The following is a 72,089-nucleotide window of genomic DNA, read 5'->3' on the forward strand; positions in this document are numbered from 1 at the left end:
ACGATATAGAGAGGATAACAAACCCTCGCTCGGTCGATGTCCGAATATATTGAGGAGAATTTGGCCAGGGGATTCATCCGGAAATCTACCTCCCCGGTGGGAGCAGGCTTCTTTTTCGTAAAAAAGAAGGACGGCTCTCTCCGTCACTGTATAGACTATAGAGGCCTTAACCAGATCACGGTGAAGAATAAGTACCCCCTTCCGCTCATTCCAGAATTATTTGATCGTCTGAGGGGGGCTAGAATCTTCACCAAACTGGACCTCCGTGGGGCGTACAACCTGGTCCGTATCCGTCAAGGGGATGAATGGAAGACTGCATTCAACACCCGGGACGGCCACTATGAATATCTGGTAATGCCCTTTGGTCTCTGTAACGCTCCTGCCATCTTTCAAGAGTTGGTCAATGACATCTTCCGGGACCTTCTCTACTCCTGCGTAGTGGTGTACCTGGACGACATCTTGGTCTTCTCTCCGGATCTCCAGACTCACCGGAGAGACGTTCGTCAGGTCCTGCTCAGGCTCAGGCAGAATCACCTCTTCGCTAAATATGAGAAGTGCCTCTTTGAGCAGACCTCGCTTCCGTTTTTGGGCTACATTATTTCTCAGACCGGCCTACGAATGGATCCAGAGAAACTGTCTGCCATCGAGAAATGGCCCCGACCGGAGGGGTTGAAGGCCATTCAGCGGTTCCTGGGCTTCGCCAACTACTACCGCCTCTTCCCGGACTGCCCCATTTTCCGCGCTCACCCGTAAGGGCACTAATCCCAGAGAGTGGCCGCCCGAAGCAGAGGAGGCCTTTCTTTCCTTAAAACAGGCCTTCTCTTCCGCCCCGGTGCTACATCGCCCAGATGGCAACAAGCAGTTCTTCCTGGAGGTTGACGCCTCCTCCTCTGGAGCCGGAGCGGTACTTACCCAAAAATCATCTTCCGGGAGAATGGTAACTTGTGGCTTCTTCTCCAAACTCTTCTCCTATTCTGAGCGCAACTATTCCATAGGAGATCGAGAGTTATTGGCCATCAAGCTGGCATTGGAGGAGTGGCGTTACCTGCTCGAAGGGGCTCTTCACCCGGTAATAATTTACACTGACCACAAGAACTTGGCTTACCTCCAGCATGCCCAGAGACTTAACCCGCGCCAAGCTCGGTGGTCCTTGTTTTTTGCTCGCTTTGATTTTATTCTTCATTTTCGCCTGGCTGACAAAAACATCAAGGCGGACGCCTTGTCCCGATCCTTTCTGGTGTCTGATCTCGAGGAAGAACCGAAACACATCATTGATCCCGCCAGAGTAATGCAGGTGGCTCCCGTGAGTCTAAATCATCTCCCTCCCGGTAAGACGTTCGTATCAGTACCTGATCGGGAGAAGATCCTACACTGGGGTCACTCGTCTAAACTAGCTGGCCACGCCGGTCAGAAAAAGACCCTCCAGCTTATTACCCGGCACTACTGGTGGCCTACCCTGCACAAGGACGTAATAGACTTTGTTTCTGCCTGTGTGTCCTGCGCCCGCAACAAGGTTCCGAGACATCTGCCAGCCGGTCGCCTCCTTCCGCTCCCAGTACCTGCTGCCCCCTGGCAGCATATAGCAATGGACTTTATAACTGATCTCCCCGTCTCTGCCGGTTGTACGGTGATTTGGGTGGTCGCTGACCGCTTTTACAAGATGGCTCATTTCGTTCCCCTGCCAGGCCTCCCGTCTGCACCCGAGCTGGCTAAAGACGTTATCCGCCACATCTTCCGTCTTCATGGACTGCCCCTCCACATAGTGTTGGATTGTGGGGTACAGTTCACCTCACGCTTCTGGAGAGCCACTTGTAAACTGCTAGACGTCACCCTGGACTTCTCCTCCGCTTACCACCCACAGTCTAATGGTCAAGTGGAGCGGATCAATCAGAACCTGACCAGTTACCTCCGGCACTTCGTTAATGCCCACCATTCAGACTGGGTGGATCTCCTGCCATGGGCCGAATTTTCTTACAACAATCACGAGAGCGAATCTTCCTCCAAATCCCCGTTTTTTGTTGTCTTCGGTCAGCATCCTCGGATCCCATTTCCCATCTCCACCTCGGTGGACAATCCGGCTGCGGAATCTCTTGTTAACAAATTTTCCTCCATATGGGAGAGTACCCGGTCCGCACTCCTTCTGTCATCCGAGCGTATGAAAAGACATGCTGACAAAAAACGTCTGGATCCTCCTCAATTCCGTCCAGGGGATAAGGTCTGGCTCTCGTCCAAGTATGTCCGGCTCAAGATTCCTTCCTATAAGTTAGGGCCTCGGTTCATCGGTCCTCTGGAGGTCATCAGTCAGATCAACCCGGTGGCCTATAAATTGAAACTCCCGGCCAACTTGCGGATCCCTAACTCCTTCCATGTATCTCTCCTCAAACCTGTGGTACTTAACTCTTTTTCCAAGTCTACAGGTACGCCTCCTGCTCCGGTTTCCGCTGAAAACGAATTTGAGGTAGAGAACATTCTGGCCACCAAAATGGTAAGAGGGAAGACCTTTTTTCTTGTAGATTGGAAGGGGTTTGGTCCTGAAGAGAGAACGTGGGAGCCCCGGGAGAACATCCATGCCCCTCTCATCCTAGCTAAATTTCTCTCTGGCCTAAAAAAGGGGGGGCCTAAAGGGGGGGGTACTGTAGCGCCGGCGTCCCTGCCCTCTGCTAGGCAGGGACGCTGTTCCCCTCACCCCTCTGCTCCGAGCCCGGCGTCCTCCTCCCGCTCTGCTGGCAGCGCGCGCTCCTTCCCGGCCAATGTGCTTAGGGCGCGCGCGCGCGCGCTCCCTCCCTCTTAAAGTGGCCGCGTGCGCCGTCCTAAGAAGTCCCCGGCCAATGGCCGGAGGACTTCACCATATATAAGGCACCTCCTCCAAAATGGAGGTGCCCGAGCAATGTTGTTGCACAGTTCACTACTCTGCTTCAGCCCTCAGGCCCCGTTGCCAGTTACCTGCCAGAAACCTGCCAGTTTGCTGTCTGTTTCCTGCCTGACATTCCTTCTACTTGCTTGCTAGCCTGAGGTCCGACGGTCTGCCTTCTTACTCCTGTCAGTCTGTCTATGGACCAGCTTGCCCGCTCACCTGGGAGTGCACATCTGTACCTGCCTGCTAGCCTACCTGGAGGCTCTGCCGTCACGTGCTGTGACCACCTGCCATTCCAGAGACTCCTGCCCGCTCACCTGGGAGCGCACATCTGCTACCTGCCTGCTAGCCTACCTGGAGGCTCCGCCGTCACGTGCTGTGACCACCTGCCATTCCAGAGACTCCTGCCCGCTCACCTGGGAGCGCTCATCTGCTGCCTGTCTGTTGGCCTACCTGGAGGCTCCGCCGTCACGTGCTGTGACCACCTGCCATTCCAGAGACTCCTGCCCGCTCACCTGGGAGCGCTCATCTGCTGCCTGTCTGTTGGCCTACCTGGAGGCTCCGCCGTCACATGCTGTGACCACCCGTTTATCCAGAGACTCTCGCTTGCTCACCTGGGAGCACACATCTACCATCTGCCTGCTAGCCTACCTGGAGGCTCAGCCATCATAGGTCGTACCTACCCTTTACTCAGAGACTGCCCCGGTCACTTGCCGTGACCTCCTGCCCGTTCATCCAGAGACTGCCCCGGTCACTTGCCGTGACCTCCTGCCCGTTCATCCAGAGACTACCCTGGTCACTTGCCGTGACCTCCAGCCCGTTCACCCAGAGACTGTCCCGGTCACCTGCTGTGACTGCCTGCCCGTCTTCCCTGGTCGCCACCCGCTCCCTTACAAGGACCGCCCCCTTGTATAGTAGCTCAGAGGTTCCGCCTCCCAGACCCGTTACACAGTCACTGTGTACATACATTAGATTACTGATCCTGAGTTACATCCTGTATTATACTCTAGAGCTGCACTCACTATTCTGCTGGTGCAGGCACTGTGTACATACATTACTGATCCTTTACTGATTTTGAGCTACATCTTGTATTATACTCCAGAGCAGCACTCACTATTCTGCTGGTAGAGTCACTGTATACATACTTTACATTACTGATCCTGTACTGTTCCTGAGTTGCATCCTGTATTATACTCCCGAGCTGCACTCACTATTCTGCTGCTGCAGTCACTGTGTACATACATTACTTTACTGACCCTGTACTGATCCTGAGTTACATCCTGTATTAGACCCCATAGCTGTACTCACTATTCTGCTGGTGCATTCACTGTGTACCTACATTACATTACTGATCCTGTACTGATCCTGAGTTACATCCTGTATTATACTCCAGAGCTGCACTCACTATTCTGCTGGTGCAGTAACTGTGTAAATACATTGCATTACTGATCCTGTACTGATCCTGAGTTACATCCTGTATTATACCCCAGAGCTGCACTCACTATTCTGCTGGTGCAGTCACTGTATACATACATTACATTACTGATCCTGTACTGATCCTGAGTTACATCCTGTATTATACCCCAAAGCTACACTCACTATTCTGCTAGTGCAGTCACTGTGTACATACATTACATTACTGATGCTATACTGATCCAGGATTCCTGACGTGGCCCTCCTCCACGTCTTTTCCAAGGTGTATTTGAGTGCCCTCCCAGTTTTTGGCAGCCCTTGCATTCACTGCATAGGCCAACACAATTTGAGACCCAGTTCCTAATAATGGGAACATTGTTTTCATGAGGCCCTCTACATCTCTTCCAAGGGGCATTGGAGTGTCTCCAAATTTTTGGCAACCCTTGCAATCACTGCATAGGCCAACACCATGGGAGACCCACTTCCTAATAATGGGAACATTTTTTTTTAGGAGGCCCGCCTCTACGTCTCTTCCAAGGGGCATTGGAGTAGGTCCAAACTTTTGGCAGCCCTTGCATTTACTGCATAGGCAAACAGTATGGGTGACCCACTTCCTAATAATGGGAACATTGTTTTCAGGAGGCCCTCCTCTAAGTCTCTTCAAAGGGTATTGAGGTGCTTCCAAATTTTCAAAGGGGTATTGGGGTGCGTCTAAATTTTGGGCAGCCCTGCCAATCACTGCATACGCAATAAAAGTATAGGAGACCAACTCTTTAGTAATGGGAACAACAAAGCATAGCTGGCTGATGGCTCTCTAACAATAGTGAGTGCCAACTGCTGGCCCTTTAAGAATAGTAAAGGCTGCCTGATGGCCCTATAAAAATAGGCTTTGTGGCTTTCAGAGTCCCTTCTACATAAATGAAACATGTGTCTGATGATGTCTCACACACCACATGGCCAGATAAGGTTGTAAAATGGTAAAATGACATCTCCCGATGAATGCATTTGTCACGGTTGAAAGCAATACAAAAGTGCAAAAACGCATCAAAAACACTTCGTGTGAACATAGCCCAAGGTGTGGAGGAGTATTTTTGGTTTTCATTATTTATTTTGCCTTATATACAAGTCATCACCCTGGAAAGGATGTTCCTTATCATATTTCCCAGGAAAATCCATTTTGCGTTTGTTTTTTTGTATATTTTATTGTCAGTCCGTAAAAGTGGCGTAATACCTCTGACAACGTTGTTGACAGCAGTGACCTGGGAGTCAGAAATGCTTCCAGGGGTCTTCCCCATTCTGTCCCCATGTCATCTGAGCACTGTTCCCATCAATTTGGGCAATTTTTAGGCCCTCTGCAGACCGCCAGGGGGAGCTGCCTGAAAAATGCTTGAGTTTCCCATAGACTTACATTGGGCTCGTTGCTCGAGTCGAGCACCCGAGTATTCCAATGTGCTCGACCCGTGCATCGAGCACCCGAGCATTTTGATGCTCGACCATCACTAGTCACCACTTTTGCATTCTTTACCCACTCCTGGTTTTGGCTTACAAATACTGATGTAAAAATCTCACCAAACTCTGAACGTGTGCAAGTGGCGTAAAGCTATGTGCCATTGATCAGGAGCCGCTGCGGCCCTGACACTTCAAAACAGCCGCGCGGCTTCCGCCGTCATTATGCAAATAAGCGGCAACAATTTTTTTTTCACATGCTGACTTTTTTATTGATGCAAGTCTACGGGGACAGTCCACATGCGGACCCACAGTGTTTCCTGATCGTGGGCACATACTCTAAGTGGAATCTGTTACATGATGATGAAGGATTATAGTATTCATTGAGATCCCTTATTGGTTTATAGTAAATAAATAACAAATTTTACAGATGTCATTTGAGGCTAAAGCTAATTGTCTACACGATTCTCATGCTCTCTGTTTTGCTAGTTCAGTATGTCGCAATCTATTTTCATGCAATTTCCAGACAACAGAGAAATGAAACAATGAGACAAAGAATAATGTAGGAACTGGATTGCTCCCCGGGGCACCCTTCGGAACTGAAGGGTTTCCTACAGATATTTTAATGTACACATATGTAGATTCCATTTCTTCTATGTGATGAGAATCTTTACTGAGAAATGCCCGTTGAAGAAATGAACAGCAGGGTGAAGCCCTCATAGACCCTATTGTAAGTCATAGACCCTATTATATTGACATTTTCTGGGCTCCTTTGGTAATCCTAATATTATCATTCCACATTTCAGATGAGAACAGATCCAAAGTCCAAACAATCAATACATAGATGATCCAAAAATACATATTTAATGAAATATAGGTTTTAATGTCATGCAAATCAAAAGAGAAAAGATCCATCACAATACTATAAATATAAATAAAGATAAATGAATCAACAATACTTTTAATTTTTCCATATGGCAATCTACACCCTTAGTTTTTTTTACTCAAAGCTATTTGAAAAATTGTATATGTGGTGCCCCTGAGGGTTCAGTCGCCACAGATGTACTGCATCTCACCCAGAGGTGTGGTATCCCATTCTCAGGTAAGGATAGAGTGCTGCACGGGACCCTAACACCTGCATCCAACACTACACTACTCCAGACCAGCAGGAGGGGCAAGATGCGTCACTCTCCTGCTGAGCCCAGACCCTGGCTGGAGTGTGGGGAATGAAGTGAGGGGGAACCATGTAGTGGGTGTGGGTGGAGGAAGAAGGTCAGGGGAGCACTTAGAAGGAAGATATAAAAGAGTAAAGCCATCTTGGGAGTGTGTTCAGTCTGAGGACAGTGAGAGGAGCAGGAGCTCTGCAGGAGCTCTGCTCAGGAGGAGGGCCTAGCAAGAGATGCCCAGGACAGACTGAGGAGAAGGAGCAGGAGGAAGGGCTCTAGGAGTGTAGAAGGGATCCCAGGGGTACGGGCAGTTCTGGTGGCCACCCGTACGCCCGAATCTAGCAGGCGGTGGAGGGATCGAGCCGCAGAGGGGACCGGCCCCTAACTAGTGAGAATTACAAAGTTCAACTAGAAAGCGAAGGCTTCTGTACTTTCAGGGTGCAGTTGCCACATCCGCACTCATTCTCTAAAAAGGTAGCCACATAGGATCCAGGGAACTCCAGGTTGCCCAGAAAGATCCGAGGCTTGGGACACTGTTTGCGAGACGCGGGGCAGGAAGGGTGAGAGCCAGTGCAGGAAGATGGTTGAGAAGGGCATAAAGAACGGAGTTCTGTCAGGCACTCTTGAAATACCTGAGGGATCGGTGAGCCCCTGCCTGGTGAACGCAGCACGACGTGGGAAGTTATGATCTGCAGTTGTAACCGGTAGCAAAGTGAGAACTGTGAGTAAACTAAGTAGACTGCACCGCACTGTCTCTGTGAATTATTATCTGCGCCATCACCGCCTGCACTACACCGCCCAGCATCATCTACAACAGCTATAACATCTATACTGTCCTGGAGCTAACTCTACCTGTGGAGAGCCAAATCAACTCTGCTGCATTAGCAACAGCTCCAGAGGATCTGCTCCACAGCGGCGGCTCCCTTTAGCCGCATACCACAGGTGGCGTCACAAACTTTATATAAAAACTATAAATCCGCTGTAAATAACTCCTTTTATTGACCGCCCTGGGTCACCGACCGGGTCACCGGCACTGTGACATCTCCCTTAGCAACAACTGGCATGGCACCGAGTACCCCACGGCCCAGGGGGCGCATCATATATATTTTTTTATTTTAGATGCACATGCCACATTGCAATTTGGACAACCATATAACAGGTTTTGAAATTATAATTATTATTTCTTTTATTTATGATTAGAGTTCTTCAACACCTGTATTTTTGATACAAAAAAGTAACTACCCCTAGTGTTGAGCGAGCACTAAAATGCTCGGGTGCTCGAAGCTCGGGCTGAGCTCACCGAGATACTCGAGTGCTCGACGAGCCCAATGTTAGTCTCTGGGAGACCCGAGCATTTTTGCAGCGGCACCCCGGGCAGTCTGTAGAAAGCCTAAAAAGTGCCCAAAACGATAGTGACAGTGCTCAAAAGACACAGGGACAGCATGGGCATCGCCCCAGGAAGCATTTCTGACCCCCAGGTCACTGCTGTCAACAATGTGGTCAGAGGTATTAAGCCACTTTTATGGGCTCACAATAAAACGTTCAAAAACAAAACAGAAACGGTTTTCCTGTGAAATATGTTAAGGAACATCCTTTCCAGGGTAAAGACTTGTGTATAAGGTAAAATAAATAAACACAAGCAAAAATACTCCTCCACACATTGGGCTATGTTCACAAGTAGCATTTTTTATGTGTTTTTGCACTTTTGTATTGCTTTCAACCGTGACAAATGCATTCACCGTGAAATGTAATTTTAACATTTTTCAACTTTATCAGGCCATGTGCTGTGTGACACATGCATACAGTGCTGAAAAGACATGGGAGCAGCATGGGGAAGACCCCTGGAAGTATCTCTGACACCCAGGTCACTGCCTAAAAGTGTGCCCATCAGAAGTGATCCTTTCCGCATCAGAAGATGCAGACTTGCAACTATCCGCGTGCAAGTCCTTATCTCAGGGCAGTGTTCAATTGTTCCTCCCCATTCCTTGCAATGAAAGCGCAAGTATGCAGCCTGCCACCCACCCACCCTCAGGCTGCAAAACCATACTGCTTGCTTGCTTGCACTTGAAATTGGGCCATTTAGGCATGTGGAGGTGGAATCTGGCCACCACGTCATGGCTGCGTTGGCCGCCTGGTATCCACACTCAGTCCCCAGCCGCCAGGCGGCCGGGTGTCCACCCTTGGTCCCCAGCCTCCAGGTGGCTGGGTGTCCATAAACGGTCCCCAGCCATCCCTATTTGTCCTGGTGCGCCTTATACACAAGCGTGCATACCAAAACATTACCTGTGCCCTCACCAGTGCATTTAGTGTAAAGGACAGCCTAACCACAAACACGTGGACAAGTGAATGTGGCCAGGGATGGTCCATCTCACTGACGCCTTCACTCTGGGTTAATATTGTGGAAGCCAGGACACAGTTGGACACTGAGATGCAACACGTACTCCAGACATAGAGGATTGCGGGTCCTTGGTCAATTAGGCTTCAACACAAAGTTCAGAAGGTAGACAGCAGCAGTGGTCGGCCTCCTACACAACGAGTAAATTATTCATGATCATTCATGAGGTCATCCATCTCCTTAGCTTTCTGTTCCTTGGAATGCAAGCGCATGTATGTAGTAGTGGCTAAGCCTGAGGTGGTCAGCGTTTTGGCGCATATCCTATGTCTTCCGAGGAATGCTGGATGTTTTCCTGCTATTATCCCAGTTCTATGACTCCCGTTAAAAAATAGCTTCAGGTGATGAATGATGGATGAAGTGGAACAGGGACCAATCACATCAATATCAGGCCAGTCAACCACACATGTCTTGTAGGATATATTTCTGTACCAAAAGGAGCGTTCGGCTACACATTTATAGGGCATACAGTGAGTGCAATGCCTACCAAACATTTCGAGGCACTCCAATGCCCCTTGGAAGTGACATGGAGGTCAAAGGGCCTTAACTAAACCATTTTTTCCATTTATAGCAACTGCGTCTCCTGTGCACTGTTGGCCTAAGGAGTGAATGTAAGGCTTTCCAAAAATCATGAGTTACTGCAATGCCCCTTGAAACAGACGTGGATTACAGCATACTAAAAACCTTCTACCCATTATTGGGGAGTGGGTCTCCCTTAGTTTTCACCTATGCATTGAAAAGGAAAAGCTGACTAAAATAAGGAGGAAATGCAATGCCCGTTGGAAGAGTCGTGGAGGTTAGAGGTAATTAAAAACAACATTTCAATGCCCCTTGGAAGAGCTGTGGAGTTCAGAGTGGTTTAACAAGACGGTTTTAATAACCCTTGGAAGAGACGTGGAGGTCACAGTAGCTTAACAAGATGGTTATAATGCCCCTTGGAAGAGACGTGGAGGTCACAGTAGTTTAATAAGACGGTTAAATGCCCCTTGGAAGAGCTGTGGAGTTCAGAGTGGTTTAACAAGACGATTTTAATGCCCCTTGGAAGTGACGTGGAGGACACAGTAGCTTAAAAAGACGGTTTTAAAGCCCCTTGGAAGAGCCATGCAGTACAGCATATTAAAAACATTATTCCCATTATTGTGGAGTGGGTCTCCCATAGTCTTTGCCTATGCCTTCCAAACAAAAGCTGCCAAAAATTAGGACAGAGGAACTTGCAATGCTGGCAAACAAGAGCCATGCAGTACAGCATATTAAAAACATTGTTCCCATTATTGGGGAGTGGGTTTCCCATAGTCTATGCCTATGCCCTCCAAGCAAAAGCTGCCAAAAATTAGGACAGAGGAACTTGCAATGCTGGCAAACAAGAGCCATGCAGTACAGAATATTAAAAACATTATTCCCATTATTGAGGAGTAGGTCTCCCTTAGTCTTTGCCAATGCCTTCCAAGCAAAAGCTGCCAAAAATTAGGACGGAGGAACTTGAAATGCTGGCAAACAAGAGCCATGCAGTACAGCATATTAAAAACATTATTTCCATTATTGGGGAGTGGGTCTCCCATAGTCTTTGCCTATGCCTTCCAAGCAAGAGCTGCCATAAATTAGGACGGAGGAACTTGCAATGGTGGTAAACAAGAGCCATGCGGTACAGCATATTAAAAACATTATTCCCATTATTGGGGAGTTGGTCTCCCATAGTCTTTGCCTATGCCTTCCAAGCAAAAGCTGCCAAAAATTAGGACGGAGGAACTTTCAATGCTCGCAAACAAGAGCCATGCAGAACAACATATTAAAAACATTATTCCCATTATTGGGGAGTGGGTCTCCCATAGTCTTTGCCTATGCCTTCCAAGCAAAAACTGCCAAAAATTAGGACGGAGGAACTTGCAGAGCTGCCAAACAAGAGCCATGCAGTACAGCCAGCATATTAAAAACATTATTCCAATAATTGGGGAGTGGGTCTCCCATATTCTTTGTTTATGCTTTCCAAGCAAAAGCTGCCAAAAATTAGGACGGAGGAACTTGCAATGCTGGCCAACATGAGCCATTCAGTACAGCATATTAAAAACCTTATTCCCATTGTTGGGGAGTAGGTCTCCTTTAGTCTTTGCGTATGCCTTCCAAGTAAAAGCTGCCAAAAATTAGGACGGAGGAACTTGCAATGCTGGCAAATAAGAGCCATGCAGTACAGCATATTACAAACATTATTACCATTGTTGGGGAGTGGGTCTCCCATAGTCTTTGCCTATGCCTTCCAAGCAAAAGCTGCCAAAAATTAGGACGGAGGAACTTGCAATGCTGGCAAACAAGAGCCATGCATTACAGCATATTAAAAACATTATTCCCATTATTGGGGAGTGGGTCTCCCATAGTCTATGCCTATGCCTTCCAAGCAAAAGCTGCCAAAAATTAGGACGGAGGAACTTGCAATGCTGGCAAATAAGAGCCATGCAGTACAGCATATTACAAACATTATTCCCATTATTGGGGAGTGGGTCTCCCATAGTCTTTGCCTATGCCTTCCAAGCAAAAGCTGCCAAAAATTAGGACGGAGGAACTTGCAATGCTGGCAAATAAGAGCCATGCAGTACAGCATATTACAAACATTATTACCATTATTGGGGAGTGGGTCTCCCATATTCTTTGTCTATGCCTTCCAAGCAAAAGCTGCCAAAAATTAGGATGGAGGAACTTGCAATGCTGGTAAACAAGAGCCATGAAGTACAGCATATTAAAAACATGATTCCCATTATTGTGGAGTGGGTCTCCCATAGTCTTTGCCTATGCCTTCCAAGCAAAAGCTGCCAAAAATTAGGATGGAGGAACTTGCAATGCTGGCAACACGGACCATGGTCACCCTGGTGGTATAGTGGTGGTGGAGGCTGAGGATAAGGAGAAGAGCAAAAAACAGGCGAAATGAGAAAGCGTATACCCATGTGTGAAGTGGTGCATGGGAATACACCTCCCAAAATAACACAGTGGATTTGACTTTATGTTACTCAGCTGTCATTTGGTGGTGATGAGAAGTCTAGCCCAATCCAGCCCTTGTTCATTTTGTTAAGGGTCAGCTTGTCAGCATTGTCAGTTGACAGGCGAGAGCGCTTATCAGTTATAATTCCTCCAGCGGCACTAAAAACACGTTCCAATAACACGCTAGCGGCAGGGCAGGCCAGGACCTCCAAGGCGTACAGAGTGAGTTCATTCCAAGTGTCCAGCTTGGATACCCAATTATTAAAAGGCACAGAGGAATCACGGAGGACGCTGGTACGGTCGGCAATCTTTTGAAACTTTCCACTCTTTGTGAGAGTAGCCAGCGGCTCAGGCCTGTAATATGGGCGGGTCTCAGAAAACTGTCCCAGAACATTGACAGTGTTCCCCTGCCTCTTCTAGATTGGAGTTGCGTCTCTCTCGCCTGTATGCCTTGGTTGGGCAACGAACTGTGACCTCTGCCGCTAGCGTGTTCAGATGGGAATTTTTTAATAGTTCTGCAGCAAGGGCCTTCTGGTACCGCCCCATTTTTGTAGAACTCTCCACCTCAGGAATAAGAGAGTGAAAGTTCTCCTTGTAGCGGGGGTCTAAAAGTGTCACCAACCAGTAATGACTGTCACCCAACATTTTGACAACGCGAGGATCACGGTTAAGGCAACGTAACATAAAGTCAGCCATGCGTGCCAGACTGGTAACGGGCAAGACTTCTGTGTCCTCACCAAGATGACGACTGACCATGCTCTCCTCCTCCTCCCCCCTGTCCTCAGGCCACCCACACTGAACCGACGGTATGACAGTTGTACAGGTTCTACCGTCTACAGCACATGATACCAGCTCCTGTTCTTCCTCCTCCATCTCCTCCTCTCCCTCATTGTCCCACAATGCATGTTGGGATAAGCTGAGGCTGGGCTGTGTTTAATCGCCCGCTGCGGCTTCTTGATCCATCTCATCATACTCTGGCTGCAACGCCTCCTCTTTAATTGTCTGCAGAGAGCGTTGCAAAAGACAGACAAGTGGGATGCTGATGCTAATGTCGGCATCATCGCCACTCACCATCTTGGTGGACTCCTCAAAGTTTGTCAGGATGGTACATTTGTCAGACATCCAGGTCCACTCCTGAGGTCTTATGTGTGGAGTCTGACCTGAATATCGATGGCCTTGTTGCAGCTGGTACCCCACAACTGCTCTCTTCTGCTCACAAATCCTTTGCAACATGTCAAGGTTAGAGTTCCAACGTGTGGGGACATCACACACCAGTCGGTGTGCCGGAAGCTGCAAACGCTGCTGCAACACACCAAGGGCGTCGGAAGCTGTAGCCGACTTCCGAAAATGAGCTGACAGGCGGCGCACTTTGACGAGCAGATCTGGCAACTCGGGGTACGATTTAAGAAACCGCTGAACCATGAGGTTAAGCAGATGAGCCAGGCATGGTAAGTGTGTGATCTCGCCTCAGAGCAGCCACCTGGTTACGGCCATTGTCACACACGACCATGCCTGGATGTAGGGTCGGCAGTCTCAGCCACAGATCTGCCTACTCTTTCACAGCTGTCCACAACTCACAAGCAGGGTGAGGTTTATCACCTAAGCTTATGAGTTTCAGCACAACCTGTTGCCGCTTGGCGGAGGCAGTCATGCAGTGCTTCCTGCTTGTAACTGATGTGGTGATTTCTGAGAAGGAGGCTGAACATAAGGAGGAGGATGATGCGCAGGAGCTGTACTCTGTGGGGGCAACTCTGACTGACTTAGGGCCCGCAATCCTCGGTGTGGGGAGGATGTGTTCCGTCCCAAGGTCTGCCTGGGTCCATGCTTCCACTATGTTTAGCCAGTGTGCCGTCAGGGAGATGTACCGTCCCTGGCCACAAGCACTTGTCCACGTGTCTGTTGTCTGGTGGACTCTCCCAGTAACTGCGTTGTTGAGGGCACGGCAGATGTTTTGGGACACGTGCTTGTGTAGTGTGAGGATGGCACACCGGGCAAAATAGTGTCGGCTGGGGACCAAGTACCAAGGGACGGCCACCGCCATAAGGATACGGAAGGATTCCGTCTCCACCAGCCTAAAAGGCAACATTTCCAATGCAAGCAGTCCTGAAATGTGCGAATTTAGGACTGTGGTCTGTGGGGCGTTGGCTGCGAATTTGCGCTTTAGTTCAAAGGTCTGGGATATGGACAATTGAACGCTGTGGTGGGACGTGGACGTTGATGCTGTTTCTTGAGAAACTGCCATAATAAGTGAAGACTGAGAGGAGGAGGCATCTTTACATGCAGTATGGACAGGGGATTGCCTTGCACGCACAACATTGGGTTCTCTTACATGCACAACAGTGGAAAAAGCAGTGGTGACACCCACTGACACTGGTCGTGGACCCTGGGTTTCGCCCCACAAAGTCGGTTGTTTTGCTGACATGTGCCTGATCATGCTGGTGGTGGTCAGGCTGGTAGTTTTGTCATACCTGCTGATGCTGGCATGGCAGGTGATACAAATGGCCTTTTTGGGGTTATCAGCAGAGTCTTTAAGAAACTTCCAGACTCTAGAAGACCTACCGGTTGTACTGGCAACGTCCCTCGTGTTGGTGTTATGGGGAACGGTTGCCCACCTTCTGTCTGCGCCACCACACTGCTTCTTCCTGCCTGTTGGGGTACTCTGCTTCCCTCCCCCTGTGTGCTGTTGGCCTCGCTCTGTGTGTACTCCTGCCACGTTGGGTCAGTTACTAGATCATCCACCACCTCCTCCTTTTCCACTTCTGCATCACGATCCTCCTCCTCACTTCGTGGCAATTGTGTCTCGTCATCATCCACCTCTTTTGACAACTTGCCAGCGTCGCCTTACTGTGGCCATGGCTGTTCAACTATTTGGGCATCGCTACATGGGATCTCCTCTTCCACCACTTCAAGCGGAGCAGGCGAGGGGCACAAATCTGGAAATGGACCAGTGAACAGCTCTTCAGAGTGTCCAATTGAGGGATCAGTTGCTGTCTGACGACATTCGGCATGGTGGGAGGAAAGAGCATCAGGGTGAGTATGCGGTCGAGACTCACGGCAACTAAAACTTGACCATGTTGAAGACAGACCGGAGTTGGTGGTGCCCAGGTAACTGGAAGTATTATCTGCTATCCAATTAATAACCTGTTCACACTGATCAGTTCGCAATACTGGTGTTGTTTTGTGCTTCCCTAGTAATTCTGTCAAGAAGTGGGAGCGAGAAGATGTGGCTGTTGGTTGTGGCACATTTTCACCTTGGCCACAGCCCTGTCCTCTACTCGCACCATCACCAGAACGTTCAGTTCCACGTCCCTTGCCACGCGCCTTGCCCATTGTAAATGAAGTAAAATAGCTTACACTCGCACTTGCAATGGAAAAGTGTTAATAGAAAGGAGATTAGAACCGTGTTAGAGGAAACCCACAGTTCTATTTCTCTGGCCTACACCAGAATCTTTTAAACAGATATATTTGTGTCTGAACAGTCAGGGAGACACTATTACTGTTTTTTTTACAGAAAAAAGGCAAAAAGCTGGATAATACAGAGATTTGAACCATGGAACTGCAAAACCACAGTTCTAGTTATCTGGCCTACACCAGAATCTTTTAAACAGATGCATGTGTGTCTGAACAGTCAGGGAGACACTATTACTGTTTTTCTTACGGAAAAAAAGGCAAAAAGCTGGATAATACAGAGATTTGAACCGTGGAACTGCAAAACCACAGTTCTAGTTATCTGGCCTACATCAGAATCTTTTAAACAGATATATTTGTATTTGAACAGTCCGGGAGACACTATTACTGTTTTTTTTTTACGGAAAAAAAGGCAAAAAGCTGGATAATACAGAGATTTGAACAGTGGAACTGCAAATCCACAGTTCTAGTTATCTGGCCTACACCAGAATCTTTTAAACAGATATATTTGTATTTGAACAGTCCGGGAGACACTATTACTGTTTTTTTTTTACGGAAAAATGGCAAAAAGCTGGACAATACACAGATTTGAACCGTGGAACTGCAAAACCACAGTTCTAGTTATGTGGCCTACACCAGAATCTTTTAAACAGATATATTTGTGTCTGAACACTCACAGACACACTCAATTTTTTTTTGGGGGGGGGGGGACACCAAAAGGTTAATAAGATGGGTATTTGTACAGTCTGACTGAGGAGAAAAAAAAAAGAGAATTTCGATGAAAAAAAAAGGATTTTTCCTGGCCCCCAAGACCTGGGACAAAGTCTAGCAATTTGAGCAGCAGCAGCACACAGGACTGTAATGCAGTGTTTTCAGGTATAACAACGGCGTCTCCTATACAGCCTGCCTGCCTGATATCTGGAAGGTTTGTTTGATTTGGCAGGATTTAGAGACCGTACGCTACCTAATTTGCACTTTATATCTTTCCCTAACTCAGCAGCACTGACCCTACACTGTCTGATCCCGGGCGACTTTGTCCAAGATGGCGGCACCCGGTTTTAAATACTCGAGGTGATGCTGTGCGGCCAGTCAATCACTGTAATGCCCACAACCAACATGGCTGCTGCATTACAGTGACTTGCCGGCAATCCCTGCATGTTCATTGGCTCAGTAAAGAGCGCCAGACATGCAGGGCGGAGGCCCGAGCTCCCGCCTGAGTAACCCGGAAATGCTCGGTGCTCGCCGAACATCCCGAGTAGTGAGATGCTCGGGCGAGTAACGAGCAGTGTCGAGCATGCTCGCTCAACACTAACTACCCCCTTTCTCATACATTCAAACAACTGACCAAATCATTTTAGATGAAACCTTACCATAATATTAAACAATTCATGACAAAGTTTCTCGAAGAAGAGGTTTGCTGAGGTTCTAAGGAGAATGATTGGTGAAGTTTTTGAATTGATCACTTTCTAGACTGATACATTTTTCGACTAAATTGAATTTATTGATCGCTGTTTGTTTCAAATGAAGAAGGCTTGGAACATCTGGGTATCATAAAAGTGCTATTTCTTACACTAGAAGTCATAAAGCATTCAACAAGAACATTCAAGAAGTCAAGATGACCATTCCAAAAACATTCATAGATCTTCAGCTATTTTACTCTCAATTCTATTCACTGTTAATTACTCCAGACTGGTCAAAAATGGGAACATACACTGTGTGCAGAATTATTAGGCAAATGAGTATTTTGATCACATGATACTTTTTATACATGTTGTCCTACTCCAAGCTGCATAGGCTTGAGAGCCAACTACCATTTAAGTAAATCTGGTGATGTGCATCTCTGTAATGAGTAGGGGTGTTCACTAATGACATCAACACCCTATATAAGGTGTGCTTAATTATTAGGCAACTTCCTTTCCTTTGGCAAAATGGGTCAGAAGAGAGATTTGACAGGCTCTGAAAAGTCCAAAATTGTGAGATGTCTTTCAGAGGAATGCAGCAGTCTTGAAATTTCCAAACTTTTGAAGCGTGATCACCGAACAATCAAGCGTTTCATGGCAAATAGCCAACAGGGTCGCAAGAAGCGTGTTGGCCAAAAAAGGTGCAAAATAACTGCTCATGAATTGAGAAAAATCAAGCGTGAAGCTGCCAAGATGCCATTCGCCACCAGTTTTGCCATATTTCAGAGCTGCATCGCTACTGGAGTATCAAAAAGCACAAGGTGGGCGATACTCAGGGACATGGCCAAGGTAAGGAAGGCTGAAAAATGACCACCTTTGAACAAGAAACATAAGATAAAACGTCAAGAATGGGCGAAGAATTAACTTAAGACTGATTTTTCAAAGGTTTTATGCACTGATGAAATGAGAGTGACTCTTGATGGGCCAGATGGATGGGCCAGAGGCTGGATCAGTAAAGGGCAGAGAGCTCCACTCCGACTCAGATGCCAGCAAGGTGGAGGTGGGGTACTGGTATGGGCTGGTATCATCAAAGATGAACTTGTGGGACCTTTTCGGGTTGAGGATGGAGTGAAGCTCAACTCCCAGACCTACTGCCAGTTTCTGGAAGACAAGTTCTTCAAGCAGTGGTACAGGAAGAAGTCGGTATAGTTCAAGAAAAACATGATTTTCATGCAGGACAATGCTCCATCACATGCATCCAACTACTCCACAGCGTGGCTGGCCAGTAAAGGTCTGAAAGAAGAAAAAATAATGACATGGCTCCCTTGTTCACCTGATCTGAACCCCATAGAGAACCTGTGGTCCATCATAAAATGTGAGATCTACAGGGAGGGAAAACAGTACACCTCTCGAAACAGTGTCTGGGAGGCTTTGGTGGCTGCTGCATGCAATGTTGATCGAAAACAGATCAAGCAGCTGACCGAATCTATGGATGGAAGGCTGTTGAGTGTCATCATAAAGAAAGGCGGCTATATTGATTTTTTTTTTTTTTGGTTTTTGTTTTTGCATGTCAGAAATGTTTATTTCTAAATTTTGTGCACTGATATTGGTTTACCTGGTGAAAATAAACAAGTGAGATGGGATTATATTTGGTGTCTATTAAGTTGCCTATTAATTCTTCACAGTAATAGTTACCTGCACAAACAGATATCCTCCTAAGATAGCCAAATCTAAAAAAAAAACCACTCCAACTTCCAAAAATATTAAGCTTGGATATTTATGAGTTTTTTTGGGTTGATTGAGAACATGGTTGTTGATCAATAATAAAAATAATCCTCTAAAATACAACTTGCCTAATAATTCTGCACACAGTGTAGACATGATTAAGGCAGGTAGTATTCCTAACCAAGCCAAGCATCAATTATGATCAGATGAGTTGAACTTTGATGATTCTTTCCATGGATAACACAATTTCCATTCTGTATAAACAAAAGTAAACTCAATGTTCTTCAATGATTCTTCCACCGGTCATCCATGATGGTGGTGACAAATTTCTGTTTAACAAACAATCTTTGATGGACCCATAAATTGTTCTCTGTACCAAAAAATTCACAGAGGGAAGCTAAACTATAATTAAGTTATCGAACAAGGCATTGATCCAAATGCAAAGTCACCTACATCTGAATGTCTGAAGAGAAACAATCGTGATGGATTCGAGAAGATTCATGTCAATTTCCAAGCGATGCTGTGGCAGAACATGCGCAAGTAGTCATGGAATCTTCAGGAACATTTGAGGACACTTTCCTCTTGTATATATAGTATCTTCAGCATGGGATGTCTAAATATTCAGCTGAGCATATTCTGTTTCTTCAGTATTTCTTGGAATGCGACTGGCTGGGAGCAGCTCCACCGAGCAGTAGACAATTGAGTCTTCGGTCATCTTTGCCTAAAAAAATACTCATGTTTTTTTAAAAAAAAATTTCAATATGTAAATGCAGTAAATTCAGCTAGATATATATTTAGCTCTGCCTATTTTTCCATAAACTACTTTTTTTCATCACCCTCCATCTAAATGAATCCATGTTTACATAGGGTTCTCCATAAGCCTCCTTCTGACCATTTTATCCTCAAATGAATGAATATTTTATTCTCTCTTGTCAATAAGAGTGTCCTGGTTTAGCATTGGAATCACATTTTAGCTCTCTAGCACCAAAACTTGCATAAAGATGGTTTGTATTAATATTAATTACCTAAATAGTGACTATCTCAAAGGTGGCCGACTATTAACCAATTGAGCCAAATGAAAAGGATCAAGGTACTAATAAAGACCCTCACACACATTATAAAAACATGATGACAAGGCACACTGTGATAAATAAATTTAAATATACCATTAATGCTATACATACAAAAACATATAGTGCATAGTTAATATTTTTTAAAAGTCATTCAACCACGACAAGGTGGACCTAGTTTGAGTGGTCCTTAACCTTAGTGATTTACCTCATCGTGCATCTACCTGGGTCTCAAATACAGGGGCAGAGATATCTCTCATTCACATTTTGGTTTTTTTCAGTTATGAGAAAAGCTGACCAAGAGTCATCAGTGATTTTGGTCAAAGTTTCATGACAGTTTTATTAGCGCTTATTCCAAGTTCGGTCCGAGTTTCATCAGTTTTTCTCATACGTGAAAAAAAAAGTTTCTCTTTCTATTCCTATCTAACAGTCAAAAAAATCAGACCACACTCAGATGGCATTCAATGGCTGTCTGATTTTTTCACGGACCTATAGACTTGCATGACTTGTCGATTTTGATCTGACACTTTGAAAAATATCCAACATGTCCCAGAAATTTTTGCAAAAATTTGCGAAAAATTACAGATATGTCATTGATGCTATTCACTGTTATAGGTACGAGTGTTATCCTTGAAAAACATGCAGAGCACTCATATGCAAAAAAACGGATGTCTGAATGACGCCTTAGATTGCGATGAAAACCCCACACACATTAAAATAACATTTGCTGGATCTGCCAACATTAATTGGCTCAGCTGATAGTGTAATGTGCATGGGGACCTCTCTAATCTCCCTCGACACTGTGACTGGGATACTGTGACAGAGAAGGGTCAGAAGATCGCGGTGTACGGCTACACGTGCACCTGCTCTGGTTGGATCTGCTTTGCCTTCCAGTTAGCTGTGCAGATTTCAATTGCTCTGTGGTTGCAAGGGTTAAACAGTTCTGTTTGTCTCCTAGAGCTCTCTGTTCTGAGTGATCTCAGCTGTTCTGAGTTCTCCTCTCCTCTCTGGTATAAATGCTCACCTCTTAGCTTGAGTAGTTGCCCATTATAGCATGCTATAATGTGGTTTGGAGCTGGAGGTGTAAGCTGTGTGAAAAGAGGTCGTCTAGGAGTCATCTCTCGAGATATCTGTTTGGAAGTTTGTTTGAGTGTCTTCCTTCACTTTATCTCTCATTTAGTTTGCCTCACTTTTTCCTTCCCCTTTCTATTGTCTGGGAGCACGTTGAGTGATTGCTGTTACTTTAATCCTTGTTTGTTTCCCTTGGAGTCTTTCAATTAGAGCAGGACTAGCATTCCTGCTGCCCTACGCACTAATCAGGGTCGTTCTCAGGGTAAGAAAAGTATAGGAACATACAGGTTGAGAGAACCCATCTAGGGATACTAGGGAGCTTAGGCCAAGTATCAGTTGTGTTCCCTTTTAATCTTACCCTAGTGACAGAGCTTCCATTCCGTCTCGCCATATGCCATCTTGCTTCTGGCAGAAGCTTGACAGACACATGATGACAGGGGAGATAAGGATGTAGCATGTCTGATTTTGGACTGTGGATTCTTTTGTTCTCGGCAAGATAAGCCACCATCAGAGGACTCTGTCAGCAGATCTCTCATAGAGAACACAGGAGTGCTCAACAAAGAGTAGGGGAGATAGCTGATGTCTGAAAACAAGGGGATCCTTAAGCCCCCGTCTCACATAGCGATATCGCTAGCGATATCGCTGCTGAGTCACGGTTTTGGTGACTCACCAGCGACCTCACCAGCGATGTCGCTGTGTGTGACACTTTGCAACGATCAAGGCCCTGCTGTGAGGTCGCTGATCGTTGCAAAGTGTCCTGGACCATTTTTTGGTCGTTGGCCTCCCGCTGGCCAGCACACATCGCTGTGTGTGACCAGCGGGACCAACGATCTGGCTGGTAACCATGGTAAACATCGGGTTACTAGGGGCACGCGCGCACTTAGTAACCCGCTGTTTACCATGGATACCACTCTGCTACGGTGCGGGAGGCTCCCGCGCACCGTAGCAGAGTGGTATCCATGGTAAACAGCGGGTTACTAGGGGCACACGCGCACTTAGTAACCCGATGTTTACCATAGTTACCAGTCTGCTCCTGCTTGCAGCAGGCTGGTAACTGGAGCAGGACATCGTGGAACGATTCTTTCCACGATGTTGCTGCTCCCCTGATCGCTGGTGAGCCTGCCTGTTTGACAGCTCACCAGCGATGTATTAGCGATGCAGCAACGAACCCTGACAGGTCGTATCGTTGTCGGGATCGCTGCTGCATCGCTTAGTGTGACGGGGCCTTTAGAATAGAAGTAGAGGATGGCAATCAGTTTCTGAAAAATCCCCTTGCACCATTGTAAACTTACCTTGCCCTGACAGCTATTTCTTTCTTCTCCGCTGTTATTTTTTTCCAATATTTGATTACTGTAACATTAATATAGAAACATTGTCCATTAAGCAGTTACAGCAAATCTGTGTAGAATTTTTTATCGATCATAAAATACATGTAAAACATGGATTAAAGACATTATTGTTTTATTTTCCTAGCTACACAGTAATAAAAAAAAAGTATTGAATCCATACTGCAGTGGTCTTCAGTGTGGATCTCCAGCCTTCGGCTGTAAGAGCATCGAGGGTAGATAAACTTCTCTACTCCAATAAACATTCACATTGACAGATAGCATTCCCTTACTTTTTAGGTTACTAAATCCAGAACCATGATGTTTTGCTACAGAGAGACACAACCATCAAACTGTGGTTAGAACATACCGTGTTCTTGGAGAGTCTTTTTTGGAAACATCATCAAAGTTTTCATATAAAACATTTTCCATCATTATCTTCTCTGTTACCTGTCAAGATGAAGATCATTGGTTAGGAATGAATTAATGATTTATTTTCATTCATATTGGACAAATATTGTCATTAAAATAGGAATAAACTAAACAGTCATACAAGCATATTTCTCTGAGCTAGTTGAACAATGTGACAGGTGAAACATGGTTTATATGACACCAGTCCAATCAATCTGTTTCGCATAAGGTGATACTCCTCTTCAGAAAGCTCTTTATGCGAAACGCACATTGGGGCATTTGTTTTAGTCCCCATGCTACACATATTATGGGTAAGCAGTGACATATCTGTTTCAGATTCTTTTTTTTATGCCAGGGCCTCTCCTTATATGTATCAGCACTACAGTCCTTTTCGGCACTTAACCACATGTATGTCACTTGACGAATGGTAAGGTTTTAAATATTACAGTTAGGACTATCCCAAGTAGAGTCACCGTGAAGTGGTGGGATGGATTTTGCATTCTTTTGATCAAAATTATGTTAACTAAGTACCCTAAATTATTTTCATGCCCTATTGCTGTTTATTTACTGCACAATATTTACTTAATATGTTTCTGTCTTTGTTTTTTTCTGTTTAGTGGCCAATGTGAACATGCACTTACATGCTGCATGCACACAAACTTATATCCCAGTTAGTTTCTTTAGTTTCTTTTTCAGTTTGTTTGCACCCTGTGCATATAAAGGTGTGGCATGCTTTTTCCTTGAGCTGGACATTCTATTCATGTTGTTCCAAATGGCTGTGTCTCTACTAGCTGGGCTCGGTTCTTCTCAGCCCTTATCCACATGCATGTCGCTTGACAAATGGTAAGGTTTTAAATATTAGAGTTAGGACTGACCAAGTAGGGTCACTATGGAGTGGTAGGATGGATTTTACATTCTTTTGATCAAAATTATGTTAACTAAGTACACTATATTATTTTCATGCACTTTTGCTGTTTATTTATTTACTACAGGGTATTTACTTATTATGTTTCTGTCTTTATTTTTTCTGTTTAGTGGCCAGTGTGAACATGCCATGCACACCAACTTATATCTCAGTTCATTTCTTTAGGCATGTATCAGCACTATGCTATGAATACATATGGGAGCCAATTGTAATTGTTACATCTGTATCTGTGGATAATGCCTTTTATGGGGTCCAGCCTTTTTTTTGCTTGATCTTCTTTTGAAAACTTATGTTTTGTACTACATATACTTTCAACTGTGTTTAATAAAAGTGTTTTGTATTTTATATGTGCGAGTGGTTTGTGAATAACTTTGGTATCCATATGTAGGTATTATTAATATATCTGTATTTGTACTAACAAGAAGAACCCTTGGGTATTGGGATGGATGGCTTGCTTTGTGGACTTCTAAGAACTGATACATTCCAGCACTGTCCAACTGTTGAAGCCAATATCTACAACCATCCTTTTCCAAATATTTCCAAGTGCTTTATATCTAGTCGTTTTCCATGCCTCTGCAGAGTCTCCACAGTCCTTAGAGTTAGCAGTCTGTCTTAGAGGCGCAAATCAGAAAAATGTATCAAGCAAAGTGAAAATGGGGCAAAGAAAGACCCTCAAATGTCAACCACTTGAGATGAGGATATGACTCCATCCATTCAACCATCTAAAGCTCTCCAGTTTGGTTTCAAAGGTTGTCCAACAATGGAAGAATGACTTCCATTGTTGGACAATCTTTGTAACCAAACTTGGGACTTTAAGATGGTCTATCTATGATGGACCTTTAGATGGTCTATGAAACCAAAGTCTATGGGATTTAAAAAGAAAGGAGAGTTATGGTAATTGGCTATTTATATTGGCCATATAGATGTGGAACAGTGTGGTATAAAGCATGTTCGACCACAGCTCTTCCTCATTGTGGTCGTGCATTGAGGAGGAACTGGTGAGTCGGAACACCAATTCTGTTTTTTCTCTGTACCAGTTTCACTTTATATGAAACCTTCTTCCGATTTGTAACTCCTAAGGCTAAAGTTCTTTGCCTACACAAAGAAACTTGATGACATTGTAGAGGAACGGCATACTCCTAGATGTAAAACACTTGGTGATAAATGTTGATTGTAGGTGGAAAGATGGTGCTGGACTCCGAGAGGTGGTATCAAGTTTTTTACGAGAGGACAACCCCTTTCATATTGAGTAAGATTTGCCATCCCACTAACAAGGTGAGACAAATATATTTGGGGTATTTTTGGTTTTTCTAAAAAAAATATAAGTGAAAAATACCTGATCGCTCTCCTGAGTCCTTTTCTCTCTTACATGAGCTGATGAGGTATTTCTTCTTCTAAAATAAAAAGATATTTTATTTAGTGGTAGGTGATGACATTTTAAGGACCTTCAAATGGAAAAGGGAAGGAAAAAGCAAGAGTGAATGAGGGAGAGAAATGAGGTATAAGGAAGGGATAAAAAGGAAGAGCTAATGGGATAGGGAAAGAGAAAATGTAAAGAAATGAAAAATTTGGAAGAGGAAAAAGATCAGAGAGTTAGGAAAGAGGAAAAATGATGATCATTTGTATGTAAGACAATGGTCTACTACTACAATCCTCAAGAGCCACCAACAGATCATGTTTTCAGGAGTTTTTAGTATTGTTCATGCAAATTGCCTCTTCAGAGAAAAAGAGGACTTGTACTCTACAGCGCCACCTATTGGAAGCAGCAATCCTACTAGTCACAATCAACCCTTTAACGAGTCGTGCAATATGACTTAGGATAAAAGCCCAATCAGAATTTCAATTTGCAGACACGGTGTTTCGGTCTGTTGGCCCTCGTGAGACAATAGGTGATGTCACATCTCACCTCCTCCTCCTGTGTACAATGACTGATAACACCTCTATATACAGTAGATAACACAGGATTCACCATTCACAATAGGTGATGTCACAGCTCAACTACTCCTCCTCCTGTACAATGACTGATAACACCTCTATATACAGTAGATAGCACAGGATCCACCATTCACAATAGATTTCACAGCTCACCTCCTCCTCCTCCTGTACAATGACTGATAACACCTCTATATACAGTAGATAACACAGGATCCACCATTCAAAATAGATGGCACAGCTCACCTCCTCCTCCTCCTTTACAATAACTGATAACACCTCTATGTGCAGTAGATAATACAGGATCCACCATTCACAATAGGTGATGTCACAGCTCACCTCCTCCTCTTCCTGTACAATGACTGATAATACCTCTATACACAGTAGATAACACAGAATAAACAAAGCTCAATAGGTGATGTCACAGTTCACCTCCTCTTCCTGTACAATGACTGATAACACAGGATCCACCATTCACAATAGGTGATGTCAAAGCTCACCTCCTCCTCCTGTACAATGACTGATAACACCTCTATATACAGTAAATAACACAAGATCCACCATTCACAATAGGTGATGTCACAACTCCCATTCTCCTCTTCCTGTACTATGACTGATAACACCTCTATACACAGTAGATAACACAGGAACAACAAAGCACATAAGGTGATGTCACAGCTCACCTCCTCACCCTCCTGTACAATGACTCATAACACCTCTATATACAGTACATAACACAGGATCCACCATTCAGAATAGGTGATATCACAGCTCACCTCCTCCTTCTGTACAATGACTGATAACACCTCTATATACAGTAGATAACACAGGATCCACAATTCACAATAGGTGATATCACAGCTCACCTCCTCCTTCTGTACAATGACTGATAACACCTCTATATACAGTACATAACACAGGATCCACCATTCACAATAGGTGATATCACAGCTCACCTCCTCCTTCTGTACAATGACTGATAACACATCTATATACAGTAAATAACACAGGATCCACCATTCACAATAGGTGATGTCACAGCTCTCCTCCTCCTTCCGTACAATGACTGATAACACCTGTACATACAGTAGATAACACAGGATCCACCATTCACAATAGGTCATGTCACAGGTCACCCCCCCCCTCTTGAACAATGACTGATAACACCTCTATATATAGTAGATAACACGGGATCCACCATTAACAATAGGTGATGTCACAGCTCGCCTCCTCCGCTTCCTTTACAATAACTGATAACACCTCTATATACAGTAGATAACACAGGATCCACTATTCATAATAAGTAATGTCACAGCTCACCTCCTCTGGTACAATGACTGATAACACCTCTATACACAGAAAATAACACAGGATCCACCATTCACAATAGATGATGTCACAGCACACCTCCTCCTCTTCCTGTTCAATGACTGATAACACCTCTATACACAGTAGATAACACAGGATCTACCATTCACAATAGATGTCACAGCTCACCTCCTCCTCCTCCTGTACAATGACTGATAACACCTCTATATACAGTAGATAACATAGGATCCACCATTCACAATATGTGATGTCACAGCTCACCTCCTCCTCCTCCTGTACAATGACTGATAACACCTCTATATACAGTAGATAACACAGGATCAACAAAGCACTATAGGTGATGTCACAGCTCACCTTTTCCTCCTCCTGTACAATGACTGATAACACCTCTATATACAGTAGATAGCACAGGATCCTCTGTTCACAATAGATGTCACAGCTCACCTCCTCCTCCTCCTGTTCAATGACTGATAACACCTCTCTATAGAGTAGATAACACAGGACCCACCATTCACAATAGGTGATGTCACAGCTCACCTCCTCCTCTTCCTGTGCTATGACTGAAAACACCTCTATACACAGTACATAACACAGAATCCACCATTAGCAATAGGTGATATCACAGCTCACCTCCTTCTTCTGTACATTGACTGAGAACACTTCTATATACAGTAGATAACGCAGGATCCACCATTCACAATAGGTGTGGTCTCAGCTCACCACCTCCTCCTCCTGTACAATGACTGATAACCACTCTATATACAGTAGATAACACAGGATCCACCATTCACAATAGGTGATATCAGAGCTCACCTCCTCCTCCTGTACAATGACTGATAACACCTCTATATACAGTAGATAACATGGGATCCACCATTAACACTAGGTGATGTCGCAGCTGACCTCCTCCCCCTCCTTTACAATGACTGATAACACCTCTATGTACAGTAGATAACACAGGATCCATCATTCACAATAGGTGATATCACAGCTCTCCTCCTCCTGTACAATGATTGATAACAACTCTATATACAGTAGATAACACAGGATCCACCGTTCACAATAGATGTCACAGCTCACCTCCTCCTCTTCCTGTACAATGACTGATAACACCTCTATACACAGTAGATAGCACAGGATCAACAAAGCACATAAGGTGATGTAACAGCTCACCTCCTCACCCTCTTGTACAATGACTGATAACACCTCTATATACAGTAGATAACACAGGATCCACCATTCACAATAGGTGATGTCACAGCTCACCTCCTCCGATACAATGATTGATAACACTTATATTTACAGTAGATAACACAGGATCTACCATTCACAATAGGTGATGTCACAGCTCACCTCCTCCCCCTCCTGTACAATGACTGATAACACCTCTATATACAGTAGATAACATGGGATCCACCATTAACAATAGATGATGTCACAGCTCACCTCCTCCCCCTCCTTTACAATGACTGATAGCACCTCTATATACAGTAGATAACACAGGATTCACCATTCACAATAGATGATATCACAGCTCACCCTCTCCTCCTCCTATACAATGACTGATAACACCTCTATATACAGTAGATAACACAGGATCCACCATTCACAATAAGGGATGTCACAGCTCACCTCCTCCTCCTGTACAATGACTGATAACACCTCTATATACAGTAGATAACACAGGATCCACCATTCACAATAGCTGATATCACAGCTCACCTCCTCCCCCTCCTTTACAATGACTGATAGCACCTCTATATACAGTAGATAATACAGGATTCACCATTCACAATAGGTGATGTCACAGCTCACCTCCTCTGGTACAATGACTGATAACACCTCTATACACAGTAGAAAACACAGGATCAACAAAGCACAATTCGTTGCTCTTTTTCATTCTGGTCTTGACTACTGCAACTCTCTACTGATCGGCCTTCCTCTAACCAAACTTTCTCCTCTCCAATCCACCCTGAATGCAGCAGCCAAGGTTGTATTTCTGTCTAGCCGCTACACCGATGCCTCCACCTTGTGCCAGTCATTGCACAGATTACCCATTCGCTACATAATACAATACAAACTCGACACTTTCATACACAAAGCTCTCCACAATTCTGCACTACCCTACATCTCCTCCCTCCTTTCTGTCTAGCATCCTGTCTATGCTTTCAGCTCAGCAACTGATCTAACACTAACATGCTCCATAACCGAACCTCACACCTCCGACTCCAAGACTTTTCTCATGCTGTACCAGTTTTCTGGAATGCACTACCCTAGATTATCCAATTAATACCTAGCCCCATCTTTTTAAACATACTTTAAAAACACATCTATTTAGACAAGCCTATCGCCTCACTTTATTAATCTAACTCTCCCTTGTGTCCTCCTCCTAAATTTTAAAAGTGTCCCAAAAGGAATTTTATAAATGACCAATAGTATAAAGATAAAAATGTACATTTTATCAATATATTAATTATAACACATAATAAAGATACATGAAAATAGTGAGATAAAATACACAAAGGCACATGATGAGGAAGCAGTAAACATCTATGTCATAGAAAACAGAGTAACCAGCTTAAGTGGCACTTCAAGGCACAAACATCAATCAAACTGTAGTCAGTAAGAAAAAACATGATGTAAGGTATAGCATAATACTAATCACGTATAAAATCAAGTGAATTATGTAAGCATATATAAAGAACTAAACAGATATAAGTAAACATGTATCCTGCATTATCTCTCTCGTTATTTCCAGTATCCCACCACACCCGACGCGCGTTTTGCATTGAAATACTTTGTCCACACATCTCTTTAGACAGGCCTATCACCTCACTTCACTAATCTAACTCTCCCTTTTTTCCTCCTTCTATGGTCCCTCCTACTCATCTATCTCCACATCCTACATCCACCCAATAGCACTTGGTAACTGTATCTAGACAGATCCTGGCTAATGATTGGACCATACAGCTTTATATCATAACCGCTATTTATCATGATGTCTGGACTGTACATGAGAGGCACGTTTTACCTATTGTGTCCCCCCTATTTTCCTATAGATTGTAAGATCCTCACTCCTCCTGTAACTGCGGAACTACGTGTTACTTTGTAATGCCTTTATTGTCTGAATATGTTCCCGCTTAATTGTAAAGTGCTGCGGAATATGTTGGCGCTTGAGAAACAAAATTATCATTATAAGGTCGAATGGCTGCGAAGATAATTCGGCCAATATATTGCTGTCAGCGAGTTCCTATTTTTGTACGCAGCTTACCTCTTTAAAATGAAGAAAATAACTACCAGAACTGTTACAGCCAAAGCCAAAAATATGACTGCTCCTCCAATTATTAAAATGTTTTTAGAGTTTTCCTCTCTGTCATCTGCATCTGCCAAAAAAGAAAAAAATTGCAAAATGAGATCAGGTTTTCACAATAGCAAATTAACTCATCTATACTGATATTGTTGTCATTGGACAGAATAGAAACTCATCTTTATTCAGAATCATGACGAGATCTGAGAAAAAAACAACCACACGGGAAGCAGAGACTTGTGTGACCCTCTGTGATGTGAAGCTTGTGGCAGCCATCTGGTGGAGGAACTTGTGGCTCTCAAGACATTGAAAAGTTTGATGACCCAAGAAGAACATTCTTGATAAATTCTATTCTTGAGGTTCGTAAGAGCAACTCGATGGTTTACGTAAACTTCATCTTGGCATAGAAAAATCTTGTACAGCCAGGGCAAGAGTAAAATTGGCATTGTTCTCTCAAGAAACATTACCTACATCAATTGTGCAAGAGAACATAAGAAACTTTATAATATATCTTATCTGAGAACTTTGCTTTTCCTCCACTTCTGAGCCATTTGTTCTCTGAAAAACTACTTGGTCAAAAGAGGATGAACTGCCAACTCACTTAGGGATCAGATTACAGCTGCTCATTGAAGTCTAGTGTAATGTGGAAGGAGGACCACAGTGAGAGATACAGAAAGTCATACAGACAGCTGCTTTCTAGTAAGTGTTTGGTCTCCCCCTGGGATATTTTACAGCTCAGTCTGCTGCATAATGTCCTCCATGTTCCTGTTGCTTCTGAACATATGATACATAAAGACAGGAGAGCAGGTTCCCTCATGTCGCGTGGTAATGTGTATCGGAGACATCATAATTTCTAAACACTAATTTGTAACAACTGAAAATAAGAGATTTTCCCTGCAAATGGGAAAACTGGTGGAAAATGCGGGATTCAAGCCAGATAATGGTCAAAAATAGTGTTATTCCTTATTGACGCATAATCCCTGAACATCCCTCAAAAATTACTGATACTGGTCAAAATGTCATAATCCAAAGTTTTTATGAAACTTTAGCAACCAAGGATCTCAAAATTGAGCATTAAGTGCTTATATATGTTCCCAAGGGAGTGAACCTACTTTGCACGTTGGAGCCCATCTGGGGTCTCCACCACATGTGCTTTCTCTAATACTCACAGTGATTGGTAAAAGAAAAGATGGATGAATTTCGGGTTCCAATGTCATTAGTTGCTGAGCAGACATATGTGTCCGAGCTCACGTTAAGCACAGTCATGTGTTCACCGATTCTGGCGAAAGTCTTCTTTTCTCCTTTATACCACGCGTAGTTGGTTATGGATGGATTGGCATGACTTGTGCACAGTAAAATTATATAATCACCTTCCATTGGCTGAACTGTAATTGTCACATTCTTTGGCTTATCTGTTGGAACAAAAGAAAACTTTTATAGTCCCTCATCGCTAATTTTTGTCTCGACTATTCAAAAGTGTTTTTTAGAGACAATGTAAAAAATGCGGACGCAGGCAGAATTAACACCTGTACAAGAACAGTATAGGGTCCTTTGCAGTCTAATAACTCATCATAATGTGCCCCTTTAGGTGCTGCTTTGAAGGTAGTAGTGGCCCCTTGATTCTTGGCACCCTAGTTTCATCAATGATATGTCCACTCCTGAGATGGGACATCATTACAGCAGTCAAGGTAGAAAAGGCCAACAAGGATCACGAGAGTGGAGTGGAATATAATGCATAAGTACATCTTCCTTTCTTGTCTTGCAGCATTTTTTAACTTTGCCCAATTTTTTAAATTATTTACGGAAAAAACAAGGTACATTTTTCCATACTTTCTAGTGTATGTTATATCTATAAGAAACTCCATGCTTCTTAAAGATGTTTTACCAGGTGTCCTCAGGGGTTATGAGGATTGTGGATTTGTAGCCCAGTGGTTAAACCATGCACAATTACCACAACCCAATACCTCTTGTCAGTACCATCAGCCACTGAGGCAATGAGTCTCATGCTGGGTCTTGAATGCTGGGATGCCAGCATAAGAGGACCTGTTCTTTATCACTATTACTGACCCTCATGTACTTTGCTCTACTTGACCTGTTGCCTTGCACTTGCCTCTATCATCTCGCTGCCTAACTCCTGCTGTCAACTTCTGGACTTCTTGACCATGTTTCTGCTTCAATATCTTGTTTATACAAAATTCTTTTAAATATGTTTTACTGACTCTTAACTTGTTGTTGTTACTTAGCATCTGTGGCTTCTACTATACCTTTTAGGTTTGGTTACAACCAAGTCAATCATTTTCAAAAGAAAAAAAACTAGTCAGGCCAAGAATCGTGACCATATTGGAAAGGTCAGTTGAACAGAGAGTGCATCGTCTCCCTCTACTTGCAAGTAGAGATGAGCGAACAGGACCTTAAGACTTCAAGGTTTGAACCGGACATTCAGTGTCCAGGACAAAACTTCAAAAACTGACTTCTCCCGGAAGTCCATTTTAATGTTCTGGAGGAAGTTGGGTCAAGAGAGAGAAATTTTACAGTTGCAAAGTTCGGGTCTCCATTCTAGTCAATGGGTTTCAGGTTCTGGTTCAAGTTCATGTACAGTTCTGGTACCCAAATTGAACTTTGGACTAAAGTTCGGGTAGAGTACCAGAAATCAAACTTCCATGGGTCTGCTCATCACTAGTGTTGAGCGAGCACTAAAATGCTCGGGTGCTCAAAGCTCGGGCCGAGATCACCGTGATACTCAAGTGCTCGACCCAAGCAGCGAGCCCAATGTTAGTCTATGGGAGACCAGAGCATTTTTGCGGCGGCACCCCGGGCAGTCTTTTAAAAGCCTAACAAGTGCCCAAAACGATAGTGACAGTGCTCAAATGACATGGGGACAGCAAGGGGATCGCCCCAGGAAGCATTTCTGACCCCCAGGACACTGCTGTCAACAACGTGGTGAAGGTATAAAGCCACTTTTAAGGGCTCACAATAAAATGTTCAAAAACAAAACTGAAACTGCTTTCCTGTGAAATATGTTAAGGAAGTTCCTTTCCAGGGTAAAGACTTGTGTATAAGGTAAAATAAATAACCACAAAAAAAAATACTCCTCCACACCTTGGGCTATGTTCACAAGTAGCATTTTTTATGCGTTTTTGCACTTTTGTATTGCTTTCAACCGTGACAAATGTATTCACCGGGAAATATCATTTTAACATTTTATAACCTTATCTGGCCATGTGCTGTGTGACACATGCATACAGTGCTGAAAAGACATGGGAACAGCATGGGGAAGAACCCTGGAAGCATCTCTGACACCAGGTCACTGCCTAAAAGTGTGCCCATCAGAAGATGCAGACTTGCAACTATCCCCGTGCAAGTTCTGGTCCCCGGGCAGTGTTCAATTGTACCTCCCCCATTCCTTGCAATGCAAGGGCAAATATGCTGCCAACCACCCACCCACCCCCAGGATGCAATACCATACTGCTTGCTTGCACTATAAATTGGGCCTTTTAGGCATGTGGAGGCGGAATCTATCCACCATGTCATGGCTGCGTTGGCGGCCTGGTATCCATACTCCTTCCCCAGCCGCCCAGCGGCCGGGTGTCCATAAACGGTCCCCAGCCTCCCCTATTTCTCCTTGGAACATCCCCCCACACACTTTTCTTAGCCCGGCCTTCTTTAGGGCAGCATTGGACGAGCCCACCAGAGAACCAGACTCCTACGGTGGGCCCTGGCTTCTCCATCAGGGGAGTTGAGAGTGCCAAGGTGAGGAGCATGATGATGATGATGATAGAAGTTAGCATCTGCTTTGTTTTCTTGGAATGCAAGCGCATGTATGTAGTAGCGGCTAGGCCTGAGGTGGTCAGCGTTTTGGTGCATATCCTACCTCCTCCAAGGTTTGCTGGATGTTTTTCTGCTACTATCCCAGTTCTATGACTCCCGTTAAAACAAAGCTTCAGGTGATAAATGATGAATGAGGTAGTGGCAAAGGAGAAAGAGCAGGAGGAACAAGGACCATTCATATCAATATCAGGCTAGTCAACCACATGTCTTGTAGGATATGTTTCTGTAACAAAAGGAGCGGTTCGGCAACACAGTTATAGGGCATACAGTGAGTGCAATGCCTACCAAAAATTTCGACGCACTCCAATGCCCCTTGGAAATGACATGGAGGTCAGAGGACCTTAACTAAACCGTTTTTTCCATTTATACCAACTGGGTCTCCTGTACACTGTTGGCCTAAGCAGTGAATGGAAGGCTTTCCAAAAATTATGAGGAACTGCAATGCCCCTTGAAACAGACGTGGATTACAGCATACTAAAAAACTTCTACCCATTATTGGGGAGTGGGTCTCCCTTAGTTTTTGCCTTTGCATTGAAAATCAATAGCTGACTAAAATTAGGAGGAAATGCAATGCCCGTTCAAAGAGTCGTGGAGGTTAGAGGTAATTAAAAACAACATTTCAATGCCCCTTGGAAGAGCTGTGGAGTTCAGAGTGGCTTAAGAAGACACTTTTAATGCCCCTTTGAAGAGATGTGGAGGTCACAGTAGTTTAACAAGACGGTTTTAATGCCCCTCGGAAAAGCCATGGAGGTCACAGTAGCTTAACAAGACGGTTTGAATGCCCGTTGGAAGAGACATGGAGGTCCCAGTAGCTTAACAAGACGGTTTTAATGCCCCTCGAAAAAGTGGTGGAGGTCGCAGTAGCTTAACAAGACGGTTTTAATGCCCCTTACAAGAGACAGACAGTACAGCATCTTAAAAACATTATTCCCATTATTGGGGAGTGTGTCTCCCATAGTCTTTGCTTATGCCTTCCAAGCAAAAGCTGCCAAAAATTAGGAGGAAATGCAATGCCCGTTCGAAGAGTCGTGGAGGTTAGAGTTAATTAAAAACAACATTTTAAGGCCCCTTGGAAGAGCTGTGGAGTTCAGAGTGGTTTAACAAGACGCTTTTAATGCCCCTTGGAAAAGAGGTGGAGGTCGCAGTAGCTTAACAAGACGGTTTGAATGCCCCTCGGAAAAGTGGTGGAGGTCGCAGTAGCTTAACAAGATGCTTTTAATGCCCCTTCCAAGAGCCATACAGTACAGCATCTTAAAAATATTATTCCCATTATTGGGGAGTGGGTCTCCCATAGGCTTTGTTTATGCCTTCCAAGCAAAAGCTGACAAAAATAAGGGCGGAGGAACTTTCAATAATGGCAACACGGACCACGGTCAGCCTGGTGGTATAATGGTGGTGGAGGTTGAGGATAAGGAGAAGAACATAAAACAGCCAAAATGAGGAAGCGTTTACCCATTTGTGGGTATGAAGCGGTGCATGTGAATACACCTCCCGAAATAACACAGTTGATTTGTCTTTATGTTACTCTGCTCTCATTTGGTGGTGATGAGAAGTCTGGCCCAATCCAGCCCTTGTTCATTTTGATAAGGGTCAGCTTGTCAGCATTGTCAGGTGACAGGTGTGTGCGCTTATCATTTATAGTTCCCCCAGCGGCACTAAAAACACGCTCCGATAACACGCTAGCGGCAGGGCAGGCCAGGACCTCCAAGGCGTACAGAGCGAGTTCATTCCAAGTGTCCAGCTTGGATACGCAATAATTAAAAGGCACAGAGGAATCACGGAGGACGCTGGTACAGTCGGCAAGGTACTCCCTCACCATCTTTTGAAACTTTCCACTCCTTGTGAGAGTACCCCGCGCCTCAGGGTCTGTCCGAAGGGAGGGTCTGAGAAAACTGTCCCAGAATGTTGACAGTGTTCCCCTGCCTCTGCTGGATTGGAGTTGCCTCCCTCTCACTTGTACGCCTTGGTTGGTCAACAAACTGTGACCTCTGCTGCTAGCATGTTCAGATGGGGATTTTTTAACAGTTCTGCAGCAAGGGCCTTCTGGTACTGCCCCATTTTTGTAGACCTCTCCACCTCAGGAATAAGAGAGTGAAAGTTCTCCTTGTAGCGGGGGTCTAAAAGTGTCACCAACCAGTAATGACTGTCACCCAACATTTTGACAACGCGAGGGTCACGGTTAAGGCAGCGTATCATAAAGTCAGCCTTGCGTGCCAGGCTGGTAACGGGCAAGACTTCCGTGTCCTCACCAAGATGACGACTGACCATGCTCTCCTCCTCCTCCTCATCCTCCTCCCCCCTGTCCTCAGGCCACCCACGCTGAACCGACGGTATGACAGTTGTACAGGTACTACTGCCTACAGCGCATGATACAAGCTCCTGTTCTACCTCCTCCTCCACTCCCTCATTGTCCCCCAATGCACGTTGGGATGAAATGAGGCTGGGCTGTGTGTAATCGACCGCTAGGGCTTCTTGATCCATCTCATCATACTCTGGCTGCAATGCCTCCTCTTTAATTCTCTGCAGAGAGCGTTGCAAAAGACAGACAAGTGGAATGCTGGCACTAATGATGGCGTCATCGCCACTCACCATCTTGGTGGACTCCTCAAAGTTTGTCAAGATGGAACATACGTCAGACATCCAGGTCCACTCATGAGGTTTTATGTGTGGAGTCTGACCTGAATATCGACGGCCTTGTTGCAACTGGAAGTCCACAACTGCTCTCTTCTGCTCACAAATCCTTTGCAACATGTGGAGGGTAGAGTTCCAACGTGTGGGGACATCACACACCAGTCGGTGTGACGGAAGCTGCAAACGCTGCTGCAACACAGCAAGGGCGGCGGAAGCTGTAGCCAACTTTCGAAAATGAGCTGACACGCGGCGTACTTTGACGAGCAGATCTGGAAACTCGGGGTACGATTTAAGAAACCGCTGAACTACGAGGTTAAGCACATGAGCCAGGCATTGTACTTGTGTGATCCCGCCTCGCCTCAGAGCCGCCACCAAGTTACAGCCATTGTCACACACGACCATGCCTGGATGTAGGTTCAGCGGTCTCAGCCACAGATCTACCTGCTCTTTCACAGCTATCCACAACTCACAAGCAGTGTGAGGTTTCTCACCTAAGCTTATGAGTTTCAGCACAGCCTGTTGCGGCTTGGCGGAGGCAGTACTGAAGTGCTTCCAGCTTGTAACTGATGTGGTGATATCTGAGATGGAGACTGAACATGAGGAGGAGGAGGAGGATGATGCGCAGGAGCTGTACACTGTGGGGGCAACTCTGACTGACATAGGGCCAGCAATCCTCGGTGCGGGGAGGATGTGTTCCGTCCCAAGGTCCGACTGGGTCCCGGCTTCCACTATGTTTACCCAGTGTGCCATCAGGGAGATGTACCATCCCTGGCCACAAGCACTTGTCCATGTGTCCGTTGTCAGGTGGACTCTCCCAGTAACTGCATTGTTGAGGGCACTGCAGATGTTTTGGGACACTTGCTTTTGTTGTGCCGGGATGTCACTCCGGGAAAAATAGTGTCGGCTGGGGACCGAGTACCGAGGGATGGCCACCGCCATAAGGTTGCGGAAGGATTCCGTCTCCACCAGCCTAAAAGGCAGCATTTCCAATGTAAGCAGTCGTGAAATATGCGAATTTAGGACTGTGGCCTTTGGGGCGTTAGCTGCGAATTTCCGCTTTCGTTCAAAGGTCTGGGATATGGACAATTGAACGCTGCGGTGGGCCGTGGACGTGGAAGTTGATGCTGTTTCTTGAGAAACTGCCATAACAAGTGAAGACTGAGAGGAGGGGGCATCTTTGCATGCAGTATGGACAGGGGATTGCCTTGCAAACACAACAGGGGGTTATTATTATGATCTGCTACAAGAACTAAGGAAAGATAGGAAAACTGTCCCTACAATAGGACTAAGCTGATTCCCTACGATGCAGCGGGCAACCAGTTCCTTGTGAACAGACCCGCCTTCGTTCTCAACTAGTCTGAACGCAGACCTATAGATATAAGGGAGGGGTCCCTGAAAGTACTAAGGACTGGGACAAAAATTGGACACCTCCTAGCAGAAGTTGTAGTGGAGCAAAAAGACAAGCAGACAAAAATACTTAGAGGTCCAAGGACCAAGCTAACTATAGAGATAGGTACAAAGCACCTGGCAAGATTAAGAGTCAAAGTAACACTAAAGTCCAGCGAAGCCAGAAGGGCGGAGCTGGAATAAATAGGCAGCAGGTCACGTGACCACAAAATGGAAAAAAAACTAGCAGGAGGGTTCTAACAGTACCCCCTCGTCTATGAGGATCCTCCGGATCCTCCAGGCCCAGGCCTATCAGGAAACCTCCTGTGAAACGCTCTGATAAGTCTCGGAGCAGAGACATAATCTGCCCTTACCCAGGAGTTATCCTCAGGACCGCAACCTTTCCAAGCAATGAGATACTGCAATCTCCCTCTATACCTTCTGGAATTCAGGATATGAGAAATTTCATATTCACCGTCTTCCACCACCGGAGGAACTGTGACAGTGGCATCCCTATCCGATACATCAGCTTTTTTCAACAAGGAAACATGAAACACCGGATTAATCTTCCAGGAGGAGGGAACCTCCAACCTAACAGCAGACTGGTTAACCACCTGAAGCACCTTAAATGGTCCCACAAACTTCAGACCCAATTTCTTAGAAGTAATCCTCAACCGCAGATTCTTTGAGGACAATCAAACCATGTCAAAAACAGTAAACAAAAGCTCTTGATGTTTCCAGTTAAAATACTTCTTAGACTTTTTGTTAGCCTCTTGAAGGTTACAACGTACATCAGTCCAAACTCTCTCCAAATCACCGGAAAAATTCTCCTTCTCCGGCAGAGCTGACACCAATATGGAGAACAAACCAAACGACGGATGTCTCCCAGTACATCAAAAAAACGGAGAACACCCAGCAGAAGAGGATGTATGGTTGTTAAGAGCAAATTCAGCAAGTGGCAGAAACTCAGACCACCCCTCTTGATTGTTTGCCACAAAACAACGCAAAAACTGCTCAACATCCTGGTTCTTTCTTTCTGTCTGTCCATTAGACTCAGGATGATACCCAGATGAAAATGACAAATGGACTCCCAACCTGTCACAAAAGGCACGCCAAAAACGAGCCACAAACTGAGGTCCCCTATCAGAAACAATGTCGTGGGAACGCCATGGAGTCTGACAATTTCCTTGACAAAAGCCTTAGCGAGTGTGTTAGCGCAGGGTAGTTTAATGAAAGGAACCAAGTGACGCATCTTGCTAAAACGGTCCACAACCACCCAGATGACAGTGAAACCCTCGGACACAGGAAGGTCAGTAATAAAATCCATTGCAAGATGCGTCCAAGGTTCACTAGGAACCTCCAGAGGGCAAAGCAACCCCGCAGCAGGAGCATGTGAAGCCTTTGATCTAGCACACACCGTACATCGACGCACCCATTTAATGATTTCCTTCTGCCACCCAGGACACCAAAAACTGCGACCTACCAGTCTCTTAGTCTCAGAAATTCCTGGATGACCTGCCAATCGAGACTCATGATACTCCACAAACAACTCTCTCCTAAAGGTTCTAGGTACAAACAACCTCCCGTGGGGAGTGTTAGATGGGGCATCCTCCTGGGCTTTCAGAATCCCATCTTCCACAACGGAGTCCAATGCTGCTATCACAACTCCTTCCTGTAAAATGCTCTCCTCCTCCTCGGTACTAACCATGGGAGAAAAGCTGCGAGATAAAGCATCAGCTTTAACATTCTTAGTACCCGGGATGTAAGTAACAGAAAAATTAAACCGCAAAAAAAACAGTGCCCACCTAGCCTGACGGGCATTCAAGCGCTTGGCAGCATCTAGATAGATCAGATTCTAATGATCAGTGAAAACCTGAATGGGAAATTTAGCACCTTCCAAGAAATGACGCCAATGTTCAAATGCAAGTTTGATAGCCAGCAATTCCCGATTACCAACATCGTAATTAAGTTCGTTTTTTTCTAAAAAAAAGCACAGGGATGAACCCCATCCTTGTTCTCCTGAGACAAAACCGCACCGACCCCCACCGAAGAAGCATCAACCTCGACCAAAAAAGGCTTGGTATCATCAGGCTGCATAAGGATGGGGGCAGAACTGAACCTCTCCTTGAGATACACAAAAGCTTCAATGGCCTCAGTAGTCCACTGGACCGTATTCGCACCTTTCCTGGTGAGATCGGTCAGCGGCTTAACAATTATAGAAAAATTCTTAGTGAATTTTCTGTAATAATTGGCGAAACCCAAAAATCTCTGTATCGATTTTAAACCAATAGGCCTAGGTCATTCCTGCACAGTCTGAAACTTCACCGGGCCCATCTCAAAGCCGTCGCTGGAGATAATGTAGCCCAAAAAACGATTTCTCTGCACAGCGAACTCGCATTTCTCCAGCTTAGCAAAAAGTGAATTGTCACTTAATAAATTCAATATCTCACGTACGCTCTGCCAATCAGACTCCAGATCTGGCGAATAAATCAAAATGTCAACCAAATACACCACCACATTCTTACCAATCAAAGGTCTCAGGATGTCATTAATAAGGTTCTGAAAAAAAGCTGGTGCATTGGTAAGACCAAAAGGCATAACCAGATTCTCAAAATGACCCACCGGAGTGTTAAAAGCAGTCTTCCATTCATCACCCTCCTTCATTCGCAACAAATTGTATGCCCCCCGGAGATCAATTTTAGAGAACCACTTGGCCCCAACTAACTGGTTAAACAAGTCAGGAATTAATGGCAGTGGGTAGGAATTGCGTACGGTAATTTTATTAATTTCGCGAAAGTCCAGACATGGACGTAAACCGCCGTCTTTTTTTTTTCCGAAAAAAATCCAACAGCCACAGGTGACTTAGAAGGTCTAATGTGACCAGCAGTCAAGCTCATCTGTATGTATTCCTCCAAGGGCTTTCTTTCAGGGATAGTAAGATTAAATAAGCGACTCTTGGGAAGAGTAGCTCCAGGAACAAACTCAATGGTGCAATCATAGTCCCTATGAGGAGGTAGAATTTGCGACTCCTCCTCTGAAAAAAACTTCCAAAAATCCTGAATAGGTACAAGTAATTTCCCTCTTTCCACAGCAGCAATGCGACCGTTACAACATTTATCATAGCACTTAGGACTCCAACATTTAATCTCATTATTAGACCAGTCCAGTAAAGGATTGTGCAGTTTTAACCAAGGCAGACCTAACACTACTGGAGAAGGTAAATTATTTAATACCACTAAATCCAAATTCTCTTGGTGAATACCATTAATAGTGAGGGGAAATTCAAAAACCTTGTTAGTAACACATTTCAAAGGAGTGTTATCAACAGCAACCACAGAAATAGGAGATGACAAAGGTTTAGGTTCCAATTTAAGTTTTTCCAAAAATCCCTTATCAATCACATTCAGTGTAGAACCACAATCCACAAATACCTGAAATTCAATCAACTCCTCCTGCAATGAGGTACTCCCTGAAAGAAATACTCCCTTAGAATTTAAACAAGCAATACGGGCGAAACTGACCATTTTTTTTTCTTTGTTTAACAGAAGCTCACAGTTCTTAACAAAATGGTCAGATTTACCACAGTAAAAACACAATCTCTTGAAAAACCTGCGGTCTTTTTCCTGAGAGCGGAGTGGCATCGCCCCAATCTCCATCGGTTCTCCGTCGTCCGAGCAGACCCTCTGATGACTAGGAGCTGCCATAGCAGGAGTTTTCTCCTCATTAACTCTGGCACGCAGTCTCCTGTCCACCCGTATAGCTAATTGCATGGCTTCTTGCAAGTTTCCAGGTGCAGGGAAAGCAATCAGCAGATCCTTAACCCTTTCACTTAGACCAGCAAGAAACAAACATTTTAACACCGAATCATTCCATCTCACTTCAGAAGACCACCTTCTGAAGTGTGTACAATAATTTTCAACATCACCTGACCCCTGCTTTAAACGTCTCAGTTGTGTCTCAGCAGAAGAGACTCGATCAGGATCGTCATACAACAACCCCATAGCAGAAAAAAAAATCAACTGATCTAAAACACGGATCATTAAGTTGGAGAGAAAAGGCCCATCCCTGTGGTTCCTTGCGCAAAAGTGACATGATAAACCCAATGCACTGTGATTCATTCCCAGAGGACCTGGGTCTCAAATGAAAATATAATAAATAAGCATTTTTAAAGAAAAAAAATCTTGTTGTTTACCATAAAAAAAATCAGGCAGTCCTACTTTCGGTTCAACAAAATGCGCTCCAGGACAGCTACTCACATGTTACTGGAGCTCGGCCACCTCAAGAGACAATCCCTGTAGGCATTGAGCCAATTCCTGAACATACACCATGCTGATCTCCGGATCGCGTTCCTTAGGATTTTTTTTTTTTTGATTTTGGGCTGGACTTAATGTTATGATCTGCTACAAGAACTAAGGAAAGATAGGAAGACTGTCCCTACAATAGGACTAAGCTGATTCCCTTTGATGCAGCGGGCAAACAGTTCCTTGTGAACAGACCCGCCTTCGTCCTCAACTAGTCTGAGACCTATAGATATAAGGGAGGGGTCCCTGAAAGTACTAAGGACTGGGACCAAAATTGGACACCTCCTAGCAGAAGTTGTAGCGGAGAAAAAAGACAAGCAGACAAAAATACTTAGAGGTCCAAGGACCAAGCAAACTATAGAGATAGGTACAAAGCACCTGGCTAGATTAAGAGTCAACGTAACACTGAAGTCCAGCAAAGCCAGAAAGGCGGAGCTGGAATAAATAGGCAGCGGGTCACGTGACCACACAATAGAAAAAACTAACAGGGTTCTAACAGTTCTATTGCACGCACAACAGCGGAAGAAGCAGTGGTGACACTCGCTGACACTGGTCGTGGACCCTGGGGTTCGCCCCACAAAGTCGGGTGCTTTGCTGCCATGTGACTAATCATGCTGATGGTGGTCAGGCTGGTAGTTTTGTCACCCCTGCTGATGCTAGCATGGCAGGTGGTACAAATGGCCTTTTTGGGGTTATCATCAGAGTCTTTAAAAAAATTCCAGACACTGGAAGACCTACAGGTAGTACTGGCAACGTCCCTCGTGTTGGTGTTATGGGGAACTGTTGCTCGCCTTCTGTGTGCGGCCACCACACTGCTTCTTCCTGCCTGTTGGGGTACTCTGCCTCCCTCACCCTGTGTGCTGCTGGCCTCGTTCTGCATGTCCTCCTGCCACGTTGGGTCAGTTACTAGATCATCCACCACCTCCTCCTCTTCCACTTGCGCACCACGATCCTCCTCCTCACTTTGCGGCAATTGTGTCTTGTCATCGTCCACCTCTTGTGACAAATTGCCAGCGTCGACTTCCTGTGGCCTTGGCTGTTCAAATATTTGGGCATCGCTACATGGGATCTCCTCTTCCACCACTTCAAGCGGAGTAGGTGAGGGGCACAAATCTGGAAATGGACCAGTGAACAGCTCTTCAGAGTGTCCAACTGTGGGATTAGTTGCTGTCTGATGACACTCGGCATGGTGGGAGGAAGGAGCATCAGGGTGAGGAGGAGTATGCGGCTACTAAGAAATGACCGTGTGGAAGACTGACCGGAGGTGGTGGTGCCCAGGTAACTGGAAGTATTATCTGCTATCCAAATAATAACCTGTTCACACTTATCAGTACGCAATACTGGTGTTGTTCTGTGCTTCCCTAGTAATTCGGTCAAGAAGTGGGAGCGAGAAGATGTGGCTGTTGGTTGTGGCACATTTTCAATTTTCCACGGCCCCGTCCTCTGAACGCACCATCACCAGAACGTCCAGTTCCACATCCCTTTCCACGCGCCTAGCCCATTGTAAAAGAAGTAAAATAGCTTACACTCACACTATCAATGGAAAAAGGGTAATAAAAAGTAGATTAGAACCATGGAAGAGGAAAACCACAGTTCTATTTCTCTGGCCTACACCCGACTTTTTTAAACAATCTGAACAATCAGGCAGAAACTAATACTGTTTTTCTTTACGGAAAAAATACCAAAAGCTGAATAATAGAGATTTTTTACCGTGGAATGGCAAAACCACTGTTATTGTTTACTGGGGTATACCAGAAAACTTTAAATAGATATATTTGCGGCTAAACAGTGAGCGGCACACTCAAACTGTTTTTTTTAGGTAAAAATGGCCCAAAAGTGGATAATACAGAGATTTGTCCCGTGGAACTGCAAAACCACACTTGTATTTCTCGTGCCTGCACCAGACTATTTTCAACAGATATATTTGTGTCTGAACAATCAGGAGACACTACTACTGTTTTTCTTTACGGCAAAAAAAGCCAAAAGCAGGACAATACAGAGATTTGTCCCGTGGAACTGCAAAACCACACTTGTATGTCTCGGGCCTACACCAGACTATTTTCAACAGATATATTTGTGTCTGAACAATCAGGAGACACTACTGTTTATCCTTACGGCAAAAAAATGCAAAAAAGCAGGATAATACAGAGATTTGACCCGTGGAACTGCAAAACCACACTTCTATTTCTCGGGCCTACACCAGACTATTTTCAACAGATATATTTGTGTCTGAAAAATCAGGGAGAGACTATTAGTTTTTTTTTACGGAAAAAAATGCCAAACTCAGGATAATAGAGATTTTTTACCGTGGAACAGCAAAACCACAGTTATAATTTAATGTTGTGTACCAGACTATTTTCAACAGATATATTTGTGTCTGAACAATCAGGAGACACTACTGTTTTTCTTTACGGCAAAAAATGCAAAAAAGCAGGATAATACAGAGATTTGACCCGTGGAACTGCAAAACCACACTTGTATTTCTCGGGCCTACACCTGACTATTTTCAACAGAAATATTTGTGTCTTAACAATCAGGAGACACTACTGTTTTTCTTTATGGCAAAAAATGCAAAAAAGCAGAATAATACAGAGATTTGACCCGAGGAACTGTAAAACCACACTTGTATTTCTCGGGCCTAGACCAGACTATTTTCAACAGATATATTTGTGTCTGAATAATCAGGAGACACTACTGTTTTTCTTTACGGCAAAAAATGCAATAAAACAGGATAATACAGAGATTTGACCCGTGGAACAGCAAAACCACACTTCTATTTCTCGGGCGTACACCAGACTATATTCAACAGATATATTTGTGTCTGAAAAATCAGGGAGAGACAATAAGTTTTTCTTTACGGCAAAAAATGCCAAAAGCAGGATAATAGAGATATTTTACCGTGGAACAGCAAAACCACAGTAATAATTTACTGGTTTATACCAGACTATTTTCAACAGGTATGTTTGTGTCTGAACAATCAGGAGACACTACTACTGTTTTTCTTTACGGCAAAAAATGGCAAAAGCAGGATAATACAGAGATTTGACCCATGGAACTGCAAAACCACACTTGTATTTCTCGGGCCCACACCAGACTATTTTCAACAGATATATTTGTGTCTGAACAATCAGGAGACACTATTATTTTTTTTTTACGGCAAAAAATGCCAAAAGCAGGATAATAGAGTTTTTTTACCGTGGAACAGCAAAACCACAGTTATAATTTACTGGTGTATACCAGACTATTTTCAACAGATATATTTGTGTCTGAACAATCAGGAGACACTATTATTTTTTTTTTACGGCAAAAAATGCCAAAAGCAGGATAATAGAGATTTTTTACCGTGGAACAGCAAAACCACAGTTACAATTTACTGGTGTATACCAGACTATTTTCAACAGATATATTTGTGTCTGAACAATCAGGAGACACTACTACTGTTTTTCTTTACGGCAAAAAGTGGCAAAAGCAGGATAATGCATAGATTTGACCCGTGGAACAGCAAAACCACACTTCTATTTCTCGGGCCTACACCAGACTATTTTCAACAGATATATTTGTGTCTGAACAATCAGGAGACATTACTGTTTTTCTTTACGGCAAAAAATGAAAAAAAAGCAGGATAATACAGAGATTTGACCCTTGGAACTGCAAAACCACACTTGTATTTCTCGTGCCCACACCAGACTCTTTTCAACAGATATATTTGTGTCTGAAAAATCAGGGAGACACTATTAGTTTTTTTTTTACGGCAAAAAATGCCAAAAGCAGCATAACAGAGATTTTTTTACCGTGGAACAGCAAAACCAGTTATAATATATAACTTTTTTAAATATATGTATTTGCGGCTGAATAGTGAGCGACACACTCAAACTGTTTTTTTTAGATGCAAATGGCCCAAAACTGGATAATACAGAGGTTTGAACCGTGTAACTGCAAAACCACACTTCTATTTCTCTAGCCTACACCAGACTATTTTCAACAGATACTGTATATTTGTGTCTGAAAAATCAGAGACACACTTTTTTTTTTTGGGGGGGGGACACTAAAAGGTTAATAAGATGGGTATTCGTACAGTGTGAAGGAGGAAAAAAAATGAGGAATTAGATAAAAAAAAAAGATTTTTACTGGCCCCCGAGACCTGGAGCTAAGTCCAGCAATTTCAGCAACAGGAGCACACAGGACTGTAATGCAGCGTTTGCTGGTATAACCACTGCGTCTCCTATACAGCCTGCCTTCCTGCCTGATATCTGGGATGGATATTAGTCCTGAGAAGGACTGTTTGTTTGATCTGGCAGCCTTTACAGACCCTACACTAACTATTTTGCAGGATATATCTCTCCCTAAATCAGCAGCGCTGTCCCTTCACTGTCTGATCCAGAGCGACTGTGTCCAAGATGGCGGCGCCGGTTTTAAATACTCGAGGTGACGCTGTGCGGCCAGCCAATCACTGTAATGCCCACAAACAACATGGCTGCGGCATTACAGTGACTGGTTGGCAATCCCTGCATGTTCATTGGCTCTGTAAAGAGCGCCAAACATGCAGGGCGGAGACCCGAGCTCCCGCCCGAGTAACCCGGAAATGCTCGGTGCTCGCCGAACATCCCGAGTAGCGTGATGCTCGGGCGAGTACCGAACAGTGTCGAGCATGCTCGCTCAACACTACTCATCACTACTTGTAAGTGTAGCGCCGGCGTCCCTGCCCTCTGCTAGGCAGGGACGCTGTTCCCCTCACCTCTCTGCTCCGTGCCCGGCGTCCTCCTCCCGCTCTGCTGGCAGCGCGCGCTCCTTCCCGGCCACTGTGCTTAGGGCGCGCGCGCTCTCCCTCCCTCTTAAAGGGGCCGCGCGCGCCGTCCTAAGGAGTCCCCGGCCAATGGCCGGAGGACTTCACCATATATAAGGCACCTCCTCCAAAATGGAGGTGCCCGAGCAATGTTGTTGCACTGTTCACTACTCTGCTTCAGCCCTCAGGTCCCGTTGCCAGTTACCTGCCAGATACCTGCCAGATTCCTGCCAGCTTGCTGTCTTATTCCTGCCTGATATTCTGCTACCTGCCTGCTAGCCTGAGGTCCGACGGTCTGTCTTACAACTCCTGTCAGTCTGTCTAAGGACCAGCTTGCCCGCTCACCTGGGAGCGCACATCAGCTACCTGCCTGCTTGCCTGAGGTCCGACGGTCTGCCTTCCAACTCCTGTCAGTCTGTCTATGGACCAGCTTGCCCGCTCACCTGGGAGCGCACATCTGCTACCTGCCTGCTAGCCTACCTGGAGGCTCCGCCGTCACGTTCTGTGACCACCTGCCTGTCCAGTGACTCCTGCCCGCTCACCTGGGAGCGCTCATCTGCTGCCTGTCTGCTAGCCTACCTGGAGGCTCCGCCGTCACGTTCTGTGACCACCTGCCTGTCCAGTGACTCCTGCCCGCTCACCTGGGAGCGCTCATCTGCTGCCTGTCTGCTAGCCTACCTGGAGGCTCTGCCGTCACGTGCTGTGACCACCCGCCTGTCCAGAGACTTCTGCCCGCTCACCTGGGAGCGCTCATCTGCCGCCTGTCTGTTGGTCTTCCTGGAGGCTCCGCCGTCACATGCTGTGTCCACCCGTTTATCCAGAGACTCTCGCCTGCTCACCTGGGAGCTCACGTCTACCATCAGTCGCCACAGGTCATACCAACCCTTTACCCAGAGACTGCCCCGGTCACTTGCCGTGACCATCTGCCCGTTCCTCCAGAGACTGCCCCGGTCACTTGCCGTGACCATCTGCCCGTTCATCCAGAGACTGCCCCAGTCACTTGCCGTGATCTCCTGCCCGTTCTTCCAGAGACTGTCCCGGTCACCTGCTGTGACTGCCTGCCTGGTCGCCACCCGCTCCCTTACAAGGACCGCCCCCTTGTATAGTAGCTCAGAGGTTCCGCCTCCCAGACCCGTTGCAGTTTGCTCGGGCCATGGAACCCGGTGGCACCCAAGCTCCCTCGCTCTCGGACCTGTGTCATGAACTGTCCCTTCAGAGGTCCCAACAGGAGTCCATCCTGGGTCACCTGCGGAATGTCAATTCTCGCCTGGACACTCTGACTGCTCCGCCAGCAACCTCCGCCAGTGCCATGACTCGCAATCCGGCAGCTCCGCTGCCCACTAATACCATGGTATGCTACCCCGGACCCCGGCTTTCTGCACCTCCTCACTTCGGAGGCGACTCCGCCCAGGCTCGGGGCTTCATAAATCAGTGCACCCTGCACTTTGAACTATTGTCCCACCAGTTTAACTCCGACCGGGCCAAAATTGCCTTCATCATGTCCCATCTCACCGGGGAGGCCCTGGCCTGGCTAAATCCTCTATGGGAGAGAGGAGACCCCCTGGTGTCCGACTTGCCTGCCTTTCTCACGGCTTTCCGGAAAGTCTTCGACGAACCCGGACGGAAGACCTCATCCGCATCATCTCTGCTACGCCTCCGTCAGGGAAGTCTCACCGTGGGCCAATATGCCATACGGTTCCGTACCCTTGCCTCGGAGCTGGCCTGGGATAACGACGCTCTGGTATCCGTCTTCTGGGAGGGTCTGTCCGGCCGTATTAAAGATGAACTTGCCGGTCAGGACATTCCTACCACTCTCGATGACCTAATAACTCTTGCCACCCGGATTGACCTACGGTTCCAGGAGCGTGCCAAAGAGGTCACCCGTGAGAGGAGGTTTCCACGTCTAGCTCCTACTTTTCAGAAACCCGTCACTCCCTCCGTCTCTCCCCAGGTACACTCTCCTGTGCCTATGCAGGTCGACCAGACCAAGACGGTCAAAACCCATCAGGACTTATGCCGTGCCGAGGGGAGCTGCTTCTACTGTGGCAGTAAGGAGCACCGGATCCATGCCTGCCCGGAGAGGTCGGGAAACGCCTGTGTCTAGGTTCGCTCAGAGAGGTCGACCTAGACAAGAATAAATCCTCTCCATCTCTGCTGCTGTCAGTCTCAATCGTCTGCGAGGAGAACCGTTATTTCGAACTAGCCCAACTTGACTCTGGAGCAGCCGGGAATCTTATTTCACAGTCCCTGGTAGAGAAATACCGCATCCCCATCAAACCTCTGGCTGTACCCTTGTCTGTTGCTGCCGTGGATGGGGGTCTCTTACCACGTCCCATCCAACTCATCACCGAATCCATTACTCTGCAGGTGGGAATGCTGCATTCTGAGAGTATCTCCTTTCATGTTCTGCCTGGACTCTCTCACGCCCTCTTGCTAGGTCTACCTTGGCTCCAGAGACATGCACCCGTGCTTGACTGGCAGACCGGAGTGGTCCTTCGCTGGGGACAGGACTGCCATAAGACCTGTCTGGTTCCCGTCCGTCCTTCTCCTACCCCAGCTAATCTACCTGGACTTCCGATTCCTTATTGGTCTTATGCTGATGTCTTTAATAAAAAGGAGGCAGAGACACTACCCCCTCATAGACCATACGACTGCCCTATCGACCTGTTACCTGGTACTACTCCTCCCCGTGGGCGTATTTATCCATTATCCGCTGCTGAGACCCGGTCGATGTCCGAATATATTGAGGAGAATCTGGCCAGGGGATTCATCCGGAAATCTACCTCCCCGGCGGGAGCAGGCTTCTTTTTCGTCAAAAAGAAGGACGGCACTCTCCGTCCCTGAATAGACTATAGAGGCCTTAACCAGATCACGGTGAAGAATAAGTACCCCCTTCCACTCATTCCGGAGTTATTTGATCGTCTGAGGGGGGCTAGAATCTTCACCAAACTGGACCTCCGTGGGGCGTACAACCTGGTTCGTATCCGTCAGGGGGATGAATGGAAGACGGCATTCAACACCCGGGACGGCCACTATGAATATCTGGTAATGCCCTTTGGTCTCTGTAACGCTCCTGCCGTCTTTCAAGAGTTGGTCAATGACATCTTCCGGGACCTTCTCTACTCCTGCGTAGTGGTGTACCTGGACGACATCTTGGTCTTCTCTCCGGATCTCCAGACTCATCGGAGGGACGTTCGTCAGGTCCTGCTCAGGCTCAGGCAGAATCACCTCTTCGCTAAATACGAGAAGTGCCTCTTTGAGCAGACCTCGCTTCCGTTTTTGGGCTACATTATTTCTCAGACCGGCCTACGAATGGATCCAGAGAAACTGTCTGCCATCGAGAAATGGCCTCGACCGGAGGGGTTGAAGGCCATTCAGCGGTTCCTGGGCTTCGCCAACTACTACCGCCTCTTCATACCGCACTTCTCTTCCCGGACTGCCCCAATTTCCGCGCTCACCCGTATGGGTACTAATCCCAAAGAGTGGCCGCCCGAATCAGAGGAGGCCTTTCTTTCCTTAAAACAGGCCTTCTCTTCCGCCCCGGTGCTGCATCGCCCGGACGGCAACAAGCAGTTCTTCCTGGAAGTTGACGCCTCCTCCTCTGGAGCCGGAGCGGTACTTACTCAAAAATCATCTTCCGGGAGGATGGTAACTTGCGGCTTCTTCTCTAAACTCTTCTCCTCCTCAGAGCGCAATTATTCCATAGGAGACCGAGAGTTATTGGCCATCAAACTGGCATTGGAGGAGTGGCGTTACCTGCTCGAGGGGTCTCTTCACCCGGTAATAATTTACACTGACCACAAGAACTTGGCTTACCTCCAGCATGCCCAGAGACTTAACCCGCGCCAAGCCCGGTGGTCCTTGTTTTTTGCTCGCTTTGATTTTGTTCTTCATTTTCGCCCGGCTGACAAAAACGACAAGGCGGACGCCTTGTCTCGATCCTTTCTGGTGTCTGATCTCGAGGAAGATCCGAAACACATCATCGATCCCGCCAGAGTAATGCAGGTGGCTCCCGTGAGTCTAAATCATCTCCCTCCCGGAAAGACGTTCGTATCAGCACCTGATCGGGAGAAGATCCTTCACTGGGGTCACTCGTCTAAACTGGCTGGCCACGCCGGTCAGAAAAAGACCCTCCAGCTTATTACCCGGCACTACTGGTGGCCTACCCTGCACAAGGACGTAATAGACTTTGTTTCTGCCTGTGTGTCCTGCGCCCCCAACAAGGTTCCGAGACATCTGCCAGCCGGTCGCCTCCTTCCGCTTTCTGTACCTGCTGCCCCCTGGCAGCATATAGCAATGGACTTTATAACTGACCTCCCAGTCTCTGCCGGTTGTACGGTCATTTGGGTGGTCGCTGACCGCTTCTCCAAGATGGCTCATTTCGTTCCCCTGCCAGGCCTCCCGTCTGCACCCGAGCTAGCGAAAGACTTTATTCGTCACACCTTTCGTCTTCATGGCCTGCCCCTCCACATCGTGTCGGATCGTGGGGTACAGTTCACCTCACGCTTCTGGAGAGCCACTTGTAAACTGCTAGACGTCACCCTGGACTTCTCTTCCGCTTACCACCCACAGTCCAATGGTCAAGTGGAGCGGATCAATCAGAACCTGACCAGTTACCTCCGGCACTTCGTTAATGCCCATCATTCAGACTGGGTGGATCTCCTACCATGGGCCGAGTTCTCTTATAACAATCACGAGAGCGAATCCTCCTCCAAATCCCCGTTTTTTGTAGTCTTCGGTCAGCATCCTCGGATTCCTTTTCCTGTCTCCACCTCTGTGGATAACCCGGCTGCGGAATCTCTCGTTAGCAAATTTTCCTCCATTTGGGAGAGTACCCGATCCGCACTCCTTCAGTCGTCCGAACGGATGAAAAGACACGCTGACAAAAAACGCCTGGATCCTCCACAATTTCGTCCTGGAGATAAAGTCTGGCTCTCATCTAAATATGTCCGACTCAAGATACCTTCTTACAAGTTAGGGCCTCGGTTCATCGGTCCTCTGGAGGTGATCAGTCAGATCAACCCGGTGGCCTATAAATTGAAACTCCCGGCCAACTTACGGATCCCTAACTCCTTCCATGTATCTCTCCTCAAACCTGTGGTACTTAACTCTTTTTCCAAGTCTACAGGTACGCCTCCTGCTCCGGTTTCTGCTGAGGACGAGTTTGAGGTAGAGAACATTCTTGCCACCAAAAGGGTAAGAGGAAAGACCTTTTTTCTAGTAGATTGGAAGGGGTTTGGTCCTGAGGAGAGAACGTGGGAGCCCCGGGAGAACATCCATGCCCCGCTCATCCTTGCTAAATTTCTGTCTGGCCTAAAAAAGGGGGGGCCTAAAGGGGGGGTACTGTAGCGCCGGCGTCCCTGCCCTCTGCTAGGCAGGGACGCTGTTCCCCTCACCTCTCTGCTCCGTGCCCGGCGTCCTCCTCCCGCTCTGCTGGCAGCGCGCGCTCCTTCCTGGCCACTGTGCTTAGGGCGCGCGCGCGCGCTCTCCCTCCCTCTTAAAGGGGCCGCGTGCGCCGTCCTAAGGAATCCCCGGCCAATGGCCGGAGGACTTCACCATATATAAGGCACCTCCTCCAAAATGGAGGTGCCCGAGCAATGTTGTTGCACTGTTCACTACTCTGCTTCAGCCCTCAGGTCCCGTTGCCAGTTACCTGCCAGATACCTGCCAGATTCCTGCCAGCTTGCTGTCTTATTCCTGCCTGATATTCTGCTACCTGCCTGCTAGCCTGAGGTCCGACGGTCTGTCTTACAACTCCTGTCAGTCTGTCTAAGGACCAGCTTGCCCGCTCACCTGGGAGCGCACATCAGCTACCTGCCTGCTTGCCTGAGGTCCGACGGTCTGCCTTCCAACTCCTGTCAGTCTGTCTATGGACCAGCTTGCCCGCTCACCTGAGAGCGCACATCTGCTACCTGCCTGCTAGCCTACCTGGAGGCTCCGCCGTCACGTTCTGTGACCACCTGCCTGTCCAGTGACTCCTGCCCGCTCACCTGGGAGCGCTCATCTGCTGCCTGTCTGCTAGCCTACCTGGAGGCTCTGCCGTCACGTTCTGTGACCACCTGCCTGTCCAGTGACTCCTGCCCGCTCACCTGGGAGCGCTCATCTGCTGCCTGTCTGCTAGCCTACCTGGAGGCTCTGCCGTCACGTGCTGTGACCACCCGCCTGTCCAGAGACTTCTGTCTGCTCACCTGGGAGCGCTCATCTGCCGCCTGTCTGTTGGTCTTCCTGGAGGCTCCGCCGTCACATGCTGTGACCACCCGTTTATCCAGAGACTCTCGCCTGCTCACCTGGGAGCTCACGTCTACCATCAGTCGCCACAGGTCGTACCAACCCTTTACCCAGAGACTGCCCCGGTCACTTGCCGTGACCATCTGCCCGTTCATCCAGAGACTGCCCCGGTCACTTGCCGTGACCATCTGCCCGTTCATCCAGAGACTGCCCCAGTCACTTGCCGTGATCTCCTGCCCGTTCTTCCAGAGACTGTCCCGGTCACCTGCTGTGACTGCCTGCCTGGTCGCCACCCGCTCCCTTACAAGGACCGCCCCCTTGTATAGTAGCTCAGAGGTTCCGCCTCCCAGACCCGTTACAGTAAGGATTTTTGTCTTGCAAGAAAAGCTTACCGATTGGTCCTCGAGTGTTTTAAATAACTACTACTCATAAAACTACTTCCCAGTGAAATAAAAGTTAAAAAAGTGTTCCACCATTATTCCAGTAACAGTGGATGATCCACCATTATATTTGTACTGTGCAATCCCTTGCATGTAATAATATTGTATTTTTTTTAAGGTTGGCAATGGTCCTTATGATTAAAGGTGCACCTCTGACCTATTCTACATATAATACATGAAGTACATTTCTCCAATTTCTGGATTGATCTTTTGGACCTTAAATCTCTACTTTGTTTGCTCTCTAACTTTTTTGTATTTCATGCTAATAAATATGAAATTTTCCCATGTACTGGCTACAATTAAGCATGATATTGAGTTGAATTCTTAATTATGAAATATTCTGTACAATTGTAAGTTACTTACACTTAATGTCCAGAGTTACAGATTGTTCTGAGATTTTCCTATTTGGAAAAGTGACTGTACATGTAAGTTTTGTTTTATCATCTCTGTATAAAGGAATGTATTTAATTATAGACTTTATCCTCCAAACTCCTCTGTCCAGATCCTCGTGGCTCATGATCAAGTCTAAGTCAGGTTTATTCCAGGTAATATTTGGGGGGCTGGAAGCACAGGTATGAGTCACTGAACACGTAATACTGACTGGTTCCTCCTCTTTCATGTGATCAGCTCCATTAATTATTGGTTGAGGTGGAGCTTCTGAAAGAAAAGGGGAAGAGATAAAGTAGTCGTGAGTCCAATAAAGAGTGGTTTATGGTCTGATCTTGGACAAATTTTTTAACCATGTATTGAACTCACTTTCTTACGCTCTAGAGTCAATCCAAACTCTATAATATGATAATCATAGCAGTTAAAAAATAAACAAAATGGTATACCCACCTGACCTCTCACTTGTCCCACAGCTCCATACCTAGTCAAAGCTTCCTCCAGCCACTTATTTGTCTTCCTTCAATTAGCACTTGCACTTTTTGCACTGAGTTAGTCTTGATCAATGCACATTGCCATGTTCTGACATCACAACGTCCTGCTGTGCATTTCTGGGGCTTACTCATTGCAGAAAGCACCTTTGCAGAGTGGAGAAAGAGCAGAAGATACTGGAGCCATAGTAAGCCAGCACAGGACCAGTCAGGAAGCTGCAGGAGCCAGACTGATGAGTGGTGAGGTGAGAAAACTACTGTATTTTGTTTGTTTTTAACCCCTTTCACAGCTGGCCCCATTTTGCTAGATTCCAAAAAACAAAAAAGCAGAAAATAGGATTCCAAATTTTTGAGAAATTTGCGACATGTTGAATTCACCTTGAACCCATTCACTCATCATCTGCAACGGTCATTTGGAATAGCAATTATAAGACGGTTCAGAACCACTCTTTAGGCTTGTCACATGAAACCCATTTATTTTTGTGATTTTCCCAAGTTTATCCCATAATGTCTTGGTGTCCTCATTTGAGCATGGCTGTTAGTATTTGTACAGCTTAATAAGTCATATCTGTTAAAGTGAACAATGCCCTACAAACTCAATGCCCTAGCATTTGTAAAAGTAAACAATGCTCTACAGACTCAATGCCCTAGCATTTGTAAAAGTATACAATGCCCTACAAACTCAATGCGCTAGCATTTGTAAAAGTAAACAATGCTCTACAGACTCAATGCCCTAGCTTTTGTAAAAATATACAAAGCCCTACAAACTCAATGCCCTCGCATTTGTTAAAGTAAACTATGCCCTACAAACTCAATGCCCTAGCATTTGTAAAAGTAAACAATGCCCTATAAACTCAATGCCCTAGCATTTGTAAAACTAAACAATACCCTTCAAACTCAATGCCCGAGCAATTGTAAAAGTAAACAATGCACTACCAACGCAATGTCCTGTCAATGTGTAAAAGTAAACAATGCCCTACCAACTCAATGCCCTGCCAATGAATACTAGAACTTTTTTTGTTCAGAATAGTCACAATTTTGTCAGACATAAAAAACTTTTTCCACTAAATAGTTTTATCAAATTTCCCTTTTCTCAAAAAATGTTTTATGGTTTCACATATGTCTTGCCTAACATCTCAATGTTCATGCTTGCATGGTGGAAGCAAAGCTGAATTTAGGGTCCTGAAAATGCAGCAAAAAATGCAGCAAGAAAGTGGCAAAAAACAGCAAAACCAGCTATTTTTTCTGCAGTTTTTTACTGCCAAGAAATTGGGTTTTGGCTGCAGAAAAAAAAAGCAGCAAAAAAAGCAATATGTGAACATAGCCTTATTGTCCAGCAATGTTTCAAAGGAGGAATTTATGCCAATTTACCTATGATAGAGAGTGTACAGAATCTTTCATTATTGGTGTAATAGGAGTTTATATCTTCATTGATCCCGGGGTAAATTTTGACTGGTTCTTCAACATTATTAATTCTCAGGGAGCAGTTGTCCATTGAATTTCCCACCAGTGACGTTCTTCCCTTGTACTTTTTTTCCACATCGGTTGGGTTTCTCCTATTAATTATCCTCGGATATCCTTTCAATACATTCTGATACCAGAACAAGCTAAAATTTTGAGCATCATTCGGATAAGTGATTCTGCAGGGAATTTCCACACAAGATCCCTTTAAAACATCTAATGACTGAGGGAAGGAAAAGCCCCAATCCTTGCATGGGGTTTCTTCATTGCAACCTAAAATAAAAAAGGGAAATATATATTATTATTTTACATGTAATTTTGATCCTGTAAATACCAATAAACATTGATTCATTCATAGAAATAAAAGCTTTGTATTCCTTGAAGCACTGTATTGTAATATTAAAGGGTTCTACAAAACACATGTGCTGGATTAATAGAGCCTGTGGGTTGAGTATGGTACCATCCAAGTTGATGGAGCTTTATAGGAAAGAGCAGTTCACTTGGTTAATTATTTGGAAAGTAGGATCCAAAATGGCCGACTTCAAAATAGCTGCCATGGTAACCACTCATCTGGAAAAGTTTTAGCCCTCCCATATACTAATGTGCCACAAACAGGAAGTTGATATCACTAACCATTCCCATTTTATTTAGGTGTATCCATATAAATGACCCACCCTGTACGTTTTTATTTAGAAAAGTTGGGAGAAATTTTCCTCAAACTTAATTACCATAAGTTGGACAATTTAAAAATTCTCAGAATTCTATAGCATACCTGAGACCTTGACTTGGACTGCTTTCCTCTCTTTGTTTAATTTATAGGAATTGATGTTCTCACTTATCCCTGGGTAGTACCATGCTGTATATCTCACGTCTTTGATTCTTAGAGAGCAGCTGTTTGTTCCATTTCTTATCAGTGAGGTGCGATTATTGTATTCTGGGAGAACTTCAGATAAGTCATCGTCACTGTACACTTTTGGATATTTTAATTCATGGTACTTGTACCAAACAATATGGACATCTTCATCGTAATCGGGAGCAGTGAACGTGCAGGGAATCTCCACATCAGAATGTTTTCTTACTTTTATGATTTGCGGGAAAGTAAATGCCCATTCATGTTCATTTTCTTCTGCGAAACTCCCTGGATATTGAACATAGTAAAGGAAAAATCCTGAAATGTAACTAAACATTTGAATCAAAATTTCTAAAATACAAAATATGTAAAAAAAACAAAAAAACTTTAAAAGGAGCCTTGTCTCATTGATTATTTTAAACCAAACAACAAACAAGTATTGTAGATAAAGTGATTATTAAGTTGAATGCTACCTTTTTAAGGCTCCTCGGGGGCAGTCTTGAGAGGAGTTTCTGTTTGGACAATAGTCAACGTATTTTTTAAACAATGGGACCAAGGAGACAGAATGATCAGAAATATTTGGAACAAAGTTATTTAATAAATAGAATTTAAAGCTAAACAGATAATCAGTATTCTACTTGGTACATGGTTTAACACTAAATAGAAAATGCATGCTCCTCCCTAAACATATGCAGCATAAAACTAGATGGAACAGGCAGAATATTTCTGATCAAATAAGGATGATACCACGATAAAGGCTGCACTGCCGAGATAAGAAATCCTAGATGCTTAAATAGGCTGAAAGCTTTTTTAATTCCACAACGCGTTTCAGCTCTGGACTAACGCCTTTCTCAAGTGAAAAAAAATCAATTGCAATTGTTCGTAATGAAACAGAGTCTTTATATTTTATAATTGAGTCACTTACCTGAAGTTAATTACATTGTAGCAGGAAACAAATTCATAATAATGAAACAATAAGAACTCACATACCCAGAGTAAGTAATAGAAGAAGCCATCCTTCTACAAGGAAGAAATGTTGGGTCATTGTTTCAAAAAGAATGAAGCTTTCTTTCTTCTTTCTTTGTTTTAATTGACCTTTTATGTTTTATTCCTAAAAATGAAAGCTAAATGTAAGTCAAGTGTGAAATATACAAATACATGCTACATAACAACTTGATAATACCCGACTATCTGACTTAAAAGGGTTGTCCACCTGTTTGACTTACAGTAAAAGTATCATCTACCTTTTTATTCTTTAAATCTAGACCCACCATAGTCTGCTGCATTAATCACTCAACATTCAATGCTGCTACAGATCAATGACTAAAGCATGAGCTACTGGTGGTCATTCATTGGGAAAGGTGGTAAAGAAAATGACAGACAACACAAGAGGGGCTGGACAGGTCAAAGTTTGGAAGCACCTGTTCATGCAATAGTTTTTCTTATTCTTATTATAATGTACATATAGTAGATTCATATTGAAGGAAGGAAAACCACAAAAGAACACATACAGAAACAAACAGTAAAGAAAGATGTGTGAAACAAACAAGAATATGTGTAAACCTTAGATTTCTTAAAGTTCTTCCCATTTGCTCTAAAGACAGTTTTACGACTACTTCGTATTCTCTCCAGCATCTTCATCAGGTTTCGCATGGAATGGCTTCTGATGAAGCAATCCCTTGTTAAAAGATCACTAGAGGAATCACCCGTCTTCAGAGAGTGTTTGTGCCCATCAGGTATGTTGTGTAGAGAAATATTTGGTACACAGCCCCTTACAGTGCTGAGCTTTATTCAACAACTGTTCGAAGCCAAAATACGGGAACAACTTGGAAAAATGGCCGTTCCATTAGTTGCACCACCAAATCAATGTATGCTAAGCTATTAGTGTAGTAAAATGAAGATTAGAGGGGAGTGGGTACTGTACTTTATGACACCCCACACCATAATCATGGGAGAAGAACCAGTGTGACCTTCTCTTATGAAGACCTTTTTGGGACATCATCCACATGGTCTCACCAGATTCAAAGAATGGCTGGTAGGGAACCATGCAAAATTAAGCATTTCATACCATAAATCAGTATCCATACAAACCATTAGAATGTTTTTGCATGACATTGAGCTGCGAGCCGAACGTCTAGCTACAGATGCTCCTTTGATCTCACACCACAACTCACACCACAACTCTCAAAGGCTATCATGGTGCAGGGCAGGACAGAAATAGAGGCTGAATTGGAGTTCTATCCTCTTCAGCAATGAGTCTCACTTTTGTTTTGGATGCAAGCATAGCTGGAGAGTGGTCAGGAGACCATGCAGTCAACGCCATAAAGAAGTCTTCATGTGGGAATGTGAAAGAGCTATTTTTCAACATGACAATGCCAAACTACATATTGCTGATGCTACTGTGAGAAGCCTGAGTGGCCTGCAGATTCTCTGGAATTGTTTCCTATTGTGCACATCTGGGACTTCATTGGTTGACAATGGCACAGGGATCTGTCCACAGCCAATGCTGATGATTTGCCCAAGTGCATTCAGTAGAAGAACATTCGTAAGATGATCATTAATAACTTCATTTGTAGCATCTGAGGCTAAAAGTGCAGGGATTTCTGCATGTGGCTCATACTCTATAATTGTCTCCATTTCTTCGTCATTTGCAGATCAGTAACATGTCTATCCACTAACCTAACCAAATACAATAGCTGTCCATAAAATCATAAAAATCAGCTCATACTCACATGTCCTCTTACTCTTCTGCTCTTTCTAACACTGAAAAAACGTTGCAATTTCCACATAAACCTTCCTGTGTTGACTTTAGAGAAGTGGTTAGCGAACATCTATTTCCTTATTTGCAGATAAAAATAAAAAACAAGATGATTTCTTGCCCTATTCCATAGAACTTTCATAATGTTTAAAATTTATTCTTCTGCTTTATCAAACAAAAGCCGATGATGAAAACCTCATTTTTCTGGAAATTGCATTTAAAATGGACTAAAGTGCATCTGTCAGCTTTCTTATGAGGGCTCCCTAAGATAAAGAGGATGTTCTGATCAGGGAAATATATCATCATTAATAGTTCGCTGCAGTATTATTTGGTATACAGGCTGCTTAACTGCCGCCAAGACTAAAGACTCTGTCACACATAACGAGATCGCTAGCGAGATCGTTGATGCGCCACGGTTTTCATGCCACAATAGCGATCTCGCTGTGTTCTCGTTATGTCTGACAGGTAGTAATGATCAGGCCCCTGCTGTGAGATCGCTGATCGTTACAAAGCTTCCTGGACCATTCCTGGGAAGTTGCGCTCCCGCTCCCATCCATACATCTGTACAGGAACAATGCACACAATGTACAGACCAGTGTTCCCGTCTGACCGGAGACGCAGTAGCGATCCCATCTGACCGGAGACGCAGTAGCGATGTTAAACCAAGGCTGCCCAATCAGAACGCAGTAGCGTCCACCAATCGGAGATGAGGGGGCACGGAAAAGTGATTTTATGCACGCCTTTGTGACACAGTACAGTCCCTATCAAGGTGTGGATCGTTGAAATAGCTGCTGTGTGAAAGCTTCCCAACGACCGCCGAGATCGTTAGTTAGATCGCTGGGGCGGCCGAAATCGTTGGTAAGTTCTGCATGTTTGACAGCTCCCCAGCAATCACGAAACGACTCTCCAGCGATCCCAAAACCGTGATGCACTAACGATCTCGCTAGCAATCTCGTTATGTGTGACGGGGCCTTAATAGATTAATCCTGTGAGTCCCACTTACCACTCCCACCGAAAGTAATTAACCCCTTTAACCCCGAAGGTGGTTTGCTCGCTAATGACGAGCCAATTTTTACAATTCTGACCACTGTCAATTTATGAGTTAATAACTCTGGAACGCTTAAATGGATCCCACTGATTCTGAGACTGTTTTTTTTGTGACATATTGTACTTCATGATAGTGGTAAAATTTCTTCGATATGACTTGCGTTTATTGGTGAAAAATTTTGAAATTTGGTGAAAATTTTGAGAATTTTGCAATTTTAAAATTTTGAATTATCATGCCCTTAAATCAGAGAAATACGTCACACAAAATAGTTAATAAATAACATTTCCCACATGTCTACTTTACATCAGCACAATTTTGGAACCCAATTTTTTTTTTTGTTAGGAAGTTATAAGGGTTAAAAGTTAACCAGTGATTTCTCATTTTTCCAACAAAATGTACAAAACTATTTTGTTAGGGATCACATTACATTTGACGTGACCTTGAGGGTCTTTTATGATAAAAAATACCCAAAAATGACATCATTATAAAAACTGCACCCCTCAAGGTGCTCAAAACCACATACAAGAAGTTTATTAACCCTTCAGGTGCTGCACAGGAATTTTTGGAATGTGGAAGAAAAAAATTAACATTTAACTTTTTTCACAAAAATGTTACTTTAGACCCCAATTTTTTTATTTTCTTCCTGAGCTCTTGCTCCCAACTCTCACTCTGACTCTCTGCACTGTCTGACCACTTCCAGAACTTTCCACCCTCCTACCCTCTGTGCTCCACTGAACTTCTTCCTCCACCCACCTCCTTTACCTAGTTCCACCCTTCAGCTAGGGACCAGGGTGCTCTCCCTTAGGAGCAATCTCACCCTTCCCTACTGAAGTGGAGTGTATTGGATGTGGGTGTGGGTCCCGGGTAGTACTCCCTCCTTACCTGAGAGTGGGGTACATCACCTCTGGGTGAGATGCAGCACCTCCGTGGCGACTGAACCCGCAGGGGCACCACATTCCCCCCCCCCCGTTAAACACAGCACGTCCGCGGGCTGGAACAAAGCAAAAACACAGGTGCTTTTAGAGATTCAATATTTTTTAGTTGCATCACATAGAAGAACAATGATAACTTTTTCTTCCCTTTATGGCAGGCACTTTTTCTTAAAAGTTTCAGGTTACTATTAGTGTTGAGCGATACCTTCCGATATCGTGAAATATCGGAGCGGATTGTATCGGACCGATACCCAAAAAATATCGGATATCGCCGATTCCGATACCGGAAACCAATGCAAGTCAGTGGGACACAAATATCGGAATGAAAATAAACCCTTTCTTTCCTTGTAGGTTAATTCTACATGAAGGAAAACAACTAAGAATAATGTAGAATGTATTGGGGGAGGAGGGGGAGACATTAAAGGCATAGAGGTTTAGCCCAATCAAATGGAATAGCTGGATTGAATTTTTTTTTAAGATGTTCGGAGTTACAAAGATATTGACTATGTTAAGCTTTTTTATATTTTGTCAGATATTTATGTTTCACTACTTCCATGCTCTTCACCTTCTTTTTTTACTTCTCCCACACTTTCTCCTTCATCATCCACAGCAGCAGCATGTTTTTCTTCAACTTCTTCTTCACCTTATTCATCTTCTTCTTCTTCACCTTCTTCCTATTATTCTTTTTTTTTACATTCTTCATATTCTTCTTATTCACCTATTATTCTTCTTCATATTCTACTTCTTCATCTTCTTCATATTCTTCTTCTTCATCATATTCTTATTTGTGACAGGCATTCCTGTAATTGTTATCCCTAAAAGTTTAAAGATTACACCTTCCGTTCTGCCTGTCACAAAAGATTTACAACAGGATTTGCCCGCATTCAGTCTGGCCTGCAGCAGCAGGTCTTTTCCAGGGGCACCACGGTGAGGAACGGACTCACCCCCATACACTGCTTAGTCTTCTTCTGCTTATAATTTAGATAATATCTTTTGCTCTGATTTTTAGTCTTATGCTTAATGTTCTTCTGCTTTTTGTTCTGCAGCTTCTTGTTCTTCTGCTTCTTGGTTTTCTGTCTCTTGTTCTTCTGTATCTTGGTGGTTGTTTTCTTGTTCTTTGTCCTCTTGGTCATCTTCTTCAGGGTCATCTTCTTGGTCTTCTTCGGGGTGGTATTCAGGGTTGTGGTCTTCAGGGTCGTCTTCGGGGTCCTCATCTTCTTCGGGGTGGTCTTCAGGGTTTTCATCTTCAGGGTCGTCGTCTTCGGGGTCCTCGTCTTCTTTGGGGTGGTCTTCAGGGTTGTCGTCTTCAGGGTTGTTGTCTTTGGGGTTCTCATCTTCTTCGGGGTGGTCTTCAGGGTCGTCGTCTTCAGGGTCGTCATCTTCAGGGTCCTCGTCTTCTTCGGTGTGGTCTTCAGGGTTGCTGTCTTCAGGGTCGTCATCTTTGGGGTCCTCGTCTTCTTCGGGGTGGTCTTTAGGGTCGTCGTCTTCAGGGTCATCGTCTTCGGGGCTCTCGTCTTCTTCGGGGTGGTCTTCAGGGTCGTCATCTTCAGGAGAACCAGAGTGATTACCAAAAACCATTTCAAAAAGCTTGAACTTGGAAATGTAGCAGAAGGTAAAAGAAGGCTGAGGAACTGCCGAGAACCAGCTGATGGTACTGGAGCCCGGTTACTAAGCAGGAGGTACCTGTGCCAGAATTCACTACCAAGGACCAGCAGACGTTGGTGGAACTCGGATACCGAGAAGGAGGCACCTAAGCCAAAGGCACTGCCGAGAACCAGCTGATGGTACTGGAACCCGGATGGGTAGCAGAAATTACAAGAGCCAATGGAACTACCGAGGACCAGCTGACGGTACTCGAACCGGTTACTAAGCAGGAGGTATCTGTGCCAGAAAGCACTACCAAGGACCAGCAGACGTTGGTGGAACTCGGATACCGAGAAGGAGGCACCTAAGCCAAAAGCACTGCCGAGAACCAGCTGACGGTACTGGAACCCAGATGGGTAGCAGAAAGTACAAGAGCCAATGGAACTACCGAGGACCTGCTGACGGTACTGGAACCCGGTTACTAAGCAGGAGGTACGAGTGCCAGATAGCACTACCAAGGACCAGCAGAGGTTGGTGTAACTCGGATACCGAGAAGGAGGCACCAAAGCCAAAGGCACTGCCGAGGACCAGCTGACGGTACTGGATCCCGGATGGGTAGCAGAAAGTACAAGAGCCAATGGAACTACCCAGGACCAGCTGACGGTACTGGAACCCGGTTACTAAGCAGGAGGTACCTGTGCCAGAAAGCACTACCAAGGACCAGCAGACGTTTGTGGAACTCTGATACCGAGAAGGAGGCACCAAAGCCAAAGGAACTGCCGAGAACCAGCTGACGGTACTGGAACCTGGATGGGTAGCAGAATGTACACATGAAAAAAAAAGTAGCAAGGCCGCGAGCCGGCCGGAGTTACCGAAACCCACAGTCCTACAGGGGGTGCTTGTCCTATTGGCACTAAGGAACCAGCCTTCATTACCAGATCCTGCAGCCCACATAGGAGTCACCTAAACTGCAGGCACCATAGAGTCGGCTAACCCGACCGCAACATGACAGCACAACGTATTTAAGGCAAAGTGACGTTGACACTACCCGGAAACAGCTGGCGCGCTGGAACCAGGCTGGGCAGGAGGGAGTACCCGTGCCAAAGACACTGCTGGGAAACAGCTGGCGGTACTGGAACCCAGGGTAAATACTAAAAATAGAGAGGAGCCAGAGGCCTAATTGGAGCAAGTTTTAAATTAGTAGTAGAGTGGATGTGGACAGAGCAGGAGAATTTGCCGGACACACAGCAGGGGATCAGCTGACTTTACAGAACCCCAGTAACACTGGACCAAGTGTTGACTGTGCAGGTGGCACTTCTGAGCAGCAACTGGCGGTGTTGGAGCTCATGGATAATACTGAAAACAGAGGAGCCAGAGGTGTAATTGGAGCAAGTTTTAAATTAGTAGTAGATGGATGTGGAAATAGCAGGAGAATTTGCCGGACACACAGCAGGGGATCAGCTGACGTTACTGAACCCCAATAAAACAGGAGCAAGTGTTGACTGTGCAGACGGCACTTCTGAGCAGCAACTGGCAGTGTTGGAGCTCAGGGTAAATACTAAAAACAGAGTGGAGCCAGAGGCCTAATTGGAGCAAGTTTAAAATCTGTAGTAGTGTGGATGTGGACTGAGCAGGAGATATTCCGGGCACACAGCAGGGGATCAGCTGACGTTACTGAACCCCCATAACACTGGACCAAGCATTGACTGCGCAGACGGCACTTCTGAGCAGCAACTAGCAGTGTTGGAGCTCAGGGATTACAGTTCAGGTGGTAGAAACATGAACACAACAGGAGACCTGGATACTGTTGCCCATCAATTATTTATTTTGGAAGAGGACTGGCAAATTCATGCGAGATCCAGGCCTTGATCATTTTCAGAAAAGTAAGCCGGTCAACGTTATCGGAGGATAGGCGCATGCGACGGTCTGTTAGTTCACCACCTGCGGCACTAAAGACGCGTTCCGATAATACACTAGCAGCAGGGCAAGCCAGCACCTCCAATGCATACTGGCTAACCTCTGGCCATGTATCCAGCTTAGAGACCCAAAACTTGAAAGGGGAAGAGCCGTCTGGGAGTACACTGAGAGGGAAAGACATGTAGTCTGTCACCATCTGACGGAAACATTGCCTCCTACTGACTGGAGCCGTCTGTGATGGTGTAGACATTTGTGGCGGGGACACAAAACTTTGCCACATTTGGGCCATACTGGTCTTGCCTTGTGCTGAGGCTCTGCTTCTGCTCCCTCTTTGTGCAGAGCTTGCTCCACTGCCTCAATGCACTGAGCTTCTTTGTAAAGCACTAGCAGCACTGCTATCGGGTGGAATGGAGAACATGATGGAATGCACCAGTGCGTCTTGGTACTCCCACATTTTACGCTCCCTGTTCAACGGTGTTATGAGGCTTTGTAAGTTGTCCCAGTAGCGAGGATCTAGGAGGGTGGACACCCAATAATCAGCCGTGTTGAGAATGTGGGTGATGCGGTGGTCGTTTCTCAGGCACTGCAGCATGAAATCAACCATGCGCTTCAGACTGCCAACTGGCCAAGAATTGCTGTCCCCTGCTTGAGGCGTGATCTCTGCCTGCTCTGCATCACCTCACCCTCGCTCTAGATACTGACTACTAGAGCATTGTGTACCTCCCTCCTCTGGACAGATGTCTTCCTCCTCCATTGACTCCTCCTCGTCCTCCTCACAAAGTGTCCCCTGCCTAGGCCTTTGTGAGGAACATTGTTGCGCAGACTGTACAGAAGCAGATGGCATTTGTGACTCCTCATCCTCCACCTCTTCCAAAACCTCCTCCCTTAGTGCTTGCAGTGTTTTTTCAAGCAGGCAGATAAGGGGGATAGTCATGCTGACTAGTGCATCATCTGCACTCGCCATCCGCGTGGAATAATCGAAGGCACGCAAAACGTGGCAAATGTCCTTCATAGAGGCCTACTCAGTGGTAGCGAAGTGTGAACGGCGCGCACTGCGACTTGTTTGCGCCTGCTGCAACTGGTACTACATTACTGCTGCCTGCTGCTCACACAACCTCTCCAACATATGAAATGTTGAATTCCACCTGGTGGGTAGGTCACATATGATGTGATGTTCTGGAAAGCGTAATCGGCGCTGCAGAGCTGCAATGCGCGATCTTGCGTTGCTGGAACGCCGCAAGTGAGCGCACTCTATGCGGACCTTGTGCAGCAGTGCATTAAGATCCGGATATTCCCTCAAAAAACTCTGCACGACCAAGTTGAGCACATGTGCCAGACATGGGATGTGAGTGAGGTTGCCTAGGACCAGAGCTGCCACCAGATTTCGGCCATTGCCACACACTACCATGCCTGGCTGGAGATTCGCTGGTACAAACCACACGTCGTTCTGCTGCGCTGTGTGGCTTTGATTCCCCAAAGAAATTAATTTCAATACGGCCTGTTGAGGTTTGGCCACGGCTGTGCTCATATCGGTCGTAACAGGTAACCGTTCACGGGTCGATGTGGAGGTAGACCGTGACAGCTCCTGCAGCGCTGATTCAGAGGAACAGGAGTATGAGGAGGAGTCAATGTCTACAGACTGGATTCCTGCAATCCTTGGAGTTGGCAGAACACGTACAGCGCCACTCTCAAGATCTGTACCCGGCTCCACAAAATTTACCCAATGGGCAGTGAGGGAAAGGTATCGTCCCTGTCCATACTTACTGGTCCACGTGTGGCACCCCAGGGGTCTGGTTTTCCACAGTAATGTAATGTTATGTCTGAGAGCAGGTGGGAGGTCCTTTGGTCAGGGATCCTGTGCATGCCACACCTCCTGCCCAGTCTTGGGAGGGGAAGAACTTCCCCTGTATAAACCCGGGGCTGAGGCAGGGTGAGTCAGACAAGGAGAGTGGAGACAAGAAGCAGCATAGGAAACAGGAGAGTTCCAAGGAGTCAGGGGCTGGCAGCTGCAGCGCTCGCCCTGACTAAGAAGATTCTTTACCGGACCCGGAGTCCGAGGCTGTGGGGACTAACTTCTACCCAGCAGCAGAATCCGTCAGGCAGGGGATTTCAGGTCCTCTGGCCCAGAAGCCCGAAGGCACGGTCACACGCGTGGGACCAGCACCGCCATCGTGGAGCGGAAGCCATTAGAAGGCCCCGAGTCACCGGCCATACGGGTGAGCACCACACGGTACACTCAGGGACGTGGGCTACTTACATCAGCTTCTAGCAAGGTAGCCAGAAGAGTACAGTCAGTTTGTGAGGCCTACAACTACACCTGGCCAGGGGAGATCCCATCTGCTCAAAGACTGACCAGGCCCCGTTTGTTAGCAAGTACTCCGGGAGGGTCTATCGTTGTTACCAGTAAAGACCCTGAACTACACCGTACCGTCTCTGAGTGGTTCCTGCTACCCCCATCATCCACGTCGGCTGCCCTGAGGCCATACCCCTCCCGTTGGGGGTTATACTATCACGCTGCACAATCCTACCACCGGCCTCAGCGGTCTGCCCTGCAGCAGCAGCTCCCTGGCTGCACTCAACGGGTGGCGTAGTCATCAACTATTTACTACTAATAGACTGCCGTCTAGTTTGACTCCCTGGGCACGGACCGGGTCACCGCCACGAGACTACAACCCTCCACTGATCCGGCTCCGGGTAGGCTCCCGCATGCGCAACGCAGCGCGACACAGGCCCAGGGGCGCGTCAACTTTGGCGTAGTCGGCAGGATTTCGTGCCCGCAACCACCGGGTACTGCGTGCCTGAAAAGCAAAGACTGTTCAAACTTACCAGTGGTGAAGATTCCCGCTATCCGTGGAGGTTTCCCGCCATCCGGCGCCATCTTCTACCTTCTTCCCGCCATCGGTGAAGTTTCCCGCCATCCGGCGCCATCTTCGGCCTTCTTCCCGCCATCCGTGGAGTTTTCCCGCCGTTGGACGCCATCTTGGGGACGCCGCGCGGGAAGAAGAGGGGCGTGGACTCCGAAAGCGCGCGAGAACTGAAGCCCCGCCTCACGTCCGGACGTTGCGTAAGGTCCTGGAAGGAGCCCAGCAGACGCCGACGTCACAGGAGCGCGACGGAAGGTCCTCAACCCTGACGATCCACTGCGGAGCCGCGGCCTACGGAAGAGGATCATCGCAAGGTAGGCCACGGTCCACTAGGGGGGAGGAAGATGTCGGATACGGAGGAGAGCTTCACTGCCCCAACCCCCGCCAGCGCTACCGCTGCTGCAGTTATGCCCTTCACCATGCCCTATATCCCGGGAGCAGCTTGGCTACCCCAGTACTCAGGGGAGTCACATACCCTGCATGACTTTAGAGAAAAGCTGGATAGCCTCTTCCAGGTGTACCCCCTCACAGAAGAGCAAAAAGTGAGCATCCTGGTGGCCCAACTAACCGGGGCAGCCAAAAGGGAAGTAAAATCCTGGCCACCTGGGAGGAAGACTGTCGCAGGGATACTAACCCGGCTGAAGGACACCTTTGATACCCGCACCTCAGCCGAGATTAAGCTTAGATTCTACGGGTGCAAGCAGCGAGCGCATGAGAGTATAAGGGACTATGCACTAAACCTACAAGAGGCCCTGAGGGCCATAAAGCAGACCGACCCTGATGGGGTGGGAAACGAGGACAGGCTGTTGACTGAACAATTTATAGAGGGTTTATATTGCAATGCCCACCGAACCCAGTTGCGGGCAATGGCCTTACAGGATCCCCATCTGGACTTTGCACAGTTCAAGGACAGAGCCATCCGGGTGCTCCGAGAACCGGCACTAGGTGGCGTTGTGACCCACAGACGCCCCACTACCACTTACTACCAGGAGGCGGCGCCCTTGTCAGCAGGGCCTGTGGGAGCTGATGCGCAGGCTTTGGACAATGACCCGGCTCCAGACCTACACCATCAGGTCCAAGAGCTAGCTAAGAGCGTTGCTGCGCTAACCCGAACTGTGCAGTCTTTACAGGTTTCCACCCCAGGGAAGATCCAGCTGGCATCCGGACCGGAGGACATCCCGTGGCGTCGACCAAGGAGGACCCCACCGGCCAGAGGAAGACCCAGTGACCGATACAGCGAGGACGGACGACCCATCTGCCGCCGCTGCAATCAACCCGGACATATGGAAAGGTACAGTTCTTTAAACGGGCACAACCTGGGGTAGAGGGCCAACCCCCAGGAAAAAGATCACCAGGCCCATCGAACTGGCGCGACAGATATGTGGGAGGACGTCCAGTCTTGCCTGTGGTACTGGATGGCATTCCCATGAGTGCCCTACTGGATACCGGGTCACAGGTCACCACCATCCCGTACGTGCTCTTCAAGCAGTACTGGAATGACTCGGATATTACCCACTACCCTGACGACGACTTGAGTATCATCGCCAGCAATGGCCAGCCCGTGCCACAGATCGGATTTAAGGAAGTGGCCCTCAAAATCGGTAGAGTCGAACTGGCCGCACAGGGACTGATCATTGTAGATATTGATAAACATGAGAGTCACCCAAAAATAACTCTAGGAACTAACATAATTGAAAATTGTCTTGCAGAGGTGATTTTCCTTTTACAGCAGGTTGCCAAGAACGCCAGCTCCGGCGAGCAGCGGGTGCTCCAGAAAGAGATCCGGGCACTGATGCAACGGCAACAAGTGGAACTCTCCGGCGGTGAGATTGGTAGCGTAAGAATGTGTGACCCTTTTCCTATTGCCATGCCCCCAAAAAGTGAAATGATGATTTGGTGCCGGGCAGCTATTGGTCTGAGAGGAAGAGATTACCAGGCAATGGTAGAACCAGTTTACTCAGACAGTAGGCCCACCATTTTGACAGCACGGGGGGTGGTCAATGTACGCCATGGGAGGGTGCCCATTCGCATAATAAATATCGGGGAGAGGGAAGTGTACCTGCCCCGGTATGCCACGCTAGCCAAATTATATACCACTAATCAAAATTCTATACAATCTGTGGAACCCTTGCCTCCATCTCACCCGGAGGAAGGTAACGGCTCTAAGAAAGACATGGAGGACTGGTGTCAGCAACTACATTTGGGTACTGATTCCACTCCCTCACATCAGAAACAAGGAGTCTATCGGGTGGTTCAAGAGTATGAGAGAGTGTTTAGTAAACACCCGTTAGACTTCGGGCGAGTCAAGGGGGTAGAACACCGCATCCCCACGGGAGATCATCCTCCCATAAAAGAGAGGTATCGACCCGTACCCCCTGCACATTACCAATACTCCAAGGGGATGCTTAGAGACATGAAGGAGGCTGGGGTAGTCCGGGATAGCTGTAGCCCCTGGGCAGCCCCACTAGTTTTAGTCAAAAAGAAAGACAACACCATGAGGATGTGTGTAGATTACCGGAAAATCAACCGTATCACACACAAGGATGCGTACCCCTTACCAAGGATAGAGGAGTCATTGGCTGCTTTAAGATCTGCTAACTTCTTCTCTACCTTGGATCTCACTAGCGGGTACTGGCAGGTTCCTGTAGCAGAGGCGGACCGGGAGAAGACCGCATTCACCACCCCGATGGGACTTAGTGAGTTCACCTGCATGCCGTTCGGACTCTGCAACGCCCCAGGAACCTTCCAACGATTAATGGAGTGCTGTCTGGGCCACAGAAACTTCGAGACGGTCCTGTTGTACCTGGACGATGTCATCGTATACTCCAAAACTTATGAGGACCACCTGAAACACCTGGCGGAGGTGTTCAAAGCTCTGGCGAGTTACGGCCTAAAGGTGAAACCCTCCAAGTGTCACCTCCTGAAACCAAAGGTGCAATACCTGGGACACGTGGTGAGCGCTGACGGAGTGGCTCCCGACCCCGATAAGATCACCGCAATTAAGGGATGGCCAAGCCCCTCCAGCATAAAAGAAGTGCGGCAGTTCCTAGGGTTGGTAGGCTACTACCGAAGGTTTATTCCCGGTTTCACCAAAAAGGCAGCGCCTATGCAGGACCTCCTGATAGGCCAGTCCCGGAAGGCCAAGAACCAGAAGCCGCCCTTCAAATGGGAAGAGCTAGAAGAAGAGTCCTTCCGCCAGCTGAAGATGGCCCTCACGGGGGATGAAATCTTGGCGTACCCAGACTATAGCCAGCCCTTCATCCTCTACACCGACGCCAGTAACATCGGGCTAGGAGCCGTACTATCCCAGATTCAGCAGGGGAGAGAACGAGTGATCTCCTATGCCAGCCGAAAACTGCGACCCACCGAAAGGAACCCCGAGAATTACAGCTCATTTAAGCTAGAGTTCCTGGCCGTGGTATGGGCAGTCATCGAGCGCTTTAGGCATTACCTCGCTTCTTCCCGGTTCACCGTATACACGGATAACAACCCGTTGATACACCTGGACACGGCAAGACTCGGTGCCCTGGAGCAGAGGTGGATGGCCCGTCTGTCCAACTACGAGTTCACAATCAAATACCGGGCAGGACGCTCCAATACTAACGCGGATGCCCTGTCCAGGATGCCCAACCTGCCGGACGAAGGAGAAGATCCGGAGGGACTGGAAGAAGTTGAACTCCCTGCGTTCCACCGTCATGGGACTATCCAGTATTCCCACCGGGTAAGGGGTAAACAGGCTGCTACGTTGAACCCCTTACCCCACTACAACTGGGCGGAAACGCAAGACAGCGACCCTGCCGTCCGACTGGTGAAGGAGATGCTGACTCGGCCGGAGGCTCGACTTGAACCAGACGCTCCGGAGGAAGCCAAACAACTATGGGCGGAGAAGAGTCGACTATTCCTTTACAAGGGGAAGTTGTGCCGCAGAATGGTCAACTCCCGGACGCATGAACTACTCTGGCAAGTAGTGGTGCCACGAAGAGACGCAGCCATGGTGATGGAGGCATACCACGACGGAGCTGGACACTTCGGGTGGAAAAAGCTGGAGTTCCTGCTGCGCGA

The 72,089-nt window shown here is 46.2% G+C and overlaps 1 protein-coding gene across 2 annotated transcripts; it reads right to left on the minus strand.

Annotated features, from left to right (window-relative positions):
* Positions 1-16,382: 16,382 nt before the first annotated feature.
* LOC141171986 (B-cell receptor CD22-like) lies at positions 16,383-59,835 on the minus strand. Of its 2 annotated transcripts, none has more exons than XM_073655735.1 (11): positions 59,657-59,835; positions 57,915-58,035; positions 56,847-57,212; positions 55,985-56,347; positions 54,102-54,395; positions 31,311-31,553; positions 30,106-30,211; positions 24,910-24,967; positions 22,608-22,687; positions 22,205-22,262; positions 16,383-19,492 (listed from the first exon to the last, which is right to left on the minus strand). In XM_073655735.1, exons 2-11 carry the CDS (start codon positions 57,967-57,969, stop codon positions 19,385-19,387), a joined length of 1,731 nt encoding a protein of 576 aa, XP_073511836.1. In that variant the 5' UTR covers positions 57,970-58,035; positions 59,657-59,835; the 3' UTR covers positions 16,383-19,384. The 2 variants fall into 2 exon arrangements, with proteins under 2 accessions (XP_073511836.1, XP_073511835.1); XM_073655734.1 differs by having other exon boundaries at positions 30,106-30,217; positions 59,657-59,833.
* Positions 59,836-72,089: the final 12,254 nt, after the last annotated feature.

The sequence above is a fragment of the Phyllobates terribilis genome, unplaced genomic scaffold, assembly GCF_046119375.1.
Source record: "Phyllobates terribilis strain yellow unplaced genomic scaffold, ASM4611937v1 Scaffold_12__6_contigs__length_324123572, whole genome shotgun sequence".
NCBI lineage: Eukaryota > Metazoa > Chordata > Amphibia > Anura > Dendrobatidae > Phyllobates > Phyllobates terribilis.

Coding starts and splice junctions, on each gene's coding strand:
- LOC141171986 (XM_073655734.1), bottom strand. CDS start 57,969: ATGACCCAACATTTCTTCCTTGTAGAAGGATGGCTTCTTCTATTACTT. Junction 56,348..56,846: donor AGTCCAAGTCAAGGTCTCAG/GTATGCTATAGA, acceptor TTTTTATTTTAG/GTTGCAATGAAGAAACCCCA. Junction 24,968..30,105: donor ATTTTCTTCATTTTAAAGAG/GTAAGCTGCGTA, acceptor TTTTTATTTTAG/AAGAAGAAATACCTCATCAG.